This window comes from Orcinus orca, chromosome 11, assembly GCF_937001465.1.
Source record: "Orcinus orca chromosome 11, mOrcOrc1.1, whole genome shotgun sequence".
NCBI classification, from domain to species: Eukaryota; Metazoa; Chordata; class Mammalia; order Artiodactyla; family Delphinidae; genus Orcinus; species Orcinus orca.
In genome coordinates this window covers 100,387,636-100,459,724 of record NC_064569.1, presented here as the reverse complement: position 1 = coordinate 100,459,724, position 72,089 = coordinate 100,387,636, and the positions used below count along the sequence as shown (strand labels likewise).

Here is a 72,089-nt window from a genome sequence, read left to right as displayed (position 1 = left end):
CCAGCTGGACAGACAGATGACTTTCTTCCCCGCCCAGAAGACTCTGCTGACCTCCTGAGCTGGAGAACCACGTCTGCAGGCTGCCTGACAATATGCTGTTGGTGTGATGAGAACAGACAGAACGTTTCAAGACGCCGTCCGCTAGCCCCAGGTACAGCAGAGCCATCCCTCCCGAGAGGGAAGAACAGTGATTTCCATTAAAAACCCAGGCCAGCCCCCTAACTCCTGGCTCCTTACAAGAAAATCTTATTTCTTGCAAAGTACAATTTGTCTGGTCTGTAACAGCATCGCCTGCAAGGGAAGCTCTGTCCCTGGGTGGATTCTCCTCTGCTGGGGAGAAAAGCGTCTGGGGAGAAAAGCGTCTCATCCAGGAGGAATGCACCGGCTGTGTTGTGGCTTAAGTCAGCTGATCCCCCCAAAATATTCTGATTCAATTTTCTCAACTGACAGGAAGCAAGGAGCAGATTCTCTCTGGAGACTCCGGAGGGAACGGTGCCTTTCAACACCTTGATTTTGAACTTTTGGTTTTCCCATGGAGTTTCCTAGCAGCAATGAAAAGAACTGGGGCAACGCGATTCCCTTTCAGATAGTTGGCTGTTTTTGTGTAATTTCTAAACGGGAAGGAATTCTTAAGTCTGCTCGCCTGAACGACAGACATTAATTTCCCATGTTAAGTTTGCAGAGGAAAACCAAAAATGGACTTCTCACCTCTTGTTGGAAGCCAAGGAAGGAAGCACTAGCGAGGTCATTCCTACGAGTCACCCAAGAGCTCTGTGCAGCCCGGCCAGATGTAGTCAAGAGGAAAGTGTACCCAGCTGCACGGGAAGAAAATCAGAGGTCTCTAGAATGTTTCCAGCCATCGGTGGATGCTGGGATCAGCAGCGTGGAGACTGCAGCTGGTCAGAAGCAGCCCCCGACTCCATGAGAGCCCTGTGGGGTGGCCCAAGGAGGTCGCCCCCTCCCTGCCTCCTTCTCAGTTCAGACCTGCCTTCCAAGCTGAGGTTCTCAGGAAAACCTGCCTTGGCCCACACCTCTGGGCCGTCAACTCCAGACGTCATGGCTGCTACTCCCCATACTTCCCACCATCTTTCAAGACAAAGCCTCTACTGAGAGTACAGCGACTGCACTTTCTCGGAAAGCCCTTGTCTTTTAAAATGTTACCCAGGATTTTTGGTAAGCTTCCGACGTAGAGCAACTCCCGGTACTCATGGTTCCCCAGATGACAAATTGCAACCTTGCTGCGGTTTGGGGGTTTGAAGCAAGGGGAAGAAGGGAGTGATAAAAATAAATGTTTCTTTTTTTTTTTAAACTACAGAAGGCTCAAAATACCAACTATGTTGAAGTGTATTTGAATTTCTTCAATAGTACTTAGCACAGAGCTTTGTCCGAGAGTATCTGACCATGAGTAGAGCACTGGTAACATCTCCATCAAAAACAGGGGGACACCCCTCGTGCACAGGTGTCATGGACCAAAGGTTTGCATCCCCCCCAAATTGATATTTTGAAGCCCCAACTCCTGATGTGATGATGTTAGAAGGTGGGGGCCTTTGGGAGGTGATTACGGTTGTATGAGATCATGAGGGCGGGGTGCCCATGACAGGATTAGTGCCCTTACTAGAAAAGGAAGAGATGCCAAAATGCTCCCCCCTTCCCTCTCTCTCTCTCCCACCTCCCTCCATGTGAGGACACAGCGAGAAGACAACCGTCTGCACCCAGGAAGCCAGTTCTCACCAGGAAACAAATCTACCAGCATCTCAATCTTGGACTTCCAGCCTCCTGAACTGTGTGAAACAAATGTCTGTTGCTTAAATCCCCGAGTTTATGGTATTTCCTTACAGCAGCACGAGCTGACAAAGACAACTGGTGAGGTATTTTCGTCCAGCTTGGAATAACAACAAGAACAACAGAAAACAATAACTGAACCAAAGCAGATCTATTTTTCTCACCTAATGAGATGTTCACAGCTGGGTGGTGTCTGGCATTGGTTCAGCATTTCAGGGCTTTCCAGACTTTTCCCTCCAGGCCTCGAGGTGGTGACTTCTGCTCCAGCCATCACAGCTGTACTTCAACAGGAGCAAAAGAGAAAAGTGATGGGGCTACGACGTTTCCTGGAATCCCCCATGACATCTGTTTACCCCTCATTGACCAGATGTACCACAAGATCACCTCTAACTGCAAAGGGAAACAGGAAGTATAGTTATTCTAGCTGACACATTTCTCCCCCAACACCAAAGTTATTTTAGTAAGAAAGAATAGGAAAATGGAAGATAGTTTCTCCCACAACTAGTGGAACATATTCAATTAGAGTCTAAATATAGTTCATTGGTAAAGAGAAAAATATATATATATATATACCTTTTCTCCTTGTGAGGGGTGATTATATAGTCTTAAATATCTGTTTCTAAATCATAAATTCTGTGGCTTTTTAGAACTTTTTAATGAGAGGTTCCTCGAGAAAACTAATTCTGTGTTTCCCTCTTAGGGCTTTGTATTGAATTGCATGATGGAGTGTCTCCGTGCAGGACTTTCTCAATGTATAAATGGTTTATTGACAAAGAGAAACACCCTTGACTTGTCTGGGTTATATAATAACTGCTTTATTCCAGGGTTTCCAAGTTCCAGACACTGAAGTGCAATCACGTTTTTTATAGACAGAAGCACAGTTAAGTGAGAGGGTCCAATGGCGGGGGGGTTGCTAAATGCTATAGCTACAGAACCCCACAAGAACGGGCGGTCCCGGTGATGGTCTAGACCATCGACTCAGAAACCTCTCTGCTGACAAGGGCACATCGTGACTTGTCTCTTTACAGACCAGACTCTGCAGCCACTCAGTGCTCACCTGAATGGAGCCGCTGGATGTGGGCTGTGCTTGAGAAGGACGCCCTCCATTAAAGCAGGAGCGACAGAGAGGCGGGGAGAGCTCACTGAAGTAGAATCCACGGAAACAAAGGCCCTCTGGGTGCTGTTCATGAGTTACTAGAGGGATGGAAGGTGGTTTCCAAAGGCTCCATCCTGGCAGCTTCTTGAACAATAATCCCATTGATTAAAACAGGAACACAATGTTGGGGGAGCAAGGCGTGGAGGGGCACCCAGAGGGCAATTTGCTGTGTGAGTCCACCGAGCAGGAAGCTTGGGAAAAGGATGCGATTTGGGGGTCCTCAGTGAACATGGGGCCGCTGAAGCTGTGGAGAGGGGCAGTCACCAGGGAGAGAGGGCAGAGCAAAGCACTCAGGACGCAGCCAGACCCAGGAATAGAGTCCACGGGGCGTGTGCGGGACACACAGAGGCAGGTGCCTGTGAGGGGGGAGGGGCAGCCATCGGGCCCGGCCAGCGGGGGCCACTGGTGACCCGGAGCCCCGTGCTGTCCTCTCCCTAAATCACCCTGGTCTTCCCTGCGTCGTTTCTGTCGAGCAGAGATTTCCTTGTTGGCACTGTCATTTTCAGAAACAATTTCCAGTTAACACTAAAAACACACAAAAACATGCACTACATCGATTTTCAATTTTTGGAAAAAGGACACTTCAGAATTCAGGCTCTGCTGGAAAAATAAATAATGACTTAGAATTGACAGATATCATTCGAGATGCTAACAGCACGGACTCAGTCAAAGGGAGACAGAAAATCCTGAGTGTCCATCCTCCTGGACGGTGCACGTCCTCACGGCCCAGGAGGAGGAGAGGCCCGCACCCCACCCCCAGCCCCGGTCCCCCAGCTTCCCCCTTACCCTGGTCTCTCCATTCCTGCTGCCTGTCCCCAACCAGCCCTCTCTCTCGAGCTGATGAACGTCAAAAGCAGTGCTCACTAAGCCTCGGGGGCCTAGAGGTTCCTGTCCTCACGCAGTGGCAGATCTGTGAACAGCTGGGTGGGCTCCATGCTGGCCCCTGGGCCCCCTCCCCACGCGCTGCAGCTCAGACCTTAAAAGGAAAATTGATGTTAGCCCAGTGATTAAGGAAAGGAAACACAGGGGCTGTGGAGGTACAGAGCCAGGGGTTCTATCCAGTCCAGGATGCAGGGCGGCCCCTCAGGGGAATTCTGGAGAAGGCTGTCTTGAAAATTGAGCAGGTATTTCCCATCCCCCAAGCTGGTCCTCAGTACTGAAGCCCTGATGGAATTACAGGAGGGGTCCTGGCAAATCAAACAGAAACGGAAGCAGAGGCTGAACACACTCATCCTCCAGGACCCAGCTTGGGCCTCGTGCCTCTGGAAGTTCCCCCTGGGGACCCCAGGCTGGGCTGACCCCACTTCCTTGGGGTGCCCACAACCCCCCCAGAGCCTGGGTAAGCACCCTCTTCCGCCGTGACAAAGCTTAGCAAACCACAGTTCGTTCTGTGTTAGAAATCAGCTAAGTGTTTACAACCCTTTATTGAGGAATGATTGGCATACCAAACAATACACATATTAATTGCACAACCAGTGGGATCTGGAGATAAGTGTGCAAGTGTTCTCTGTGAAAACATCACCACGATCTGTGCTGTAAACAGAGTCATCACCTCCCACATTTCCCTCTGCCCTCACGAGAACACTTACCATAAGATCTGCCTTCTTAGCAAAATTTTAAGTTAACAAAACAGCGTATTAACTACAGGCACCAGGCTCTGTAGTCGATCCCCAATCCCCGGAATTCACTCACCTTGCACAACTGAAACTTCGCTCACTTTTACCAACACCTCCTGATTTCCCCGCCCAGGCCCCCACCGCTCTCTCTGCCTCTATGAGTTTAACCACTTTAGGTTCCACAAGTAAGTGAGATCACGCGGTATTTGTCTTACTTCGCTCGGCATCATGTCCTCCGGGCTCATCCATGTTGTCAAAAATGGCAGGATTTCCTTCTTTTTTATGGCCGAATAACATTCCTTTGCACGTATATATCACATTTTCTCTGCCATTCATCCGACTGCGGGCGCTTAGGTTGCTTCCATGTCTTGGCTGTTGTGAATAACGCTGCCATGGGCATGGGGGTGCAGAGATCTCTTCGAGATCCAGCTTTCAATTATTAATAGCTAATGACCATCTTGTGATTTGAAAGACAAGCAAAGCCTTTGGGAATAAGGCATAAATGCAGGTGATCCCCGCCACCTAGCATGAGAGAGAGCTGGCAAGGACTGGTCCAAGCCTCTGACTTGTGTTTCCCTTCTGGGCCGTGACCTCCAGGAGGCAGGGGGCTGCCTCTGTGTCTCTGAGCCTCCGTGCCCAGTGGGTACCCGGTGCCCTGTAGGAGCTCATCGTGCATCTGGTGGCGGATCCCAGGGACCACTGAGCAGGACGTCGGCTCCTCTGCCTGATGGGAATGACGAGGCTGCCTTTGGGTGCACAGAAGGATGTCCGGGGGTCCCTGCGGCTCTGCCAGCGATGGCCGTGAACAGCCTGCCCCAGAGTGAGCGAGAAGAGGACCAGCGCCTGGGACGGGAAGGCAATCTCGGCCTCGTGGTCAAACATCTCTCTATCAGCCTTAAAGACAAGCCACCCTCCCAGCTTCAGAGGCCGTTTGCAGGAGGTGCGTCAGCAACAGTAAGTTAAAATAGACCTTGCTACAGGGAGGGAGTTTTTGAGGCATTTTATGCCCCGAGGCTACCAGCAGTGTGAGTTAGGGACCTTTAACACTTACGTCAGCCAGTGAATCGTAACATAACCGTGGGAACGAGGTGGGCAGCAAATCCAACAGGACCACTAGAAATTAGCCTCATGGGAGGGAGGGAGAGGAGGGAAGGGGGCCGCCTGCCGTCTTCTATCATGACAACAACTTCACCGCAGGCCCGCTGGCCCGGTAAATTTCCAGCACAGAGGAACTCGGCCTTCAAGGAGCGGAGGAATTATTCATGTGAACCATTTAGGGGTGAAAGCACTTCCCACCTAATATGCTCTTCTCCAGGGGCGCAGAGCACGGTGTCATCCATGGGGGTTATATCCTGAGCGTCCTCCAGGGGTGCCTCGGTGTCCTGGGGGCAGAGTGTCGGCTCCCTGCACCCAGCGGTTGTCCAGCCCACACCGAACTTGGGAATGAGGTCAGGTCCATGGGCTCAGCACCCCCGTGGGCCACTTGTTTCAAAGAACCCCCAGGGCAGCACCTGACAGGGCAGTCTGGGCCCCTCCAGGTCCTCATGCCATGAGCCATCAGGGCTGTGAGAGGTCTTGAGGCCTCCCGTGGACATGACAGAGTGAGACAGCAGCAGGACTGGGACCCCTTATGCCACCTGTCATCTGGGACCTCCTAGCTCGGGGGTCGAGAGAGCTGCTCTGCCCCCCGGGCTCTGCCCTCCCAGGCATGGGCTCCAGCATCGAAATTCAAAGCACCTCGGCCCCAGGATGATAAGCAAATGGTGTCTTCACCTTCCCCTAGTTTTTAAAATAATGTATATTCTTCATTATAAAGGTAATGCATTTTCAGGATGAAAAACAGAAACGCACAAAAATCTAAATAAGAGCTTATATTCCCCAGCAGCAGCCACAGGCCCCGTTAGGGACCAGGGAGCCCTGGGTGAGTCCGCTTGACCCTCTCCACCTCAGTGCTATGGACACAGGGGCCGTCCTGGGCGCTGTGGGGTGCCGACCACGTCCCTGGTCTCTACCCACTAACGCCAGGAGCATCGAGAGCATCAGAATGTCTCCAGACATTGCTGACTGTTCCCGGGGGGGGGGGGCATAGTCACCCCCAGTTGAGAACGACTGACTGGCCTAAGCAGAGGTCAGATTAGGAAACCCGCCAACTCTGAGCATGGGAATCGGGAGGCGTCGCGGGAGTGGAGGCTGGAACAGTCTCAGAGGCTGAGATTAGCCACATTCAGGAATGTCCACCAGGTTTCCAGGACGGAAGTCACATGTCAGCGTGACCAGGGTTCAGAGGCCCCCTGGGGGGAAGGAGCTACCAGTGTGTGGGTACGCCCAACCACCACCCAGATGCCCTGGGATCCAGGTCTCCTTCAGGACCAACGTACAGAAGGGGAAGCCTTCAAGAGAACACGAGATGTGTACCCGTGGCCTGGAGCTGACCTGGCCCCAACCCCCTAGGAGGAGCTGCAGCGAGGCAGCCAGGGGACCAGAGGGGTAGGTGACAGTGGAGGCCCTGGCAGAGCAGGTGCAGCAGTGACCCCAGTGCAGGAGGGCTCCCAGGGCAAGTTCCCACAGCCCGTGCACCTGCTATAGAGGCTGGAGCCCAGGACCCCTACTCACGGTCTCCTGGCCTCCAGCCTCTATGAGGACGTCAGTGTAAGAGCGGGGATGACGGTGACCCACAAAGACAAGCAAGAGGGAGGGGCCCTTGGGGAGAGCTGAGCCCTCAGCCCAGCCACCAGACCCCAGGATCTGCTTCTCGATCTTGGATTTGGATGGGTCCAATCCATCCCCTCCTGTGCTTACAGCTGCTTTCTGTCCCTACAACCAACTAGGCCTGGCCTGAGCCCCTGAAGGGTTCTTTTCAAGGGAAGGGGCTGGCCATCAGGGATGCAGGCCAGGCTCTCCCCACTGCTCCCACCAAAGGAAATGAATGCAGAGGTGAAGGAAAGTGAACAGGACAGATTTCAGGAGCAGATGGCCCGAACCATTTGGGTCCCGCCATTCAGCAGGCTGATGCAACATGAAAACACACCCAGTAGTAGGGCTTAATTAGCAAATTAATAATAAGTCCGCATCTGGTGGCATCGGGAGGAAGGGCAGCACATTGGAGCCTGGCAGAGCTGGCCCTGGTCCTGCACAGTCCTCCGAGCTGTGTGACCTTGGGAGGTCCCCTCGCCTTGACCTTGGGAGTCCTCCTCACCTTGGAGAACAAGTCAGAGGATAACAGCACCTACGATCACTGCAAGAATTACAGGAAAGGATGCAAACCACGTGGGCAAGATGACTGCACGGAGAAAAAATGACAGCTATCAGCATCATCACAGCATCGTTCCTATCAAATTCCAATTATCTAACGAGCCCCAAACAGAGGGCAGTGCAGCGAACCCACGTAGCTTCCCCCATCCCAGCTCAGATGGCGCCCAGGCTGGGTCTGCTGTGCGGGAGGAGGGACATCCTATGTCGACACCTAATTTCTGGAAATTGTTGGGTAGACTTGACGTAAATGAATATTCTAAGGTTTGACAACGTCTGAGAAGAACCAGAGGGCAGAGGTTACCTGGGAAGAAGTTGATGATTTTCCTGCTGAAGAGCCTCCCACTCAACACAGCACCCAGGTGGTCAGCCCGCAGACGGTCTGGAGGTTGATCAGGATTTGGCGGTCACCTGGCTTGGGGTTACTCTGGCGGGGAGAGTTCAGAGCATTGGGCCAGTTGGAGGGAGAGCCTGCAGACAGACACCATCCCCAGGGAGTTGGAGCCTGGGGCAGAGGGAGGAGGTGCTGAGCTCACCATCTCCGCCCCCTCCTCGACCGTATCCACAGTTCACATTTTACCAGGTGGCATCACTGAATCGTCACCACAACCCCGTGAGGTGCTGTGCTGGTGTCCCAGGGCGGCTGCAACAAAGCCACACAGACGGGGCCGCTTAAACAACAGAAATTTATTTTCTCCTAATTCTGGAGGCTAGAGATCAAGGTGTCGGCAGAGTTGGTTCCTTCTGAGGCCTCGCTCTTTGACTTGCAGATGGCCGTCTTCTCCATGTTCTCACTTGATCATTTGACTGTGCCCTGATCTCCTCTTCTTATAAGGACAGCAGTCGTGTTGGATTGGGGACCACCCCAAAGACCTCCTTTTAACATAATCACCTCTTTAAAGACACGTTCTCCAAATATGATGCTGGGGGTTAGGATTCCAGCAGGTGAACTTGAGGGGTTTACTCCGTCACCAGTGGGTCATGATCCCGAATTTACTGGTGAGGAAACAGCACCGTCGAGGTCTGTGGTCCAAGGTCACCTCTCTAGTTAACCTTCCTCTGTCTCATTCTCCTTGGCTGTAAAAACCATTCAGCCAGCGAACGCTTGTGGAACCCCTGTGATAGAGCAGGGGTTGGGCATCCCCTAACCTCCTGGAGCTCATGTTCTCTTGGGTTTTAACACTTCCCTGGGATGAACAACCCAGTTCACCTGCATGAGGTCACTCTATGGACTGTCCCAAGTGCAGGCCACACGAAGTCTGCCTTCACCAGGAAAGGTGGATTCTGGGGCAGAAATGGACCCAACACAGCAACACTGATTTCTCCATCTCTTGAAGTCCATGCAGGTGGGCAGCCTTCACCGTCTTGCAATGATGCCCTCAGAGCCCGAAGCCCAAGGAGGGCCGCCACCTGGACCCCCGGCCATTCTGGGGTCGCCGTCCTATGATGCTGGGGTTGCAGGTGGTGCCCTCCCCCCCAGGCTGCCCTGCCAGCTGCAAACTCGCCCAGGGTATGAACTCTGCAGTCAGGAAGGGGCGAGGGCTGGAATGATGCCTGAGAGTGACCGGGAGGGTGGTTCTAAGCAGACCACCCAGGGATCAGTGGAGGGGAAGGAAGACCTCTGAGTCCGGGCATCCGTGTCCAGAGCTGGGGGACTGTGGAGACTGGGAGGCCGGCAGAGAGGGGCATGGCGTCAGGAGGGCAGCAGGGAGGTTGCAGGAAGCCCTGTCCAGTGAACTCAGATGCTGGCTCCTCCCAATGTCGTTCACATGAGCTCAGCCCTCCACAGCTAGGTGGCGTTGGATTTGTCCCCTTCTGTCTCCATCTTTTAAAAAGGGCATTTAATGCCTTATCAACAGGTCTCTTAACTTCCTTGAGACCAAGGAGATAAAGAGTCCAGAGGTCACAGCTAAAGCCCTGGATCTGCCTGGCGTCTGGGTGACCTTGGCCATGTCACCTCCTCTCCCACCTGAGCTCTTCTGTAGGAGGAGCCCCTAAGCCTGCCTCCCGGGGGTTGTCACAGATTTTGTGACCTTAGCCACAAGGGCGAGGTCACAGCCTCAGCCTGGGAGGCCTCAGCCTTTTGCTGACGGTAAAACCCTTTGCAACTATGAGCTGTAATTGTTATATTTCTTCCCTCAGTGCAGAGAAGAACCTTGTAGGAACTGTATGAGATGCTGAAATAAATTAAGTTTTCATCTGCCCCTCGATACGGGACCAAGTGTAATTGAATTTCCTGACTTTCACTCAACTGTGTTGAGTGAAAGGAATCCTAGGGTCCTCTCAACTCCCTTTCTTATTTTGGAAACATATGAACAATAATTCTTCAAGTTTATAGAGGGATCCTCAGGATAAAGCTTTCCCACAGGCATTATTCTGATTTGTCTTAACCATGAGTCCTGAGAGTCACTCCGAAACAGTCCAGTCACTGGAGCGGGGGGTGGGGGTTTCTAGCAAGTCACCTGGAGGGCAAAATGTGGGGCTGACCTGAGAAACACTAGGTCTGGGGAGACAATACCTCTGGCACCCTTGGGCCTCCCCCTACGATGCCCCATGTCAGGGTCCCAGAGAGCAGTCTGCTCACCTGCTGAGGTCCAATGTGGTGGGGCGACCAGGTTTCCCAGACCCTGGGACATTCCAGATCCTGGTGTGGATGGTCAAGGGTGGGGTGGGTGATGGGCTTCAAGCCAGGAGTGTTCTCTGGAATGCTTGGAGATTCGGGGGCTGCCCACCCCCTCCAACTGCCTCAGGAGTTAAAGTCCTGACATCTCAGAGCTCAGGACACCCAGAGGTCTCCCAGGTCTAACCTGCAACTCACGTGTGTCAGGTGGGGCTTGAATTTCGTCATAGAGGGGAGAAGGGGGATACAGGGCAGCAGCAGGAGGGAGGCAAAGAAACAGGGCGAACCCACGTGTCCCGGCATCGGCCCCTTGCTTGCCTCACGGTGGGAATGGTGATCAGGACCCCGCCTCGGGGACCGCCAAAGCCACATTTACAGTCTGTCCAAGAAAAATGAAATAACAAAGAACGTGAGGCTTGAAGAAGACAGGTTCAGGTTCATTGCCAGCCCCACTGGGGTCTGTGTGCAGACCCCACTTTCCCACCTGCAAAACTAGAAGCAGAAGCCCCGAGGCATGGCTTGTCACACAGTAGGCTCCCTTCTTTCCTTCCCCTGCAGCCTAATTAGAATTTAAGCAGAAGGACCCAGAGAAAACCTCAGGGAGAAAAGCAGGCCAGGAGATCGCCTGCCATGCTGTAATCTAAAGCAATTTTGTAGATTGAGCAAAACAATCAGAGAAGACCAGCGGGGGGCGGGTGGTTGAGAACTTTTTTTTTGAAATCACTTGGGCAAATGGTTTGTGCCCCCTCAATGTATCTGCGGTTCGATATTCCCCAACGGCCATTATTCATTCGTGGAAGGGAGGAGAGCGTTGGCCAGAGCTCAGAGACCTCACCAAGCATTTTCACTATTGATTTTCTGGAACTCATTGACTAATGGGGCCATTTGGCACCAGGATCCTGGGGAATCGAAGGGAATCTCAGGTCTGGTGTTGATTCGGGAGTTGAAATGTGGGGATGGGGGATGGGGAAGATGTGTCCAGATACATCTTCTCTTCTGTACAGATAAACCTCAATCCCAGGAGGGCACCTCATTTTCACAACCAGCACGTAACTCACTGTAACATTTTATAAATGTTTTGCCACGGGGTATTAAAAAATATATTTGGTCTTTGTCCTGGATTCCAGACACAGACCTCCTAAAACCCTTGGAATGTCCTGAGTAATAGGAGCATCTTTTGTTTTTCATAAGAAGCCCGGGATTCCCCAGTGGCACAGTGGTTAGGAATCCGCCTGCCAATGCAGGGGACACAGGTTTGATCCCTGGTCCGGGAAGATCCCACATGCCACAGAGCAACGAAGCCCATGTGCCACAACTACTGAGCCCACATGCCACAACTATTGAAGCCCGCTCACCTAGAGCCTGTGCTCCACAACAAGAGAAGCCACCACAATGAGAAGCCCGTGCACCGCAATGAAAGAGTAGCCCCCACTCGCTGCAGCTAGAGAGAGCCCGCGCGCAGCAACGAAACCCAACACAGCCAAAAATTAATTAATTAATTAATTAATATTTTTTTAAAAAAGAGGCCCCTTTTGATCACCCCTGAGTTTATGCTAATAGAGTGACTCAGGTGGGACCCCTAGGTAGCTTCAGGAAGGGGCTGGTCAACAGGGAGAGCCAGTGATTAAAGGGTTGGCTTGTAGCCCCACCCACCAACTTCCAGGGAGGGGAAGCAGCTGGAGACTGAGCCCTACAGAAACTCTTGGACAATGAGATGTGATGAGCTTCTGGGTCGGTGGACACAGGGAGGTTCTGGGAAGGTGGTGCGCCCGCCCAGAGGGAGGGATGGGCATGGACGCCCCCACCCCACCCCCACACCTGTCCGGGGATCTCTTCCATTCCGCCCCACCCCCACACCTGTCCTGGGATCTCTTCCATTCAGTGCTCTCGAGTTGGAGGCTTTATCATAAACTGGTAAATGTAAGTGAAGTGTTTCACTGAGTTCTGTGAGCCATTCTAGAAAATTATTAAACCTGAGAGAGGGGTCAGGGGAGCCCCCCAGTTTGCAGTTGGCCCAGTAGAAGCGTGGGCAGCCTGGAAACCCCATTTGTGGCTGACATCCGAAGTGGGGGCTGTCTGGTGGGCCTGAACCCTAATCTATGGGGTCTGCACAGTTAGTGTCAGAATTGAACGGAATTGTAGGGCAATGAGCTGGTGTTGGAGCATTGGTTGGTGTCAGAAAATCACACACTGAAAAGTATGCAAATAAAAACAAATGATAATAATCCAAATGATAAACAAAATCCACAATAATATAGCTGAACACACATAATAATGATATCATCCTGGCTACTCCCCCACAAAGGCAGAGCCAGTCTCCCAGAAGGACATGGCATCCCATTTCCTGGGCTGGTCAGAACCCCCCTGGCTCTGTGTCCACGGGGGGTGTCATGAAGGTCAATACTAACACATTAGGAGGCCGAAGGACTTGAGAGCCATGAGCTCTGAAGGGGGAGGAAGGCAGGTGGGTGTGGGATGCCCAGGTGCGGGATGCCCGGGTGCAGGATGCCCAGGTGTGGGATGCCCGGGTGCAGGATGCCCAGGTGCAGGATGCCCAGGTGTGGGATGCCCAGGTGCGGGATGCCCGGGTGCGGGATGCCCAGGTGTGGGATGCCCGGGTGCAGGATGCCCAGGTGCAGGATGCCCGGGTGTGGAATGCCCAGGTGCAGTCCCACAGAGCATTTGCAGAGTCACAGCATTTCAGGGGGACAGACCCCAAGTCAGCCCTGGGGGGCCTGCATCCCCGTTGGAGCTGCACAAAATGACCCTCTCTGTCTGGAGGAGGGGCCAAGCCTTGTTCCTGGAAGTGGTCTATGAAATGCAAGAGAGAACAAAGCAACCACAGTCCTGCATGTCTGTGAAGTATGAGCTTCGACCCGAAGGAAGCTACTCCCTTTTATTCCGTTCTCAACTAACAGGCAGTCTTGGGTATTTACAAGAGCTCTGACTGTAGGCTCAGGAAACAGGTCTTCCAGGGGGGTTGGGGGTTTTGGGCTGTAAAGAATCAGTGATTATTTAACTGCTTCTTTCTTCTCCCACTTCAAGCATCGTCATCACACCAAGCCACCCAGGAAAAACACACACGTGCACGCATGTACACACATGCACACACCACACATGCATGCACATGTGCACACACCATACCGTGCACACCACACATGAACGTGCATACCACATGTGTGCACACACATGCACATGAGTATGCACGTGCACAGAACACATGTGTGTGTCACATACATGCACACACTGCACAATGCATGTACACATGTGCACACACCACACTCACACATGCACCTACATGTGCACACACCACATGCACTCACATTAGAAGCATCTCCCTTCCCAATGACCACCAGTCAAAATTGCCCAATATGTTAAAAGTGCCCAAAATATGGAGAGAAAAAGTGGTATACAGGACACGTTGCTCTTTTTGGATTCAGAACCCAACGACCTAGGGTGTTGACAAACCTCAGACTTAGCTTTTAGTCCAAAGTTTCATTTCCAAACTCGGAACTGGAGAATTGAAAGTGGCCCAAAATGTCTTATCGCCGCAGGAAACAGGCGAAACGATTCCAATGCAAAAACATAAGCTGAGAACACATACACCATAACACATTCTGGGAATTAAATAAAGATAAGTATGAAGAAGAGCCAGGGAATAAAAATATTTCCCACGAGACATCAAAGTAGGTCCTGGCGGCCAGGAGGGGGAGTGGGTGGATGGCCAGCTCGTGATGACAGCTTCCAGGAACGGGGTCAGGACAGGAGGGCTGTTGCAGGGGATGCAGATGGAGAAACTGGGGAAACAGGCTGGTATGATCCACTTAAAGAAACATGGAAACTGTGTGCAGCACCCAGTGAAGAAAGACATTTCAGCTCTTCATGGTGGGGAAAATAGTCCATAATTAATTAAAAGCACTACCTAAAATCTTTGTATTCAGAAAAACTGCTGCTGTGTTTTGGAAAAATAAATTATTATTGACCAGCCACTCTCAAACTTATAAAATGTTAAAACACACACACACACACACACACACACACACACACAACATGTGTAGCTGAAATCCAGTACCACCCCCATATCCCCTATGGGTGGGTGAAGCCGTCCAGCAGCTGGGAGTCACAGCCCTCAGTGAGATGACTGTCCCAACTGTCATTGCCCATCTGGTCACCACCTCTGCTGAGTGACAGCACCTCAAGCACCCGGAACTCCTATCGGAAGAACCACACTTCCCAGACACTAATGAGATAAGCCCCAAAACACAGCCTCCCATCTGGATCAGTCCAGAACGAGAATGCCCATGTGACTCGCCATCCTCTGGGCTGATGGAGGACCAGGGTTGGAGAAAGCATCCCACCTCCCTCCCCTGTGATAGCAAACCCATCATACTTTGTCCTCCGAGATGTCCTTTTGGGATGGGACAACAGTGAAAGGGTTTTGCTGTTGTCCCGAAGCACTTGAGAATGTCAGAGCAGAGCAAGCGAGAGGAATAAATTCTCAGCTCATGAAAGATTTCACCAAATGATATACATGATCAGGGGATCCAAATCTATGGGTGTGTCCATGGCACACTGGCCGCACAGGCTGGTATGAAGATCTGGTGAGCAGGTTGTGTCGGCCACCGCGCAAGAGCAGGGAGAACATACTGCTATCCGTAGAAACAGTTATTTCTCATGAAAATATGAGAGAAACGAACCAGAGTCAGAATAGGGAAACAGACTTCTCATCACATCTGATTCCGTCCTGCTGGTGGCAGCTGGGTAGCCATGGGGAGGCGACCTTACTGAACCGGGGCTGCTGAGATTCTGACAGCTGGCCCCTTTGTCTGGTGGAAGCAGAGATGGAGGGTCTGCAGCAGGGTGCTCCTGCCTCCCCCCACCCGCCGTGTGATGTGTGCTCAGGTCGGGCACGGGTGGGCAGACTGGGGATGGTGGTCCAGGAAGGGGGGACCCACCTGTGTTTCTCCATCTCTCAGCAGGAGTGAGTGGCCGTGGGGCTTTGCTGAGTCTGAGATCTTACCTGGTGGGTTCAGGCCGGCAGGTCTCGCCCGCCTCCTCCTCCAGGAAGGCTTCCTGGTCCTGATGAAGACAGGACCCTGAGCCAGGAGGGCCTGACCTGAACTGCGCTGAACCTTCCTCCCGCCCAGTCTTTCCAGAAACTTCTCACTCTGACCCAGCTTCCCTCCTCGCCTCAGAGCCTGTTTCGCAGGAAGCCGTCTGTCGGACAGCAGTTGTGTGTTCACCAGGAGAGAACGGCCCTTTGTGGTGAGTGAACTGATTTCTCGACATGGCTTCTGCCACATTGTTTATTTTATGATGTGCTTTTGATAGAAGGCATCGGCCCCGTAGATGTTATTGATGGTTCCTGTGAATTTGCATTAAAAATGTCCACGCGCTGGAAAATGTCATCTGTGTTGGCCCGAGCTTGCCGTGTCCCTGCCACAGCCTAATGGCTCGAGGCAGCAGAAAATGAGACTCGGCTCCATCGGATGCCAGAGCGCGTGCGGGCACCCAGGGGTCCCCAGGGAGGAGCGACACACCACCCAAGCTTGAGTCACTCACAGCCCGGGGATGGGGCCTGAGTGTGGGGCCGTGGGCCCGGCCTGGAGCTGCGGAAGCATATAGAATGTATATGTCATTCCTGGGCCCTGGATGGGGGCCCAGAGAGGGGACCTCACGCAGGAACAGTCAAGGGTGTCAGGAGTGGAGATGGAATTCAGTCCTTGTGGGGGTGACTGAGCTTCATCTCTGCCTGGGGCTGGTCGCTGTGACTCGTGAGAAAAGAACAGAACCTAATACACCCGCCGTCTCCAGGGACCAGCCCTACAGGAGCCCGGGAACCTGATCCAGGGCCGTTCAGCTGCAGCTCCTTTTCCAAGCAGGGCTGGACCCTGAGACAGAGGAGAGAGAAGGGGGACCCACAGCTTTCTCCCTCGAAGAGGAGAAGCTGGACCACCACGCCGGGAGGGCAGTCATTTCCAGACAGAATCCCAGGTCCCGGCGCTGAGAGCAGCAGCCTCGCTGCTGCTGGGCCTTTGGTACCCGAAACAGGCTCAGCGGTCAAGAAGTAATGCCCCTGGGTGACCAGGGAGCCTGGCCTTCAACTCGGCTACTGACCAGGCAGCAGAAAGGGGCCACCAAAAGCTTCCCAGAGCCCCCATCACCCCGCTCAACCCACCAATAGGCAACACAGCCTCTGAGGTCAGAGGAAGCCTGGCCCTCCTCCCCCGCAAGGCCCAAGACCCCCATCCTCGCGCTCTCCCTCCTGTCTTCCCTCCTCCCGTTCAGTGACCACCTTCCACCACTGCCCCCTCTCCCTCCTGCATCTTCATCCTCTCCTCTCTAAGGATTCTGCCCCCAAGACCTCGGACAAGCTCCCACCGTGGCTCCCCCTGGGCAGCAGCGCTGCGGTTAGAGGATGAACTTGGGCACCAGACAGCCCCAGGGGTGCTCAGGACTCTGCTGCTGACCATCTGAGTGGCCTGAGCTAAACCCATGAGCCTCTCGGAGCCTCCGTTTTCCTGCCTGGCATAGAGGATGATGGTGCCAATCCTAATCCTTTACAGGGTTGTCGTGAGATTAGTAGAGTTGTGTATGTGAGCGCTCAGAACCGCGTGTGGCCCGTGGGGAGCACGTGTAAGGCCTTGCTTTCAGGGCTGCACTCTTCTTCCCTTTTGGCTACGTTTCCCGTGAGGGTCGTGGGCTCTCTCGGCTGTGCGGCCCCTCCCAACCATCCCTGAGCCCAACACGGCACGGCCTCTGCCCCCACCCCACAGGGGTCCCCCCCGGCCACCTCAGGCCGCTCCCCCGGAGGACGTGTCTTGATCCTTGCCTTCTTGGAGTCACTGTCGACCACTCAGCCTCCTGGGAGTTTCCACCAGCGGACAGCTTGTGCATCATTCTCCTTCTTGGTCACACTGCCCCAATGTCCCTTGGGGGACCCCCCCCTCAGTTCTGAGCTCTTGCAGGTCGTGTGTCTCCCTCGCTGTCCTGTCCCAAGATGGGCACGTGCCAGAGGCATGGCCAACCAGCCGACATCCAGCCCCACATCTGGCGCCTGGATCAACATGGCTACCTCGCCCAGGAGTCGATCCGAATCAACGCTGGCGCCCCGGCTGGGACTGTGGAGAAAGGGGCCCCCTGGGTCCCAAGGTTGACAGAAGGATAACTTGTAGCTTCAGGGGAGGGTGGAGGCACAGAGGCATCCCTTGGGGAAAGCTTGCCCGGAAAAGAGCTGGGATGAGAAGACATAAATTACCAATGGCATTTTTAATACACTTTGTGTTTTGGAACAAATTTAGGTTTATAGCAAAGTTGCACAGATAGTACAGAGTCCTTGTATGCCCCTCCCCCAGTTTTCCCGTTGTTAACATCTTCCGATCCCGTGATGCGGTCCTCACGGCTGACGTCAACACTGGGACATGGCTATGGGGTGTTGCCTGTTTTTCCACTTAAGCCCTCTTTCTGCTCCAGCATCCAGTCCAGGGAGCCACACTTCGTTGAGTCACATCTCTCCGATCCCCTCTGGTCCACACAGCCTCAGTTTTTCCCAGTTTTTCCTGACCTTGACCGTCTTAAGGAGTACTGCCCAGGTATCCAGTAGAATGCATCCCAGGTTGGATGGATTTGTCAGGTGTTTTTCTCATGCTTAGACTGGGGTTATGGGTTTTGGGAAAGACGACCACAGAGGAGAGGTGTCTGTCTCATCACATGGTACCTGGATGCACCTGATGCCCACTTGGCATCATGGGTGATGTACACCTTCCCCACTTGGCTAAAGTGGGGTCTGCCAGGTGTCTCTACTGTAAAGTTATGACTTCTCTTCCACACTCTGTCCTTTGGAAGCAAGTCCCTAAGTCTAGTCACCCTCAAGGGAGGTGGGGAGAAAATTAAGCTTCACTTCTCGAAGGATGGAGTGTCCACATATATATTACTGGGAATTGATGACTTTCATTGAGGACCCAACACAGCCAAGCCAGAAAGAAATTCTACCCATAGACAGTTATATGAGCTAATGTTTCCTTTATATTAAAAACATAATTAGGCAAATTTGAATGGGTTCCTCTCATTTACAGCATTATAAGCACTGGATTTTGTGACATACCTGTCTTTATGTTCTTGTATTTCTTAGGACATAGATAGACTATTACACCTGAAAGACCCACGTATAAATGTCTCATAGTGAGATCAACATTTTGCGTATTTCTCAACTTGCGTCTTCTCACTCAAGATCTAAGAAGGCTGCCGCAACGCTGGCAAAAACACTTGCCTTCCAACCAGCAGAACTGAGAAAACGGGAAATGGAAAGTACTTTTTGAAAGCTAGACATAAAATTTTCCAGTTTTTTCCCATTTTCCAAACTTGACCTTATGGGAGCATCTAGTTGCCAAGGAGTTTGATAAGTGGAGTGTCTATTTGGGAGGCCACGTGCCTAACTAAAAATGTCATTATTAGTAAGAAGAACCTCTTCTCTCCTTTAAGTGTGCGTGTTCCCCATGGCATCACCTGCAGCCCACAGCTTGGTTCACTCAGCGTATCATTCCGGGGAAATCACACCTTGCTCATGGTTTGAGCTATCTCCTCATTGAGGAGGGCACCCGAGTATTTATCTCCATCCTTGGAATCGCTCCTAAGCTCAAGGCTCTCCCAGCCAGTCCCTGGACAGATTTACTGGAATGCCCCACCAACATTTCAAACGCCACATATCCAAAACCGAGTTCATGATCCTCCCACAAACCCTCCCCCCTCCTCCCTCCCTATCTCTGAAAACAACCAGCCCGACTGCGCACCCCTCATCCAGGACAGAAACCTGCGTCCTCTGTGCCACCCCTTCCCCTCTGCAGTACGCAGTCCAGCCTCAAACCCACCTGGCTCAACTCCTCAGCATCTCCTGACTCTTCTCCTTTCGACCCCGAAAATCAGTGCCTTGATTTGGCCCCAACTGAAGGCTTCGGTCATGAGCCCCTCTCATCCCTGCACGCTGAGATCACTGCTCCTTCTACAACGTCTAGTGCAGTGGCTACAGTGGAGCACCAGACCCCCTGGGTTTACCCCTTACAAGCTGTATCACTCAGGCAAGTCTGTAACCTCTTCCAACCTCATCTGTAAAATGGACACAGTAACAGTACCCCTCGCAGAGGCATTCTGAGGATGCAGTTAATTCATGTAAAACTGCTTAGAATGGTAACTGGCCTGGGAAGAAACCAACAAACGTTAGGTTTAATAATAATAACAATCGTTATTGTTACAAAACCCTCAAGTAGCCCCCACCCCGAATCCCACATTCCATCTGATGGTTTTGTCCCCCTGTAAATCTGCAGCCCCATCTCCTGCTGACTTCGAACTTTGTTCTCTACAAATATCTAAGTGTCAGCATGTTCCTGAACATGGCATGCTGTCTGCTGACCCTTAACCTGTGATTTAATAGTCAGGTCACACCTGCTCTATAAGCGATTCTACAGAGAAGCTCACAGAGTGGCACCAATACACACACACACGCACACACACGCGCACACACACGCACAGATGTTCCTATAGCAGCCAAGCCCTTGGAAGTGAGTGAGACGCCCACTGAGAGGGAAACGGCTGAACAAGCACTGCCCTGCAGTGGAGTGAATACCCCGTGGCTGTCCAAGGCAAGCCATCCACCCGGTGATGTGCAGGTGAATGTCTAACACAGGCCTTTCTGAGACGGTGAAGCATGATGTCAGTGTTTGATGACTTCCAGAGTGTAAATACTCCCACCGTGACAGACTTCAAGCGACCAACATGATTTCAAGCAGCTCGCAAAATTCCTGATAATTTAATAACTGGATCTCACCAGCCAGTACGGGCCAGCTCACGGGGGCCGGGCCTAAGGACATGGAGACATCTTGAAGACATTTTGTTAAGTGTGAGAAGCATATTCATTCAATAGGGCCCCATTTGTGTGCAAACAGGTAACATGGGCTTCCACGTAGACGTGCGTGTTTTCCTTTATCACGTGGACACCTAGTACCGAACTAAGACAGCTCAGACCCCAGTGCTCAGGAAGCTTTCTGGGCACAAATGCGGACCTCCATTTTCCCAGAGTTACTTTTATCCTCCTTACCATGGGTCTGAAGGCTTCTTAAGGGCAAGTGTGGGGAGATGACCAGTCTTGTACTTTCTGATTGAGTTCCCGGAGCCTACACGGGGCCTTTAATAAAATGCTAAATGTACTCATCAACCACACACTCACTGCAGATCCCATGACACCACACGTGGAGAACCAACGTCAGCTCGCTCGGCATCAACACAGAATCCTCTGCCAGCCTCCACTCTGCAGGCTTGAGTCATGCCCTGTCTCCCCAGCCTCCCTGCCTCTTATCTCCTGGAGTATGCCCCTCAGGGAAACCACGGACAGTCAGCTCCTTCTACACCAATAGGAAACCTGCCTTGCCTCCCACCCGACCACTGCCCAGCCAATGACAAAGTCCCCACAGCTCACACTGCCCAGAGCCCCACAGAGTCTCCCTGGAGGTGCCCAGTCCAGAGACCTGGTCTCTCTCTCTCTCTCTCTCTCTGCTGGCTGCGTTCTGAGCGGGCACTGGGTGAACAGGGAGAGAGAATGGTCTATCGGGTCCAAGGGGCTCTGCTGACTGAAACATTGCCTTTGCAGCTTATCCATTGGACAATCCTACTTGTCACATCCTTTTTGAACATTAAATCTTCTCCATTTGACAGAAGGCTGCTATCCTTTTCATCTACGACCTTAATCCTCATTGATGTGCGTGCAAATAAATCTGTTTTGCATTATAAAAAAAAGAAAAAAATTAGGTGACATGGTTGAAATAAAGACATCTTTACAAATAGCCAAGAAAAGTATAGGTAACCCCCCTCAGAAAAAGGTCATCAAATAATGTCCATCCATGTTTACTAAATGACTAGCCTCAGTTTTATAAACCAAAAAAATGTCACAGTTTTCAGATCATTATATCAGAAGATATCATAATAAGCTGCTCTGTCTTCTACGAAGAGGATTTAGAATTGGTCCACAAAGCAGAGAGAACTTAGCCCCAGAGCAGAGCACTAATCCTCACGGCCATAAACCAGGGAAGAACCGTGACGGGGACCTCACTTTCCCACTGGGATATGGAGATGGTAATATTTTCCCCATTTCGCAGATTAGGGCACAAAGGTCAGTGACTCTGGGTGAATCAGGATGATACAGAAGGAGATGAAAACAGCTCTCTTGGACTTCAAATCTCAGGCACATTACAAGATTTTCTATTTCTTTCTTACCCCCGGCACCCAGCAGAGGGTTGGGTGGAAAGCCATGGTTTTTAAATGCTGGAAGATTTGAACTTAATTGCTTGGCCCCAGCTTGAGGTCCTACCTCTACAATCAAGCTAATTGACGTGGATACACGTTCTCTGTATCCTGACCCACTCTGACCAAAGCATCCAGGACGCCAGCCTTGGGCAGCCATATCATGAGGTTGGTTGCCATGCTGTCTGCGGCCGGCGGTGTGAACCCGTACATCCCACATCTCCAAGTCGGGGATAAGCTGTGGATGGCAGGTGTACACTCACACCCACGACAGGACCCCTTTCTTCCCTCTCCCAGCCATCCTCTCATCCATCAGCCTCTCCCCAGAGGCCAGTGGCAGCCACCTCTTCAGTGCAAACATCCATCCCTCCTTCTGAGAACTGTGTTATCATTATCCTGTGTCATGATTATTTTGACAGGATAATTTGAAAGATAACTTATTGAATACTTAGTCGTATTTGTCAAATCAACAATTGCAAACAGTCTATTTCCTCTCAGTCACCAAGCACGCCCGCCTGCAGACTTCAGAATTCATGGCAGACAGAAGGGACTCATGGTTTTCTCCCACTGAAAGTAACAATTGTGGGTACAGACAGAAATTGGAGATGGCCTCAGGCACAATTTTGACAGAGCAACGTTCGTCTTCCAAATATGTAGTCCTGCATCCCAGAGCCCCTTTTCCTAGACAGATCCAGCAATTCTGGAAAGTTTTAGCATTCACAACTTCGTTACCCTCGTTGCTCAGTCCAACCGCGGGACAACTCATTTCTCCCACTTGATCAGCGTGTGACTGTCCTTTTTTGTTCCCTGGATGTGCAGATGGACATCCACCCCAGCATGGCCCCACTCACCACCCTCCAAGTCAAGAACCTGGACCAACCCTACGGTCTGCCTCTGGGCATCACTCCTGGCCACATGCCACAGATGTCCGATGGGCATCTCCTTGTCAGTTTCTATTTCCTGCTCCCATTCAGACGCTGGATCGTCCCATGCCTGGCCTGGCCCCTTCCCTGTCCACACGTGCTCCCTCCACTGTCTCACCAGCCACAGCTGGAAGTGCTACCGAGTACAGACAGCATCCAACTGTCCCTCGCCTGAACTTGGGCCTGGAATGTCCAACTCCCTCATTCCCATCAGTGGGGATGTCTGATGGGCATTTACATGCACACACCCAAAACCCGACCCTGTGTCTCTGCCCTGGACCCCTGTCCCCCACGCTCTTCCCTGTGTCAGGAAACGGCAGCCCCATCACTCTTGTTCTTCAGACCAAAGTCCTCCATGTGCAGTCCGCCTGCAACCTCCGGGAGAATCAGAGCCCATGGCAATGCCCCTGGTTTCTGCAAAGCTTCCAGCTGGTCCCTGCACTGCTTCTCAGCTCCTCCCACAGCCCGTTCTCAGCCCTGGAGCCAAAGCTGATCCTCTGAAGCCCAGGTCGGAAGTCAGATGGTGCTCAGAACTCCTCAGCGCCTCCTTCTTGAATAGCGAGAGCCTGGGTCTCACGCTGGCCCGTAGGCCTCCTCATAGACCCCCCCACCCCCCTACCCTGACCTGTTCCCTCCCTTCCTGGTCCCTCATCTGCTCAAACAGGCCGGGCTCTCTCCCAACTCAGCATCTTTGTGGTTGTTCTTCTCTCCTGGAACACCCTTCCCTTGACGTCCCCACGGCTCCCACACCTTAGTCCCTCCTTCAGGCCTGTGCTCCATGGGGGGTTTTCTGGGACCCCCCCCTTCAAAACTGCCACCCTCGTCGCCCCAGAGCTCTCACCGCTATGGGCTTGATTGTTCTCCATAGGAGTCACTGTCCAATAAAACAGCTGATAATTTACTTATCATTCTTGTATATCATCAAGCCCCCCTCGGCCCCGCCAGAACACAAGCTGCATAAAGCAGGTTCTTTTTCTCGTTCACTTCTGTACCTCTAGCCTGAACGGCCGCCTGGCCCCCCCAGAGCACCGTGCACACATCTGTCGAAGGAACTCCAAGTGGGAAGCAAGTGGCACCTCCAGGGAGCCCAAGTAGCAGAGGAGCCTGAAGCCAGGCCGGGAGGGCAGGTGATGGAGACCCAGCGGAGAGCAGGCTGGCAGCGCCTTGCGCCGGGGTGGGTTCCCCCCATCCTTAGCCTCACGGGGAGTCCGCGATGCCTCTATGCAGGGAATGGTATGATCCTACTCGTGCATACGTCCTCTGTGCACAGCACGGAAACTCAATCTAAGGGGAACCAGAGCCAACCCACCAGGCGGCAAATGGGATGACAGGGTGAGGAACAGAGAGATGGGACAGGGGAGGCGCAGCTGGGAGGGGGCAGAGGATGCCTGGCCCCCACCAAGTCATCCATCAAATCCCAGCGGCAGCCCCCACCTGCTCTCCAACCCTGTCCTTTTTCCTTCCTCGACTCCTCTCCACCATCCACGTCCCCTTCCAGCATATTTGACCCTGGGTTACTTCCCCCTTCACGCTGATTCCTCGTCACAGTACCCAGAGCTCTGTTGGGTTGAGTTTTCCTGTCTCTGCTCTCTGTGGAGACTGATGACCCATCTCCCCTCAAAGGAAAGAAAGATGCGATTAAACCAGTTCTTTCAGCGCCTCCTTCACTGGGTTCCCCAAACACTTTGGACCGCCGTCTGCTAGAGCACTTAAGGGGATTGCAATTGATTTGTCTGTCTCCTTCGTGGCCATGAGCTTACCGGGGTGGGGACTGCACCCCATTCATCTCTGTATGCCCAGTGCCTACTGCAGACCCTGACACCCAGTAGGAATGCGGTAAATGTGTATTGAGTAAGCACGGCACGGTGGGGGGCGGGGGGATGGGTAGTTTGGGCTGCACCCTAGTGTGGAGGGGTTTATGTGTCTGGAACTCCTGGACAACTAGTCATACCAAGAGCCGTGGACGGCATTGCCTTCCCTGGCTACATGCAGAAAGCGTCTAAATCTGCAGTGATGTATTTCACAGGAAAGGGGAACATGGATTACCCTGAAATTAATGAAACATATACAAAAAATTAATGGTATGAAAAATGGCTTATGAAAGCAGCAAATAGATTCTATTGACCATATGCTACGCAATTCTCTGTCTCCTAAATCCTAATAAACCATTGTTGAAACATTATGTACCTTGGGTAGGGAGCGGTTTTGTGCTCCTGCCCTCACTCTGCCTTCGAGCTCTTTCCTCACTCGTAGCCGGCGGACGACGGCTGCTCTCCAGGGTCATCCTGAGGATGAGATGAAGCAACACCTTGAATGAGTTAAATGGCTGGAGAGATGTAAATGTCAATCTGGGGACTCTACTAACACAATATTTAAGCTAATTCCATAGGTGGACCAAAAACTCACTGAGCATGTTTTTGACAAAGCTGATCTTAGGGCACATAGTCTAACATGATTGTAGGTTCTCCCTTTAATCCAGGGAGAAAAAACAAAAACTAAATAGATTCAAATCTTTAAAAGCAATCATTTCAATGTAATGGGCTAATTACAGATGATCCGAACCTAGTAAGAGCTCTCCATTACCCTACTTCATCAGAGAACTAACTGTTGGTTCACTGTATGGTATCTGGAAACTTCTTATTTCTAATTTTTTTTTATTTTTGGCTGTGCCTCGAGGTATCCGGGGCCTTAGTTCCCCGACCAGGGATCGAACCCGTGCCCCCTGAAGTGGACGCGTGGAGTCTTAACCACTGGACCACCAGGGAAACCCCCGAAACTTCTTATTTCTAAAAGGGACGATTCAGATTTACCCCGGATCTTTGCTCCCACCCTGTCCCCAACACACACCCACTTCATCCATTCACCTGGATTCTCTGGACGCAGGCAGCCAAGGAAATCCTAGAGACCTTGGGACCTCGAGTCTTGATGGATACACAGCCTCCAGCCCCCACGGGACCCTCAGCTCCAGAGGACAGACCTTTCTCTCCTCTGCTTCCTCACCCACAGCCCTGACATCCCACATCCCACACACTGGGGGGTAAAGTCAGGGGCAGGGCGCTTTGGAGGCACCGGGAGAAAAGGGAGGTTACAACCAGTATCCAGGGCTGTGTGTTTACTGAGCCCCAAGGTGAGGATGCACCCCAGGTGGGCGCATTTCCTTTCTGGGGGGGCAGCACTGACTCTCCAGACTGAACAGGATCTGCCTGCTGGCTCCTCCCAGACAAGGAGGAAGCCACACCCTGGGGGTGGGGGGCGCCCACCCTCGGCCGGCTCACTTCCAGCCTGAGTAGCCCCATCCCCCTACTTGTGCTCACTGCAGCTGGGGGGCCTCAGAGGATCACTAAGGCTGCTCCTGTCCCCACCTGGGGAGGGCCCCACTGATGCTCGTGTACCTGTAGGCATCACCTGGCCTCTTCTGGTACCTGCTGTCACAGCCACCAGGGCCACCATGTCCCAACACAGCCTGGGTCACCACCTCTCTGTCCCTCTCCACCCCTAAGAGGAACCCAAAGACGCTGGCTTCACGGCCCATGCCTGAACCCTGCCGGCTCCCCTGGCCGGGGCAGACCTTACGGGTCCTATCTGTCTTTGTTTTGTTGTGTGACAGAGCATGACCCCTCCAGGTGCGCGCTGTAGGCAGCACCTCTCCAGGCTGCTCCCTGGGGGCTGCGAGCACCCCAGCAGACCCTACACAGGACCCGGCTCCAGTGCAGGACCCCTCGCCCACCTGGACCCCACTCTTTTCCCCCACAGTCAGCTGTGGTCCCGAGCCAGCCTCCTTGGGCTTCTGCAGACTTCCGGAGACCACCGCTCTGTACCCAGCTTCAAACACGAATCCTTTCCCCTCCCCTCCCTCCGCCCCAAATGTGTCCACCTCTGCATCCCAGCAGCTTCCCTCAGCCTCAGGGTAAGAGCCACCCTCCTGCTCGTGAAGCCAAATCCTCTGCTTTGCCCCCAGCCCACCTCCCTTTGCCCCTCTTTCTCAGTCCCTCAAGTCTTCAGCTTCTCTTCTGTTCTAAAGACCACCTTCTTGTGACCCTTCAGCCCCTCAGAGGGCATCTTTTCTATTTGAGGCCATGTTTCTGGGAATAGTTGTCAACGCGTATCGTCTTTCTCTCCAGGACTCAGAAAACGCTCCCACAAAGTCACCAGCGTCCTGATGGAAACCTGACACCAGGGCAGCCGCTGGGCCATCATATAAACACACGTGGATGCCTGGATGGAAGGCAATTGCAGGCATCACGGCTGAGCTGTGTCCCCCCAAACTCACATATTGAAGTCCTCACCCCCAGGACCTCAGAATGTAACTGAACTCAAAGATAAGGTCCTTAAAGAAGTGATTAAGGTATAATGAGGTCACAGGGGTGGACCCTGATTCAACACGGCCGGGGTCCTTATAAGAAGAGAAGATCAGGACCCAGACACACAGGGATGACCACGTGAGGACACAGGGACAGGACAGCCATCTACATGCCAAGGAGGAGCCAGCCCTGCTGGCACCCAGATCCCTGACTTTCAGCCTCCAGAGTAAACCCCTGGAGTTTAAGCCACCTGTTCTGTGGACTTTGTTACGCGGCCCAAGCAGACTAATACTGTGGGCACTATTCTCAACCCTTCAAAACCCACGTTTCGTTTTGGATAACCATTCTTCTCACTACTGCCTTCCAGCTGAGGTCCTGACTCTCGCCCTCCTGCCCTCTGTGGCTGGGGACGCCAACCATGCTGGCATACCCATGCTTCAGGTCCCCCATGGGGGGCTGTACCGGGTGTGTCACTCCGTTGTCCAGATCCCACGCTTTTGATGACCCCTCCACCCCAGCCACGGGGCAACTAGAGAGTGGCTGCTTTGCATAAATGTGCCACAGACTGGTTCAGGAGTGGTCACCTGACCCATGCTGGGCCAATCAGAATGATTGTGGATTTCGGACTCAGGGAGACTGGGTCTCCCAGAGCTCTGCAGGTGATCTTAATTTCTGTCTTGAGGACAAATGTAAAAGCAGTGTGGTGGTCTGCGGTGCAGTAATGGTCAGAGAGGGCAGACCAAGCAAGAGAGCGCTGGGAGTCCTGTATGTGTTGGTTAAAATGACCTCCCTCCCAACAGTTGTCTGTGGTCCTCATCCTTGTAAAGGATCATTACCTGGGCGTGAAGCCTTAATGTGCAGAGCAATCGGCTTATCTCTGTGGCCATGAGTAGACCTGCCTCCTGCACTCTACACCAGGTAAGTGATACCACAGTCGTCCACGCCCTGAGATGGAACCTGGGGGCAGTCCCACCACATCTCCCTGTCTTGACCCCCATGGAACACTTAGCCAGGTCTGAAGACTGGATCTCACTTCAGGTGGACTTTGACCCTGTCTCCCTCCCTTTCTCAGCCACTCCTGGCCCCGTGTAGAACCTCCCGGCCTCTCACTGGGTAATTGCAATGGCATTCTGTGTGGCCACCAGGGTCGGGTCTCTGCAGTCTCTTCATGTCATCACCAGAGTGGTCCTGCTAACAGACGATGACCTCATTTCCTGCCAGAACCCTTCAAACTCCCCCACCACCACCACCACCAAGTGAAAATAGCTCTAGAACCATAGCATGGCATCCTGCCCACCTCACTGGTCACCCTAGCCCCATTTCCCGCTCTCCCAAACCCCTTTAAACAACAGCAAACCCAATCGCTTGGCGCTCCCCATAAGCTCCATCTCGAAACTGCCCCTGATATCTTCCTACTATTCCCTCTCCCCTAAAAAGCTCTTTTCCACTTTATTCTCTAGGCTAATTTCAAACTAATCCTAAAATATTTTATTCAAATGTCACTTCCTTCAGGAAGCCTTTCTTATGTCTTAACAACAATTCTGTTCTGTTAAACACTTACATGCCTAAGTGCCCAGGCATGGTCGTTGCATTATTGCTGATGATAGAAACTAAAACTGGAGACAATAAAAATGCCACCATTTGTGGACGGATTAGGAAAAGCATCGCGATGTAGATAGTGGCACAGCACGCAGCCATTGCAAAGAATGTGGCAGAGTACATTACATGCTTATGAAGCCAATAGAACCAAACTAAAAAGTAATCCCTCCAAGTCAAAAGCAAAATGAAACGAAGAATGGAACTGTGTACTCAGTCACAGAGAGAGAAATTATTTCAATGAATTTAAAGCACGGTTATTATTAGTCTTGATAGATAGATGATACAAAGATACAGATATATATTTAGAAAATCCTCATTTGGTGACCACTATAATAATAATTGATTCAGGCAATGGTCATCAACAGATGGATGATAAAGCTAAAGGGTGAACTTTGAAAAATAACAGGATATTTACATAAATTCAAAGCATCTCTCCATAAGATAATTGTGAATTACAAAGGGGACAATTGTAGCTTTCCCCGGGGAAAAAGCTGACTGACCCCACCTTCACCAGGAAATCGAAGCGCACCTCCCAGGAGACAAGCCCACCCCACATGCCTCCTGAGTCTATGCGCTGAGAGGGACACAACATTGCCTTTGTTTGTTTCTGCCATAACTGCATAAACTGAGTTGGATCTTTAGGAAGTATCAGACAAATACAAAAAGGAGGAGTATGTCACAAAATCATAATCCAAACATACCATGTCATGAAAGACTAAGGTGGACGGAGTCAGGTTTCCAGGTTAGAGGGGCCACAGAGTGCAGCCCAGGGGTGGGGGGTTTGTTTTGCTGTACAGACCTCAGTGGGACATTTGACAAAATCTGAAACACATCAGCAGAAAAGACAGACATCTTTTTCCACTGCTGACATCCTGACTTTTACAACTGTAGGAATGAAAGAAAACGCTGTTGTTTTTAGGAAATACACGCTGAAGTTTTGAAGCTAAAGGAGCATCAATCTATACCTGAACTCTCAAATAGTTCAGAAAAAGCACAATACATCCAGAGAACATGGTAAATACACTACAGGAAAGAATTCAGCAAAATTCAAGATATGTGAAAATTTCTAGGACAAGCAATAGATAAAGTGTAAGGGAAAAAAGAGGGAGAGCAAACATCTAGATTAAAAGAAATAAAGAGGCATCCCGACCAATGCAATGTCTGAGTTTGTCTTGGTCCATAAGTCAAAGAAATAGGAAAATAAAAATAATGATACAAACAGGGAAATTTGAATAATGGTTATCTTATCACCTTAAGGAATCATTGTCAAATGACTCAGATATAATACAGCACTGGATCTTTTCAAGACAGATACTCAACTACTTATTTATTTATTTTTAATTTTATTTATTTATTTATTTTTGCTGTACACGGGCCTCTCACTGCTGTGGCCTCTCCCGTTGCAGAGCACAGGCTCCGGACGTGCAGGCTCAGCGGCCATGGCTCACGGGCCCAGCCGCTCTGTGGCATGTGGGATCTTCCCGGACCGGGGCACGAACCCGCGTGCCCTGCATCGGCAGGCGGACTCTCAACCACTGCACCACCAGGGAAGCCCTCAACTATTTATTAAAGAAAAGAGATGATGTCTGGAATTTGCCTCACAACAATTCTGTCAGGGTGGAAAGTGGGCGAGATGGACGCTGGTAATTATAGAAGCTGGGTGATGGGTACGGGGAGGTTCATTATAACACACTTTTTACTTTTCTATATGCTTGGAAATTTCCATAATACAGAACTTAAAAAATAATGAGGGAGATCTTTATGTGCTGATGTGGAAAAAATGTATAAGGCATATGAAGTGTGAACAAGGTGAATTTTATATGCAAAATGACTCCTTTTCTGTAAAAAGATGGATGGATGAATGGATAGATAGATAGAGAGACAGACTATAGATAATAGGTAGATGATAGGATGGATAGACATACTATAAATCTTCAGCTTCTTGAATTATACAAATTATCTTATATATATATTACTTAATTTATATAAAGTATATATTATTTATATAATGTAATATATACATATATGCTTGCGGGGGCCTGGAAACTTCCCGGAAAGGTACTATTAGCAGTTGTTACTTCTGAAGACCAGAGGTGAGGGGAAAGGAGACTTTTTTTTTGACACGCCCTTCTGCACTATTAGCATATTTTCCATGACAGGTAGTAATTTTACAATTTAAAACCAATTTACTTTTCAAAATAACGACAGTATTTTTAAAAACGGGAAGTTTAAGTATCCTACAATGGGAGACCGATTAAATAAATTAAAATGAAAGAAGACAGGTGAACATTCTGACTCAGTCCTGTAATGAATAATGTGGATATAGTTTAATAGTCACTGAAAGATGTGAAGTGAATAAAAAGACAAGTTGGAAAATGCTGTGTGTGACCAGGTCCCCGTGTCAACACAGGTCCGGGTCTGTGTCCCAAAATGATTGTTTCCAGCTAGGGGTTTAAGAGGAATATCTTTTTCCTTTTTATCTACCTGTAATTTCGAAAGGTTCCTCAACGAATACACACTAATTCTGAAATTGAAAAAGTAAAGTTGAACATGATCTGTTGATGTTACCTTTTCTCCCCGACTCCCTGGTAACAAGAATGGTGCCCAAATCCCCCACCCCTGACACTGTGTCTGGCAGAATCAGGGCTTGGCAAACATCTGCCGATCTGAATTGAACTGGCTTGTCCAAATCAGTGAAGTCTGGACATGTGCATAGTCTGATGGACATACAGAGTGTTCCTAATGAACTAGGCCATCTGCTTCTCCCGAACAAGCCACATGACCCGTCTAAACATCTAGTGATGGGTATCTGCATATGAGAGACGGAGCTGTGTTATGGGATGAAATATTGCATAGATGAGGGCCTCCAGGAGCCCACATAAAGGGGGTGGACACAGCGAAGAAATAAATAACAGCTAGAACAGAGACAAACATATGGGGAAGGAGCCAAGGAAGCCCCCACGTGGGGAGGGGGGGAGCCCTTCCTTGGGGAGGGGAGCTGTTGGCCATCCAAGCACAGCTCCGGGCGGGGAAGCAAGGATGTACCCTGGCAGCTTGTGGAGTCAAGTCAGCAAGTGTGACTCTGTGCAAGCCCCACAAATCACCAGAGACCGAGCAGCTCAAAACAACAGCAACAGATTCTCTCCCTGTCCTGAAGCCCAGGAGCCTGAGGTCAGAGTGCCAGCAGGCCGAGCTCCTTCAGAGGCTCAAAGGGAGGGTCCTTCCTGCCTCTTCCAGCTGCTGGGGGCTGCAGGCGTCCCTTGGGTTGTGGCCACCTCCCTCTAGCCTCCGCTTCCTCCATACAGCCTCTGTCTCCCATAAGGACTTTCTCACTGGATCGAGGACCCACCCTAATCCAGCGCGATTGCATCTCAGTCTTTCACTTAATTACACCTGCAAAGACCCTATTTCCAGATAAGGTCGCTTACCGAGGCTTCACGTAGACGTGAATTTCAGGGGGACTCTATTCAAATGCCTCCTTCAAGCCTCCATGACAAGGATGCATCGCTAAGATGAGCAGCAGGGCGACGCTAAGCGGGCGCGAAGGCAGAAATGGGCTCCAGGAGCGAGGGTCAGAGCAGCGAAGGACTGTGGACACAGAGGCGATACTGCTCTGGGCTCCCTCCAGAGGCGCCGAGGGGAGGAGGGACGGCAGCCCCCCTCAGGACTCCAGAGTGTGCGCTGCGTGTGGTTGCCCATCGACATTGGCTGGAAGGATCTAAGAAGAACTACAGCAGCTGCCCTGAGGACCAACACCAAGGAAGAAGGTCTGCAGGGGAGGCGGAACCCACAGCGGGGAGTCTGTTTAGGAACGAGCCACACCAGCCTCCTCCAGGCCACAGGAGGCCCCCAGAGTCCCCCGTGTGATGGCACAACTCTGAGCAAAGCATCTCATCTCTCTGAGCCTCTGTTTCCTCAAGAGTAAAATAGACAAAACCCGTGCCTTAGAGAGCTCTGGGGAGAATGGAACAATGTGGCTTTGGAAAGCCTGTAAAACACGCATCAACAAGCAGGAGGAAGCTTCATCATAATTATGATCTTTGTTTTGGTCCGTGTCCTGGGTTGACCATTTGTCCATCTTTCTACTCTTTGATGGGCAGGAAACTGATTTAGAATTATAACCAGTTGGTGAGTGTGTAGCGTAACTGGAACCCTCATACACTGCCAGCGCGTATGTCAATTGGTACAACCACTTTGGAAAACCCTTTGGCGGTTCCTCAAAAGAGTGAACATCCAGCAGTTCCACCCTTGGGTATATACTCAAGACAAGTGAAAGCTTACATCTATACAAAATCTTGGACACAGATGTTCATAGCAGCATTATTCATAATAACGAACAAGTGGGAACAACCCAAAGGTTCATCAACTAATGAATGGATAAATAATGTGGTGGATTCATACAAAGGACTAAAAATAAAAAGAATTATAATCAGTTAATGTGGTTTTTGAAAGTCGTTTTACCTCCTTACAACGAGAAGCATAAATCTTTGGGGTTGTGCAGACCACTGGAGCTCAGTATGAATTGTTTCATCCTCGTTGAAGGGGGCAGCAGGGGATCCTCTGGTGGCTGTTCACCTATGTTGTTGCCAGAAGCCCAGCAAATCTCTGTTCTACGCAGCCAAGAAGTGGGGCTGTTCTAAGAAGGCAAAAGCTGATGGAATGGGAGCAGCCAGTAGTTCTAGACGGTGGTCAGAGCTGGCTGCCCTTGAAGGGGACTCTGGGGCATTGGTCATTGTGGCGAGTCCTTCTCTGGATACCCTCTTCCTTGACCGAACTATCTTCTCACCCTGAAGACAGCGAGCCCCTCCCCACTACCCTCTGGGAGATACAGCAGGAACAGGACTTGTGGCCGCCACAGCAAGGAGGACGCATGAAGGTCGGGTGACCCCTTTCCTGGCCTCAGTGAAGACTTCACCGGTGGGTCTTCAAAGTTGTTTTCCTCCAGGCGTTGGACTGGCAGATTAGAGTCAATGTCTATTTGCTGCTGTGGATTTCAGCGATCGCTAGGTGTTACTGATTGGCAAATTCAAATACATATTGTTCTTAATTCGAGGTTAATTGTATATAACATTTCAAAGGAGGTAATCTCATTAATTCTGATTTGCTTCTAACAGTATTAAAGCACGCAGTGGAAGACCGACTCGATTGGAATGGAGCGCACGGGGAGAAACCCGGCTTTCCCAGCAGCATCGTTATGGGCACTTTATCAGCCAGGGCGAGCCAGGAAGGATGCTGGTGGTGGAACTTCTGCAAAGAAGAAGCTCCCCGACGACGGGTGGATCTGCTTGACGGGCGTGTCCCCAGCTCCGTGCCTGGTGGACATCCAATGTTTCATAAACTTCCGTCGGATGAATAAATGAATGAATGGGAGGCCCCAGTGGGACAGTCATGGTAGATGCGGAGGGAGCTATGGTGATCTGCATCCTTCTTTCACGCCTTGATTGAACCAAAAGAAAAGCACAGAGCACCGCCCATGAGCCAGGCGCCCCGGGAGGGAATCAGCAAACGCAAAAGTGAGTGAATAAGCAGGACCTCAGGTGCAGGTGATGCCGTCAAAATGTCAGTAGAATAGGAGACACTTTGGGGCTGGACGGATTGGGACAGGTCAACCACCTAGTGGGTGGAGGCCCTGGAGGAGGGGCTGGCCATGCTGAGGGCTCGCTGGGGGGGCACAGACCCCAGGCTCACCTTCCTCACTTTGAAGTGAGCAAAGTCCTGGGGCGGCACCAGAGTGGGTGGGGCCCAGTGTACCAGCGAGGGCCCCCTGGGAGGCTCAAACAGCTGTGCCAAGATCCAGCCAGCATCCTTACTTTGGTTGTTTGTGGGAAGGGGATTGTGAGTACACAGAAGGGGCCAATGCATGTGTTATGATTTAGTTATTTACTATAAAAAGTATGATATATCTATTTACTATATATATGATCTATGTATTTACTATAAAAAGATGTTAAATGTTTAAAATTGTTAAATAGCTCATAAACATCAAAGAGCAGAGTCAGGTGAGGGTTTTTTTCCAGAAAATTCTAAGCCCACCCTTCTATAAGCAGCCAAACTTGAACCCCCTGTGTGAATAGAGGCTGCCCTGCTCTAATTATAATGCTCTCACGAGCATCCTTTTTTCCCCAGAGGAAAAAAAAACGTTTCCACATTTTAGATTATTTCCTCCGGGTGTGAACGTTTTTACAGCTTTTGTTACTTGCTGCCGAATCATTTTCTGAGCAAATGGCACAATTTATGACTCTACCAGCAACAAATGACTGCCAATTTCACCACACCGTCCTCCACGAGAGACAGTTCTGTTAATTTCGGAGTTACTTTCTGCTTTTAAGCAAAGTTTCAATCAACTTCCTTCTTCCCTCCTTTCCTTCCTCCCCACCTCCCCCCCTTCCATAACCAGTTATCAGGCAAACAAAGGCTGCAAAGGAGAGGCTGAGGCTCAGAGAGCAAAGGGCAAGGTGGGTCCAGAAGCCTTGGGGAGGGGCAGGGCTCTCTCCTCTGAGCCTCCCCTGCCACATCAGGGACTAGAGTTTGTAATTCAAGAGCTACTGATGCATTTGAATTAGGAGGGTGTCTTAGTCCATTCCAGCTGCTAAAACAAAATAGCATAGACTCAGTGGCTTATAAACAACAGCCATTTTTTTCTCATGGTTCTAGAGGCTGGAAGTCCAATATGAAAGTGCCAGCAGATTCCGTGTCTGATGGGAGCCAGCTTCCTGGTTCATAGACGGTCATCTATTCCCTGTGTCCTCACATGACAGAAAGGGTGAGAGAGTTCTCTGGGGCCACTTTTATAAGGGCACTAATCCCATTTAGGAGGGCTCCACCCTCATGACCTCATCACCTACCAAAGGCCCCACTTCCTAATATCACCACCTGGGGGTTAGGTTACAACACATGGATTTGAGAGGGACACATTCAGCCCGTAACAGAGGGTGGTTTGGTTGGATTTCATTTTGAAGGCATTTCTGTGACTTTCAGGCCCAGAGCATATAGAGAGACCCCACGTCAGACCCCGCTCAGTGAGGAGGTGCCTTGGACTGAGCCAGGGATGCTGGAAATAGAAGGGGTGCCTCTGGGAGACAAGGTTGAGCCAGGTGGACAGACACCAGGGGTCAGGAAGTCTCTGGAGACCTGAGGGCCTCTGGGGACAGGTGTGCACAGCTGGAGGACAGGTGAGACACCCCAGAGAGGAGGATGCAGGGAGAAGATGACAAATTCAACATGCCCAGTCACCCTCTCTCCCCGCCTCTGCCCAGCCTGCTTCTTTGCAAAAATGTCTATCCCACACCAGCTCTCCCCGCAACGGACCCAGAAAGGGTGATCAAGCTTGGGGGGAACATTGTGCTCCCCATCTTACCTCTTTGTAGCACTGACTCTGGGCTGCATGTAAACAAAGCGTTTCCGACCATGAGAACTAAGACATCAAGGCTGGGCGCTGAAATTGTTTGGAAAGGAAACTGGACAGACAGGCTCAGTGAGTGGCTGGGGAATTCCACAGGATGGGCAGCCATAATGAGCAGCTTTAAATCTTTATTCTAAAAAGCACACCCAACCACGAACAAATCCCATCTGGTGACAGTGAAGGGAAAACAAATAGGGAGTAGAAAATTAAATACCAATCAAGTTATTTGATTTGGGGTGTATATTTGTGACGAGAGAACTAAATCATATATTGATCTCAAATAAGAGCAAATTCAAGTTGTGTGTGTGTGTGTGTATTTTTTTTTAAGGTACAAAATACTTTGGAGCCTCAACTAGAAGGAAAAGACACAATAGAGGAAGCAGTGATTGTTGACTCTGAATTAGAATGGCCGCCTGGTATTTGAATTGATTGGATAGATTTTGCACTTTATTTTGTTGGAGGGAAGTTCATGTTATGTCTTTGCCAGTGCAACCAGCTCAGACAGATCCAGAGGATTCCTGGGTGGGAAGGAGCTCTTCCTGAGGCTTCCACCTGCGAATCAGGTAGGTCAGATGGAGGCGGAACGTGGGGGATGCCTCAGCTCTGCCTGCAGCTTCTTGGAAGGTTCCACTGAAAAGACTACAGGTGGTCTTCACCTGGAAGGATAAATAAGTGTCCACCAGGAAGAGGACAGTGAAGGGGTCCCAAGCAGAGGGGACAGCCAAAGCAGAAGGATGGCTTGGGAAAGAGATTTGGAGGGAGATGGAGCAAGGAGAACTGATGTAGAAAGTTAAGTTATGGCCAGCCTACGGAGGGCTCTCAGCGTCATTCAGAGGATGTCAGAGTTCACCCATTTATGCCAAATGCTTGCTTTTGTAGACACTGGCTGGACTTCTGTGAATATGGTTTCTGCCTTATGGATTTAAAGTCCAATGAGGGGGAGCATATGTTAAGAATGTATCACCCAGATACATATAAAATGATGAATTGTGTAAGTATATGAAGGAAAAGAGCTGGGTGCTATGCAGAAAAATACAGAAGGGGTGTCTCTTGAGTTGGAGCTCAGGGTTGAAATGAGAACCAGGCATGGGTGAGAGTTCCCAGCAAGGCAGAGGGTGGTGGGTGTCGGGCAGGGGAAGGTCGAGGAACAGAGGGAAAGCGTATGAAATTAGATTAAAAGGTAGATTTTTATTTCCACAAACAACAGCCTTTAGGGAGAAAGGCAGAGCCCAAGTGGGCATGGAATTATGATTTCAGTAGATTTATTAATCACAAAATTACATTCACTCTAGATATTAAAGCCAATTACAAAGCTACAATAATTAAGAGTATGATGTTAGCATCAGGATAGAAAAAAAAAGAAACCACAGGGAACAAAAGAGAGAAAAGGTGAGGGTGGAAATTATGATACAGGTGATGTTTCAAATCCAAGGGGAAAGGGAAGGCTTTTCTTCCAATCAATATAATTAGTATAATTAGTTAGCCATTTGTGAAAATATTGAGATAGATCTCTCTTCAACACTTACACCAAAATAGATCCCAGATGAATTTAAGATCTAAAATATTTTTAAACACTTAATCTGTAAGGCAATATTTACTTTTATAATCTATGAAGCAATTATACTTTATAATCACTGGGTGAGGAAAGCTTTTCTGCTCTTGTCTCTACTGGCAACAGATCAGTAATTTGACTACAGGACAATAAAAACTACATAAGGAAAATAAAGGCCATTAACAACTTTAAAAGCAAATGAACTGGTAGACAAAAAGTTATTTTTCTTAATATTTGAAGGGCTCTTACAAATCAGGCGTAACAAAGACAGCTCCAATAAGAGAAAAATGGACCACAGATTTGAATATAGGAAAATATATTCAGGCCCAGGAGAAGTCACATAATTACACGGTAAAACAAGACACACATGTGAGTTGGATTGGCCGAGGTTTTCGGAATCCTCTCTCCAGTGATGGTGTGGCCATGGGTATGCACATGTGCTCCTGAGCAGAGAGGCTGCTTCCTGGCACAGGATCTCTCGAGAGTCACTTGGCAAAGGTACCAGAATCCCTGAAAACGGGCAACTCCTTTGACTTGCCAGCACCTTCTCTAGAGATTTCATCCAGTAAATAAGTGATTAACGTGCATGTGCAAGAGTGCTTATCAGAGCAACTCTTACGATAATGAGTTAAAAATAATCTAAATACAGGATGTGTTACATTTATCTTGACGAGTCTTTCATACAAGGCAATACTATGCACGTACTAGAAATAATCACGTGAGAGATGTTTATAACATAGAGGGCTTTTCAAACCTGCTTACGAAACAATACAGCGTGCACCATTGTTGTTGAAAAAATTCTCTCTCCCTCTCTCCCTATCTACCTATCATCTATCTATCTCATCTTTTTTTTCTTTTCCTTTGTTTCTCCTCTTTTATGGGGAGGTGTTATTTTATTTTATTTTTAACCCTTCTTTTATTGAAGCATAGTTAATTTATAACATTATGTTAGTTTCAGATGTACAACAAAGTGATTCAGATATATATATAGATATAGATATATATAGATATAGATATATATAGCTTTTCAGATTCTTTTCCATTATAGGTTAGTACAAGATACTGAATATAGTACCCTGTGCTGTACAGTAGGTCCTTGTTGTTTATCTCTTTTATATATAGTAATTTGTATCTGTTAATCCTGAACTCCTAATTTATCCTTTCCCCACCCCATTTCCCCTTTGGTAACCATAAGTTTGTTTTCTATGTCTGTGAGACTGTTCCTTTTTTGTAAATAAGTTCATTTGTATTAATTTTTTTTAGATTCCACATATAAGTGATATCCTATGGCATTTGTCTTTCTCTGTCTGACTTACTCCATCACTTAGTATGACCATCTCTAGGTCCATCCATGGCGATATTTCATTCTTTTTTATGGCTGAGTAATATTCCATTGTATATATGTACCACATCTTCTTTATCCATTCCTCTGTCGATGGACATTTAGGTTGCTTCCATGTTCGGCTGTTGTGACTACTGCAGATATGAACGTTGGGGTCTATCTCATGTTACCTAAATAGTAATAGATACTTCAAAATGTATCTGGTAACACAACAACCAACTCCTGTCCTTAGAGATAATGACGTTGGGGTTGACTTTGCTTTCTTCTTTAAACTTTTCTCTGGTTAACATAAAATACTTTGAGAATTTGGGGAGAGATTAAGCTATTTCTAAAACTGAGGCAAAAAATAAGAGGCCACACAATAGTATATAAAGGCCAATCCGACTGGGAAACTAGCATGATGGAGACAGCCCTGTCTCCTCAGCACAGAGATCTCAGTCTGAGACCATGGGCCCGCCTCCCGCTGTGGGTTCAGGGCAGGCAGGGTCCCCGGGAGGAGAAGGTGGCTGCAGGAACCCTCACATTCACAGTGGAAGGCTGGAGATTGGCTTTCTGGCCCCAGCTGTCCACGTGCCTTGTGTGCCAAGAAGGCCACCTACGGGAAGCTGGAACAGATTTCCCCCAAGAAGGAAAAGCCATGCTAGGTGGCGATCCACTTTCAGACATTTCAAGCCACGTTTGCAGCCCGTGCCTTAAAAGTCTAGCAAGTAGAAGAACTCCAGAAAGAAGAACAGAGCTGGCTGCTTGTTTGAAGGCGTCCTTGTCCTCCTTGGCTTTGCCAACCCACGTTTGGCTCTAGACTGTTCTGTTGGCTTAACTCCTTTCGACTTTCTTGATCACCTGCATCTGACTATACAACCCTAAAGCAGACAGTAGACGGTCCGACTTGAACCTTTGCCCTTCACCTCACACCGTCACCACCACCCCTGCCTGTAATGAAGCAAGACCACCCTGGCTTGCCTGGGACCAAGGTGTCTGAGGAACTCATTAGAGTGAGCAGCTTTTAGGGACGATGAAAGGGCAGTTTAGAAAGTTCCAACCCTCCCAGGAATTCACCAGACGCTTGTGGAAAGGTGAGTGACCGTCTCTCCTCCCCTTACCAACTCGCAGGGTTGATTTCAAATGCAGCCCAGTCAATAGAATTGTCAGCTTCTACCAAGAGCCCCGTTATAAATGCCAGTTGCCTGGGACCCTGAGGGGATGTGCCTTCCATGGGGTCCTTGTCAACTCCGGCAGAGCTGATGGAAGGCCCTTGAATTTGCTCAGGGAAGAGCAAATCAGTTAGGTGAAATCAGAATTCACCGGACACTGGGGAGGGTGGCTCACAGCACGTGGCTTACAAAACAAAAGGCCTCCTGTCTGCATGTGGCTTTAAGGCTCCCAGAGTTGTGTCCAAACCTTCATTCTATTTGGTCCCCACCGTAAGTGCTGGAGTGACTGCTTGTCACAAAGAAGGACCAAGGAAATGCCACTTTTTGTAAGGAAAATGAAAATCCAGTGGCTCCAAGGTTGACACTGAACAGAGTGTCCAGGTAGAGACAGTGGAGAGACCTGTGGCCCAGATGCGTCTCCAAGATCCTCCCCTTCTGGGCCCTCCGACTGGGTCCAATAAAGCCGATATGATGGCCTGGAGATGCTGACCCCTCCAGCCCTGTGCAGCCCAGGATCCATCCTGCAGCCCAGCCCAGATGCATATGGAGCAGTCCTCTCTCCAGGGTCAGGAGTAACAACAGGCAAACACCACCTGCACCACCTAATCAGGTTTCTGCCCAGGGCCTCCCCAAGTTTACCTTGAATCTCAGTCTTCTGAGACAGGTGTCTTCTCAATGCACCATAACAAGACATCAGGGTTGCTGGTACCCGGGTGTAACTCCAACCCTGCGTTCACCTTTATATCCTCTGACCCTCATCTCCACTTGGTGACATGGGTGGGTTATGACCACTTTCTAGTTGAGGGAAGGTCACTTTATAGGTTATGAAACTTGCCCAAACTCAAAATTCTAGCAAAAGGTAGAGCAATGTTTGAGAGTTCCAGTTCTTCCAAATCCTTGCCAATACTTAATATTTTTCATCTTTTAAAAATTTAACCATTGTAGTGAATCTGGGGTGTTAGCATTGTAGTTTTAAGTGTATTTCCCTGATAACTGACATTGAATCGTTTTTTTTTTCTTTAATACAAAGGGTTTTCTCAAGGCTTTTGCCCATTTTCCCATTGATTTATATTTTCTAATTTATCTGAAGTAGTTCTTCGTGTATATAATATGAATACGAGCACTTTGTTGAATGTATTTATTGCAAATATTCTCCTACTGTGTGACTTGTCTTTTCACTCTCTTAAGGATATCGTTTGATGACCAGAACTTCCTAATTTCAATGTAATACAATTTATCAGTGTTTTCTTTTAAAGTTAGTACTTTCTGGATCTGGTTAAATTAAACTTTATCAATCCAAGGTTGTGATGATATTCTTCTATGTTTTCCTTACAAACTTTATTGTTTTATTATTCAAATTTAGATTTACACTAGGTCTGTACGGTATAGGACAGGATACGATTAATTTTTCCGTGTGGCTATTTAATGTTCTTTCCCCCACTGACCTACAGTGTCACAAATCAAGTGTCAACATATGTGTGGACCTGTTTCTGGACTCTGTTCTATTCTATTCCATTGATCTCTTTGTCTATCCTTAACTAATACCCTCTTGTCTTAATTACCATTGCTTTATAATAAATGTTGATAATCAGGCATTTAAGTCCTCCACCACTGTTCTTCTTCTTTAATATTTTCTTGGTCATTCTTGGTACATTGGATTTCCATATAATTTTTTAAACACTTTATAAATGTCCTCAGAAAATTTACTGAAACATGTTAAGGGATTGCATTAGCTCTACAGACAAAAGTACATAAAGTGGATGTCTTTACTATATTTAGTTTTTCAATCCATGAACATGGTATAGCCATTGGTGTACTGGTGAATGGCGAACAACAGTTTCTTCAAGAGAAAATATGTGTCTTGCATTGTTTGCCAATTTCTGTGGTGTAAATACTATCACCTTAGCTAATTTCAAGGCATAAAATTGGCTCTTAAGAGAAGTTATGAACAAACCAGTGGATATAGCCCTCTATTTATTTAGGTCTTCTTTAATCTCTCTCCATAATGTTTTGTCCTTTTCTATATGGGGAACAGCATGTTTATCCCTAGGCTTTGGATGCTCTTGTAAATGTTATTTTAAATGACATTTTAAAATTTGATTTTCTAATATACATCAGATCACCAAGTATGCAAAGATAGGCAAATACATAATAAGTGATTTATTGATGCTACATCACAATAAGGGAGAAAATAATATTATCTATATTTTCAGAATTTGGGGCCATCTTAAGGAAATACAATAGATTTTTGTGTATTGAACTATTCTAAAAAACGTCAAATTCACGCATTAATTCTAATGGCTTATTTGTATTCTCTTTTTTCTTTATGTATATAATCATTTTGTATTCAAATAATGATAATTTTATTGCTTACTTCCCAATTATTCTACATGCAGTTTCTCTTTCTCGCCTTTTTTTTTTTTTTTTTTAATAATAATAGACATTCTTTTCTCCCTTTGTGTGTTACTACAGCTTTAAGTCTGATGTTTTGGTAGGTTATTTCAGAGTTTTGTTTGTTTGTTTGTTTGTTTGTAAATATATTTTTACATATTAAGGAACTGGCAAATCTCTATGTCTAATGTTCTAAAATTTTTGTATTACTTTTGTATTGAATTTTATCAAATACCTTTGTTTTATCTACTGAATGATGTAATTTTATCTTTTATTCTGTTTTTACTGTATATTATGTGGAATGATTTTCAAATGTTAAATCAACCTACAATGCTTGGATGACAACCAACATGACTGCAATATATTATCTCTCTATATTGCTCAATTCATCATGCTGATACTTTGTTTAGTATGATTGTATTTATGTTCATGAAAAAGGTTGTCCTGAAATTCTCTTTTCTTTTAAAGTACTTGTCAGGTTTTGCTATCAAGACTATGCTGGCCTCACAAAATGAATTGGGAAGTATCCCTCTCATTCAGTTTTCAACAGTTTTATCATCATGGGCCTTGATGTGGTTTTCCTTTTATTGACTCCACTAAGGGTTTATAGCACTTCTTGAATCTGTGGCTTAAAGATTTTGTCACTTCTGAAAATTTTTCAGCTGCATTGTTGCCTTCAAAAATTGTGATTTCCCCATTCTCTTTTATTTCTGCTAATGGGACTACCATCACATGTGGGGCAGATCTTTCCACTGGGACCCATATGTGTCTTATAGTCTATTTAATATCTTTCATACTTTTCTCAATGTGTTGAATATTTTATTCTAATCTATCTTCTAGTTTATTAATTTTCTTTTAAGCGATGTCTAAACTGCAAGTAAAATGTTTTTTGAATTCTTTATTTCAGTTATTTTTGCAGTTCTGGAATTTTCATTTTAGCTTCTTAAATATTTTTATGTTTCCTGCTGGCATTCTCTTTGTATTTTAATTTATTGAATACATTAATTATCATTATTTTAATATTTGATCTGACAGATCCAATAACTGGATTTCCTGTGAGTCTGTTTCCATTGTTTATCTTTTTCTTAATATCCAATCAACGTCTGATTATCTTTTTTGAATGCTGAACACTGTAGGTGGAATAGTGTAAATAAAGGTCATTTGAGCCTCTGGATGATATCGTTCTATGGAGGCATTACTTTTTCTTTTGGCATTTGGGTAGGAACAGATCTCTTTAATCCAGTTAGAGAGCAAGATGATTGAAACTTGGCCTTGAGTCTCTGTGAGGGCTGTTTTTTTCCAGTTCACCCTTATTCCAGAGCATAGAATATTTAGGTTCTCCACACTGAAAAACTACCATGTGTATGAGGGCCCCTTATTTATGTGAAGCCATGAACTCCAACTTTTGTCCCCAAAGCTCCATGGGTCTATAAAAACTGGTCAGCTCCTCAGCCTTTCAGCCACAGCTAGAAAATCAGCAACTACCCGGAAGGGAAAAGCCATTCCAGATGTTAAGCTCTGCTCTCTCTGTTTCCCTCCAGAAATTCTCTCTAGAGTTGTAGGCACCCAAGTCCTGTCAGCTCTTTACTCTTATCCGTCAACCTAGAGGTCTTACCTTTGATCAACACCATTCTGTCATATTGTCGTGATGTTGTAGCTTTATAGTAAGTCTTGAAATCAGGTAGTAAGAGTCTTCCCACTTTGTTCTTCCTTTTCAAAATTATGTTGGATATTCTACTTTCCTTGATTTTCCATATAAACTTTAGAATCAGCTTGATTTTATATACATATATGTATATATTGTGTATTTTATACATTTTTATTGCTGTTCAATGAAGGTGCTGAGGCAATTCAGTGGAGAATGATAAGCATTTCAAAAAGTGGTATTAGAATAATTAGACTCCATCTGCAGGAAAATTAACCTCTAGCCAATACCTTGTACCATATAGAAAAATTATCTGGGAATTAATCATAGATCAAAAACCCTAAAGCTATAAAATATCTAGCAAAAAATAGAAGAAAATCTTTGTGGCATTGGCTTAGGCAAGTAGTTCAATAAGGCACGGAAAACATAAATCATGAAAGGAAAAATTGTTACATTGGACTTCATCAAAACTGAAAAATTCTTATTGAAAAGACACTCCTAAGAACACAAAAAAAAAACAAGCCAGAGACTGAAAGAAAAGATTTGTATATTTAGTGAAACACTGGTTTTAAAAAATATATTAAAAAATTCACAAAAGTCAATAATAAGAAACGAAACAACCCAATTTAAAAAATGAAATGGGGCTTCCCTGGTGGCGCAGTGGTTGAGAGTCCGCCTGCCGATGCAGGGGACGGGGGTTCGTGCCCCGGTCCGGGAAGATCCCACATGCCGTGGAACGGCTGCACCCATGGGCCATGGCTACTGGGCCTGAGCGTCCGGAGCCTGTGCTCCACAGCAGGAGAGGCCACAGCAGTGAGAGGCCCACGTACCGCAAAAAAAAAAAAAAAAAAAATGAAATGGACAAAAGATTTGAACAAACCCTTCACCAAAGAAGATATGCCAAATAAGCGTGAAGCATGGGAAAAGATACTTGGCATCACTGGTCATTATGGAAATGTAAGTAAATTTAAATCAAAATGAAATACCATTACCCAACCAGAAGAATAGTTCAGTGAAACTAAATTTGTAAAAATATTGATAAGGTCAACTGCTGGCAAGGACGTGGAGCACCTAGAACTCTTGTCCATTGCTGGTAGGAATGCAAACTGGTGCAGCCCCTTTGGAAACCAGCTTGACAAGTTCTTTTGAAGCCACGTATACAATTACCCAGCATTCCCACCTCTGGGTATTTGTCTGAGAGAAATAGAACCATATGGTCACACAAACACCTGTATGTGAATTTTCACAGAAGCTTTGTTCATGGCTGGAAAAAAAAAATCCTGTAAACGAATGTCCATCACCTGGTGAATGGATGAACAAGTCATGATACATCCCTACAGAGGGAATACGATTCAGCAATAAAAGCCAACAGTACATGCTACCAATTCCAATAGCATAGGTGGATCTCAAACACGTTATACTAAGTTGAAAGAAGCCAAAGGCTGCATAATGCATGACTCTGTTTATATAACAAATTGCAAAAGGAAAACTATAGAGGCAGCAAACAGGTCAGTGGATGTCAAAGAATAGGGGTAGGGAGGGGGATTTGACTATTAAGGGGAATGGGAGACCTTTTGGAGGGTAATGGAAACATTCTTTATCTTGATTAAGGAAGAAGCTACATGACCCTATGTTCTTGTCACAATTTGTAGAACAGTACATTTTTAAAAGGGGAGTTTTGCTTTTATAAAAATGATTACTCAAGAAACCTAACTTTCAAAAGACAGTTAATCCTTTCTCTTTAATATATATCTATTCTTTATTTATTTCCTCTGGTCATTGCTTCTTGTGTTTCATAATCCTAGTTGGATAATTTATCTTGTGTGGGCGCTTTTGCCTGGACAAACTAGGGCTTACACAATAGTTCTGTTTTCTTGCTCCAAATGGAGAATGCAATTTCCAATGAGCATTTCTGCTGTCACAACTCTGGCTTGGAGTGCAATCTCTGGCCCCGACTTCTCTGAGGGACCAATTATAAATTATGACTGGTCTTAGAGTTGTGCCCAGCTTCTACTGCTGTATTACCAACTACACAATTGTCATGGCCCTCACCTGCCTTCCCTTGCTGTCAGGCCTATCATTTCTGTCTGTATTAGCCTCTCTTGGTTCCTACCTTGGTTATTGGTCTAATCAGGTTTTATACATTTCCTTGAGTTCCTTTTGGTAAAGTGCACGTCTTCAGAATATCATTCATTCAATTTATCATTTAATAAATTTAAAATGTATGCAATTTTTAAAATACATTCATACATCATGGTCAATAGAATTCCCATATAACTTCAAGTTTTCCCATATTTGTTCTCATTTGTTTTTGGCTCTAGTGATATTTGTCTGTGTCCTGGGGCTCGCCCACCTTGCTGCACTTGGGCGGCTGAGCCCATCATATGAAAGAGCCCAGGCTTCCGTGCTGGGGAAGGGCCATATGTAGAGCCCGTGTGCTCCAGCCGGCAGCCTGCCAACCACCAGATGAGTGACCAGGGCAACGCTGGATCAGCTAGCCTACCCACCAGTGGACAAGCCCAGCTGAAACCAGCCACACCGACACAGGTCAGAGGAATGACCCAGCCAACCCACAGAGCCAAACACAACAGTTGTCTCAAGGCACTAAGTCTGGGGTGGTTTCTTACTCACCCAAAGCTAACAAATATAATTGTTATGTTCGTAATGTTGTTTCCTGATAAGGTGACTTCCAGTTATGAATTTTCCTTTGAGGATTATCCAGCTGAATGTGTTAAATTTGGGTGTGTATTGTTCATCATAGTCTGTAATTGAAGTCTCCCTTCCTTCCTTCTTCCTTCCTTCCTTCCTGCCTTCCTTCCTTCCTTCCTTTCTTTCTTCCTTTCTTTCTTCCTTCCTTCCTTTCTCCCCCTCTTTCTCTCACTCCTTCCTTCCTTCCTTCTGCTAATAATGACTTAAGAGAACATTTACATTCCATCTTTCCTTAGATTTTAAACTAAGGAAAATCTTTTTATTATTTTCTAGTTTTATGACAATGTGGTTTGCAAAAGGAGCCTGAACAATTTCTGCTTTTGTAATAGACTGCTGATTTCTTTACGGCTTAAGAGTTCATCTGTTTTTATAAATGTCCCAAGAGTTTTGGAGAAGAATAGATATTCCCTACAGGAGTCATATTTCAATGATTGATGTCTCTTCAGTTCACCTTTCCCAGACTGTGTGCTTCACAGGGACATTATGGCCGTCCTCTCACAGCTGCGCCCGGCATGGGAATGCTACCTGGCACGTAGGTGGGTGCTCTATCCATATGTATTTGCTGAGTGATAAACAAATGGACTTAATTAACAATACTAATCAGATCCTGTATTGCCTTACTATGACTCATTATTTATGATTTGTTATGATGACTTATCTTACTAATATGATGAAAAAGGAAATACATGTATTAATTATTTTGCTACCATCCTGCTATTGCCAGCGTCTCCATGGGTATATAACACTCTTTCTTGTGCCTCTTTCTATATTATCTGCTGGGCATAAGTTTTCCTATATCTTTGAGGTTAGCTTTTATCTTTATAAAGTTGTAACTTTGTCTTTGGATGCATCTTGCCATGAATTCATCTTTGATATTAATATTGGAACTCCTGTAAACCTGTTGCCTGATCTATTTTTGCCCCTCCATGGCAGAGATGGCTAGGTGACCATCCAATACCGAGTATTCGTTTTATCCTTGGTTTAAAAAAAGAAAGAAAAGAAAAGAAAAAAAAAGCCCCTTTTATTTAAGACATCAATGTGCACATCTAAAAAGTCACATTTTCCCTGAAGTCGGGATGGTGTTTTGACTAAGTTCCGGCCAATGAGATGTAAGGGGGAGTTGCTTAGTGGGACTTAAGGAAGATTCCTTAAGAGATGGCCAGGGAGCGCCATCGTGTCCCTTGCCTGTGCCCTGCTGCCTGGAAGACAGATGTGGTCAGTGCCCTTTCCGCCCTCTCAGACACTGAGGCCCTCTGAGGGCAAAGGCCACGCGCTAAGCGACAGTGCAGCGAAAAGACAGAGCAGATCTAGTCTCCGTGGCACCATGGATCGGCCGCACAGCCCCAGGGTTCTGACACCTGGACTTATATCACATGACAAAGTAAACTCTCACAGCCATATTGTGCAGAGCCCAGACTAAACTCCGGATCAACTCACTCCAGTCTGTGGTCAAGACAGAACTGAGCGGCCTGAGCCTCCGACCAAGAATCGGGGCTACTCCCTTCCTCGTCCTCTGTGGGTCCCACATCACCCCACACCATCCCCATTCGCTTCATATCAACTCCTATTCATATATTAGTTACGAGATTTTTTTAATTTCCTTCAGAATTTTAAAAATTGTTCTACATTTAAATAATTCCAACACTCAAAAAATCCTGTTATGTCATAACTTGATCATCATTGAGCTCCTAATTGGTTTTTATCTATTGATGGGCACAGATCTGCAAATTACATCTAAAAAAGGCTACACCGAGTGTGTGTGTGTGTGTGTGTGTGTGAGAGAGAGAGAGAGAACGAGAGAGAGAGAGAGAGAGATTCTTTTCGTATAGACTTCACACCTTAAAAATCTATCAACCCAATTCAATCAACCTTCACTGGAAACCAAGTTATTGGATTATAAAGGTTTTCTCTTAAAATCTTGGCAGAAACAGCAGACACTTTTTTCTTTCCTTCTTTCTCTGTAAGCATGGCTGAGTGAGCATATTACACAATGTAGACTCCCAGGGAAAATGGTTGGGACTCGAGCCTAAGCAGAGCTCTCTGGCCTCAGTCCCTCAGGAAGCCTGGGTGGAAGATGAGGACGCAGGCAAGTCCCTAACCTAATAAGTTAATCAGACCATCCTCACTCAACCTCAGACTCACACCCAGACCAGCATCTCCATACCAGTGGGGTCCATGGGGGCCACAGCAGCGAGGGATTGTCACTTTCCCTGGTAAACATCGTGGCTTCCTCTTCCAGCTCTCAGCACGGCAGGTGAAAGGCTGGTCCTGGGGTCATCATGTGTGTCCTGCTGACCCTTTGGAACATGAGGAAGCGTGGACCCACAGGAACTTGGGGTCTGCATCCTCCCGCACGTGGAAGTGCTGATGCAGTCCAGCCCCTCCAGAGACTGCTCTGCAGACTGGATACACCACCAACACCCTGAAGGAGGCCCTTAGGCAGAAATTTCACTTGGGGACTGGAGTGGGTTAGATAGAGGCCCCCAACAGATATGTCCATGTCCTAACCCCAGGACCCTGTGAATGTGACCCTTATTTGGAAAGGGGATCTTTGCAGATGTAACAAACTTAAGGATCTCCAGACAAGATCATCCTGTGTTTAGGGTGGACCCCAAAACTTTATGGAAGAAAGGCAGAGGGATATTTGAGACACACACAGGAGAAGAGGACACGTGAAGATGGACGTAGAGACCGAGGGATGCTGCCACAAACCAAAGACCATCTAAAGCCTCCAGAGGGACCATGGCCTTGCTGACACCTTGAGTTCTGAATTCTGGGCTCCAGATGGTGAGAGAATAAACTTCTGTTGCTTTCGGCTACCATGTTTGTGGTTAATTGTTACAGCAGCCCCAGGACACTGATACAAGGACTCAATTCATTAGTGACAATTTATTTAAAAAAATGAGTTCAAAGTTGGGGTATTTTGTGCTGCCATCTGGTAATGTTTGTGGAACCACCTCTGTCAATCTGAAATAGGATACAGAGTAGAGGGTGCACTTGTGGCCGGGGGTGGGGGGCAGAGGCAGCAGCCCCTCTGAGGATTTGGGCATTAAATGTGGCAGGGGAGAAAGCTGAGGCCAAAAGGACCTCATTCATGTTGGTGTAACTTCTCTCTTCTACTTGGATATTTACACAACGGTTTTCTTTATCTTTGCCATTTAAAAGTTTCCCTGGATGGGTCTCATTTTGAGCTTAATGCAGTCAGCTCCTTCTAACTGATGTTCAAGAGAAAAAACTCATCTTCCACATCTCCCAGTTTTGCTCAATTCTGTGTCTTCAGGTCTCTTCCCAGACATATCAACTGCCCGCTTGCCGGCTCTCTGAACTCTGTCTGCCACACTAAACGTTGCTCTCATTCCTTCTACCTCTCTGGCCTTTCCCTCTCCAACCAGGAACAATAATGAACAGCTTCCCAGGGGCCGGCTTGTCAGGCTCCGGGTTTTATACCAGGGTGGTAATTATTGTCACTATCTGTAGATGAAGCAACCTGGGAACAGAGAGGTTAGGTAAACTGCCCCAGGTCAATCAGCTTGTCAAGGGACGGAGTCAAGATCCTCAAAGGAAACCTTCTTATTCTCTCGGGACGAACAGAACTGGCCCTGCCCCCAATCCCTACAGATGTCCCATCCACTCCTAAAGCATCATCTCTCAGTCCAGCAGGAACTCTGCCCCCAGACATCCAGTGCAAATGCCCTGACCCCCTCTGAGAAACCTCCACAGGGCAGCAGTGTCTGTGTTAGGACAAGCAGGGCCCCCCAGAGGGACATGAGATCACTCTGTCTGTCGGAAGCATGTCCGAGCCCATCTGGGGTGATTAACGGGACCCTCCAGCTCCTACGGGCTGCACCTATTCTAAAATGTTCTTCCGAACCCTAAACACATCAGATGGTGGCAAAAACAAAAACACCGCCCAAGCAATCGCTTAGAAACCCAAGCTGTTTTTTTCTTTCCCAAGCAGAAGCCTGTCCACACACTTCAGTACTTTTACAGCCTTTATTAAGAGCAGCGAGAACTCAGTCTATTTGATTTATAATTGAAAATCATAAACTATAGCATTCACCTGCTGTTCCCAGGCAATGGTGAAATGATACAAGGCTATTGCATCACTCAGCCTGGTAACTGGCGTGAGCCGGCATCAGTATGCACCGCGGTGTTCCCAGAGGCCCACTAACAAGTTGATACAACTGCACACGCTGGAGAGCAGAGATTTAGTAAAAACATTATTTCGTGCCGATTTGTTCTCTAACCCGGGACACACAAGGGCGCTTCATTAGTAGGGGCTGGAGGAGGAGCAGGCCTGGGTCCAGCGTGGACTCGTGGCCCCCAAAATCCTTGGCCGCACGCGGACCCCTCAACACCAGCCCAGAGCACATCCGGGCGACGCCTCGGGCATCACCGTCACCAAGCCTGGAGTGGAACCCACGTGGGTTCACACAGCCAGAGAAGACAGTCTCCCCACTCAAGGACCCTCCTTTGGGGTCTGAAGGCACCCCCTGCTCCAGGAGGGCTGGTCTTCTGTTGAGCATGGTTCTGCCTCATCTGGCCGGCCCTAGAGACATAGAGGCAACCCAGACGCAGACCCACCCGCCCCTCCCTCCCCTCGGAGCTTCTGGGTTGGAGCAGGGGCTGTTGGGGGGATACATCACAGCAGAGAAAATGAAAAGAACAGTCTAGACGAAGAGCTGGGGGTGGGGTCGAATCACTTTTGACTTGTCACCTCAGGATCTCCATGAGTGAGTCATGACCATTACCAGCTGGGCTTCGCAGGACCCCTCGGAGCTGGGATGCAGGAGGGTAAGTGTGAACCAGCCATGGGGACACCTTCAGGTGTTGTGGAGGTGACAGCAGGGGATGGGGCACTGTGCGTTGCCAGCCAAAAATCTTCATTGGTCCTGTAACATCCCAGTAGAATCTTTTGTACAATTTTTTAATTAATAAAAAGAAGAATGACACCAACATGTATGATGTACACCTATGAATGAGGCATTTTTGTTTCATTATATCATTTTTTATTTGATTTTTTGAAAGTTAACATGAAATAAAATTGACTTTTTTTGCTTGGCAGTTGTATGAGATTTAATACTCGTGTAGATTCCTGTAACCTCCACTATAATCAGAGTAAAGCTTCATCACCCCCAAGATGCCCACTGGAGCCATCTCTTTGTAGTTAAATGCCCCCCACCCCAAACCCTGGCATCTACTGATCTGTTCTTGGTCATTCTAGGTCAGCTTTCCAAGAAGATGATATAGATGCATCCCACAGTGAGAGCGGCTTCTTTCCAACAGTGTAACGCTCTGGAGATGCATCCATGTTGTGTGTGGGTCAATATTCCCTCATTTTTTATTGCCAAATCGTATTTCATTGTATGGATGTATCACAGTTTGTTTATCCAGTCACCAGCTGAAGGACTCTTGGGCTGTTTCCACTTTTTGACGATTATGAATAAAGCCCATATAAACTTTGTGACCACCTAGAGGGGTGGGATAGGGAGGGTGGGAGGGAGACGCAAGAGGGAGGAGATATGGGGATATATGTATATGTATAGCTGATTCACTTTGTTATAAAGCAGAAACTAACACACCATTGTAAAGCAATTATACTCCAATAAAGATGTTAAAAAAAAAGCACGCATATAAACATTCATGCTGTGTGGAGCTTTCGTTTCTCTACAATAATTATCTAGAATGGGATTGCTGGGTCATAGATGAATGTACATTTAACTTTACAAGAAACAGCCAAGCTTTTTCCAGAGGAGCTGTGTGTACACTTTTGCATTCCTGCCAGCAGAGTATGTGTGAGTTCCAGTTGCTCCACATCCTCACCAGCACTTGGTATTATCAGATTTTTTATTTTAGCCTTTGTGGCAGGTGTGTAATGGCATCTCATTGTGGTTTTGATTTGCATTTCCCTGATGCTGAACCAGGTTGAGTATCTCTTAATGGGCTCATTTACCAGCAGTGTGTCCTCTTTGGTGAAGTGTCTGTTCAAATCTTATACTCATTTCTCTTCCCCATTGGGTTTGTTTCTAACTGTTGAGTTTTGCAAGCTCTTTACATGTTCCAGATACAAGTCTTTTATCTGATATGTGATTTGCAAAGACCTTCTCCCAGTCTGCAGCTTAGTTTTTCATCCTCTGAACAGGGTCTTCTGCAAAGCAAAAGCGTTTTCGTTTTTATGAAATCTTATGTAATTTTCTTTTTAGATTGTGCTTTTGGAATTCCTTATGTGACAGGTTGCAAATATTTACTCCAATTTTTACTGTCTAAAAATTTTATACATTTACTTTTATATTTAGATCTATGACCCTTTTGGAGTTTTTATCCGAGGTGTAAAGTTTAATTCCAGATTCTTTTTTTGTATATGAATGTCCGATTTTTCCAACACCATTTGTTGAAAAGCTCATCCTTTCCCTGTTGCACCCTGGAAATCTTCACTGAGACATATTTCTGTGGGTCTGTTTCTCTGTTTTCTATTCTGTCCTCTTGGTCTTTATGTCCATCCCTTTGTTACAACATGGTCTTGTATACTGTAGCTTTATGGTAAGTCTTAAAATCAGGTAATGCGCTTCATCTAAATTGATGCTTCTCTTTAAAGTTGTTTTGGTTATTCTAATTCCTTTGGTTTTCCATATACATTTTTTTTTTGACCACGCAGCTTATGGGATCTTAATTCCCCCACCAGGTATTGATTGAACCTGGGCCCTCGGCAGTGAGAACGTGGAGTCCTAACCACTGGACCACCAGGGAATTCCCTTCCATATACTTTTTTTTTTTTTTTTGCGGTACACAGGCCTCTCACTGTTGTGGCCTCTCCCATTGCAGAGCACAGGCTCCAGATGAGCAGGCTCAGCAGCCGTGGCTCACGGGCCCAGCCGCTCCGTGGCATGTGGGATCTTCCCGGACTGGGGCATGAACCCACGTCCCCTGCATTGGCAGGCAGACTCTCAACCACTGTGCCACCAGGGAAGCCCTCCATATACATTTTTTAATGTTCGTTTATGCCTACAAAAGAGAATCCTGCTGGGATTTTTGTTGAAATTGCATTAAATCTATAGTTCTATTTGGAAAGAATTTAAATCTTAGCTACTTTGGGTATTCCCATCCACAAATATAGTTTCTCTCTCCATTTACTTAGGTCTTCTTTGATTTCTTATATCCATGTTTTGTGGTTTTCAGTATATTGATCCTGTATATGTTTTGTTACGTTTAAAGCATAATATTTCATATTGTATGGAAATGTTTTAAATTGTATTATTTCTATTAATTTTTGTTTCAAAGTATCCATTGCAAGTATATAAAAATATAATTTAATTTTTATATGTTGACCTTGTATTTCTACATTCTTACAAAACTCACTTATTCAAGTAACTTTTTTGTTGATTCCTTGGGATTTTCTATGTACACAATTAAATCATATGCAAACAGCTACAAGTTTATTTCTTTCTTTCCAGTATTCACGCCTTTCATTTCTTTTTCTTGCTTTCATGCACTGCCTAGGACTTTCAGTACAGTGTTGACTAGGAGTAGCGAACATGTGCATTATTGTCTTGGTGCTGATCTTAGGAGGAAAGCATTAAGTCTTTCACCATTAAGTATGATGTTAGCAGTAGGTTTTGGAGGATGCCCTTTAACAGGTCAAGGAAGTGTTCTACTTTTCCTTGTTTGCTAACAGCTTTTGTCATGAATGGAGTTGAATTTTGTCAAATGTTTTTCTGTGAAATTTTATTTGATCATAAGGTTTTTCTTTGCAGTCTTTAGTATGCCGGATTATAGTGACTGGTTTTTGAATATTGAACACATCTTTTTATATTCTTGGACTCAATTTGCTAATATTTTGTTGACATTTTTGCATCTCTGCTCATGAAAGGTATTGATCTTTTTTATACTCTCCTTTTTTATCAGGGTAGATCTGCCTTCATAAAATGAATTAGGAAGTGGTTCTCCCTCTTTAACTGTCTGGGGAAAAAGAAAAAGCTGTATAGATATGGTATTACTTTGTCTTTAAATATTTGACAGAATTCACCAGTGAAATCATCTGGAGCTGGGCATTTGTTTTTCCTTTGGAAGATTTTAAGCAATAAATTCAATTTCTTTGATGGATATGGGACTCTTCAGGTTATCTATTTCTTCTTGAGTGAATTATGGTAGTTTGTGGTTTGGAGGAATTGATCCATTTCATCAAAGTTGTCAAAGTTATGTGTGTAGAGCTGTTTGTAGTGGTTTTTTATTAACATTTAAATGTCTGTGGAAAGTGTAGTGATAGCCCCTCTTTGTTCAAATTGATCATGTCTTCTCTCTTTTCTTCCTTTCTCCCTCCCTCCCTCCCTCCTTTTTTTTCTCTCTCTTTCTTTCTTTCTTTCTTTCTCTCTTTCTTTCTTCCTTTCTCTCTCTCTCTCTCTCTCTCTCTCTCTCTCTCTCTCTCTCTTTCTTTCTTTCTTTCTTTCCCAGTCTGGCTAGAAGTTATCCATTTATTGATTAAAAAAACAACAAAACAAATTTTGGTTTCATTCTTTTTTGTTTTTAATGTTATTGTTTTCTGCTTCAGCCATTATTATTCCCTTTCTTCTCTTCATTTTGGGCTTGTTTTGTTTTTCTTTTCTGTAGTCTTAAGGTAGAAACTTATACTTTTTATTCTCAGCATTTCTTCTTTTCTCCTATAAACAATTTAATGCCATACATTTCCCTCTCAATGTGTTATTAGCTGCAGCCCACAGATTTTATATGTGGTTTATATGTCACATTTTCATTTTTGTTCAGTTCAAAATATTTTTTAATTTCCCATAAAACTTCTTCTTTGACCCATGTATTAGTTAGGAGTATGCTGCTCCAATGTCAAATGTTTGAAGATTTACCAGCTCTTTCTCTTGTCAATTTCTAGTTTCATTTCATTTTGTTCAGAGAACATACTTGCAAGATTTCAAGTCTTTTAAATGTATTGAGATTTGTTTTGTGATTAGAATAAAGCCTACTTGGTGAAATATTCCATGTGCACTTGGAAAGAATATATATTCTTCTGACACTGGTTAAAGTATTATTTAAATATCGTTTAGATCCATTTGGTTGATGATGCTCTCAGTCTTCTGGGTCTTTGCTTGTTTTCTGTTTGTTCCATTGATTACTGACAAGGGAGTAAAATAGACAAATTGCCAATTTGTCCAGTTTCTCTTTCAGTTCTATCAGTTTTTGCTTCATTTACTTTGAAGCTCTACTTTTTAAGACTGGTATATCTTCTTGGTAGATTGAGCCTTTTATTATTATGTAATGTTCCTCTTTATCCCTGATAATTGCCTAGAGAAACCCTGTGTGCAGCAACGAAGACCCAATGCAGCCAGAAACAAAGAAAGAAAGAAAGAAAAGAAAAAAGAAAGAAAGAAAGAAAGAAAGAAAATATTTATTAAAAATAAATAAATAAAATAAAATAACTTTACAAAAAACTGGGTTTTATGACTGATCTCCATCTCTTTCTTTTAATTGGTATGTTTAGACTATTAATGTTCTGTTTTTCCTATTTCTCATTTTCTTATTTAATTCTTTTAATATTTAATATTTTTAGTATTCCATTTTATTTTATCTACTGGGTGTTTGACTATATCTTTTGTGTGAGTTTATTTTAGTGATCGCTATAGGAATTATAAACACAATGAACTTTCATATAGAATTTCACACAGCCCATATAGAATTGATATTTTGCCCTTTCAGGTGGACTGTATAAACTTGAGCATCACATATGTTCCTTTATATCCTCTCTACATTGTATTATTCAGCGGAATTACATCCACAATCATTGAAAATCCTATCAGACAATGTTATAATTTTTGCTTTCTGTGGTCTTATTTTAAAGCATTTCAGAGAATAGTCTATATACCCAGAAAGTCATCATTTCCTTTGTTGTTCCTTTATTCCCCATGTTCCAAATTTCCCTCTGGTATAATTTCCTCTATTTCTGAAAAAATTCCTCCAGCATTTCTTTTAGAGCAGATTTGTTGGCAACATATTCTCTTAGGATTCCTTTATCTGTCTTTTCTCACTTTTACTCTTAAAAGATACATTTTGCTGAACACAGAATTCTGGGCCAACAGTTCTTTTCTTTCATTTAAAATTTTTTTTAAATGTTATGTCAGTTCCTCCTGGCCTTCCTGTTTTCTGAGGAGAAATCTTTAATCATGGTTTCCTTACATTCTATTTAGGGTCTTTCTCTGGCTACCTTCATTCTTTTGTTTGTTTGGTTTGGGGTTTTAGTTTGGGGAAGGGGTTGTCTTTAATTTTCAGCTGTTCAATTTTTGTGTGTCTGGTCAAGGATTTCTTTGAGTTTATCTTCTTGGAGATTCTAGAACCTGTAAGTTTATATCGTCTCCAAATTTGGGAACTTTTCAGCCAATATTTTTTCAAATATTTTTTCTGCACCATGTTCTTTTTTCCCTCTTTCTGGGACTCTGATGACATGAATGTTGGAGCTTTTTTGTTGTCCCACTGACCTCTGAGGTTCTGCTCACTTTCTCTCCATGTCTGGTGTTCAGAATGGATCATTCCTATTGATTTGTCTTCCAGTTCACTCACTGTTTCTTCTGTCATCTTCAACCCACTAGTGACTCCATCTGTGACATTTTTATTTCAGTGATTATATTCTTCAGTTCTAAAACTTCCATTTGGTCCTTCTTTATACCTTCTATTTCTTCACTGAGACTTTCTAATCTTTCCATTTGTTTCCAGAGTGTTTGCCCTTACTCCTTAAAACCATGTTTTTTTTAAGTATTTTTCTAATAATGCCAACATCTGTGTCATCTCGACATTGGTGTCTGTTGATTGACTTTTAACTTATAAGTTTGCTTTTCCTTGTTTTTTTGGGGGGGGACACCAATTAATTTTGGAGTGTCTCTTGAACATTTTGATTATTATGTTATAAGACTCTAGGTCCTGTTTAAATCCTGTATAAAATGATGATGTTTTGTTTAGCTGATAATCCACCTGATTATGTTCAGAACAAAGTTCTGAGACTCTTTCTGTGGATTGTGGTTTCAATGTCAGTTCAGTTTTCAAAGCCTTTGTGGTGCTATGCAGACCTGACTAGTGTGTGTGCCACCAGGTGGCCAGTCTGGGACTTGGGCAACAGTGTATCCTGTAGTTTAGGTCTCAAAGTCCATGATGTTCTCTTTGAAGTTAGATCCAGGTATACACAGCTTGGAGGGAAGCTGGAGCTCATGCACCACTGTACAGGATAGCTGTCTTGACTTCCTTTCTCTTCATGGCTGCCCCACAGTTTCTAGTTCTCTGGGGCCCCCTTTTGCAGTCCTCAAGCCAGAAACCTGGGGCTGCCATTTTTCTGCCCTGCCATTTACTTTCCACAACTGCATTTGTGTCTGAACCAAACACTAGAAGGATAGAGAGGACAAAGCAGTAGGAACTCACCTATTGCTCTTAGGATCCCCTCTAGTAGAGGGAAAACTCACCCACCCTATGCCTTTAAGGTGCCTGCCCAGCCCACCCACTTCTGCTGTATTCTCTTGGGATTGTGGCAAGAAGAAAGGATAAAAGCAAAAAACAAAATGACTGATTCCTTCACTGTCTCTAAGCCTCCGGAGGCTCCTTTTCCATTTTTCAGGCCAAAAAGCAAAGGCTTTTCTTGAGGCTCTTTCTGTCCATACCTGGTATATACGTCCACGTTTCATGCTGCCTTTAACACCAGACAGGGAAGTACCAGGGGAGAATAAAATAGGAAACTCACCATCTGTTTGGTGCTGGTCTACTTCTATCCACCTCCTGCCCTGTCCCTCTCTGAGCCTCACATAAGCTCTGCCCAGGTTTCACATTTGCATTCAGTAGGATGACAAGATGGGATGTGATGAATACTTCTTGCTCAAAATTATATCTTTAACCTTCTTAGCAATCTTGCAGGGAAGTCATCGTTATCTCCCTGCTGTCAATAAGGAATCTAAGGCTCAGAGAGGTTACATAATTGACCCAGGATCACACAGCCAGTGAGTGGGATTCAGAGCCAGGTCTGTGTGACTTCAAATCCTGTGCTCTGTCTCCACAGCCCCTTTCGGGAAGCTGTGTAGGGGAGGGCAATGATGCCTGGTCTGGAGAAGGGAGCCCAGATCCTGCACCCAACTCTCTATCCGTGGGACTTTCCCTGAGTCAACACCTGTGTCTGTACTCACATTTACCATCTGTAAAATGAAGGAGGTTCTCAGGTACTTTGCAGGTCAGACATCGTATGGTTTTCTCTTTGGACAGGTTATACCCAAGAAGGCAGTTTGTGAAAGCTTCCAGTTGCTAAGGGTAACCTGGGCATCTAGGATGAATCACCAAAGTTACTTTTCCCCTAATAGCACCACCCACCCCCAGGCTATCTTGGGGCTTCGCTGCTGGAAAGGGGTTAATAGTGGATTGCTTTCCTTTTAATGTTAACAGAAAATCAATTACACCTATCCCATGATCTCGCATCCCTACTCACTCACTCACAGGCCTTGCCCCTGTGGCCATGCAGAGGGTGAGATGCATCCTTGGCTCTCAGGGTGGAGGCTGGGGCCACAGAAGCTGTCGAGCAAGGGTTCCAAGGCTCCTGAGAATACGTGGCTGGTGTCTGAGGGGTTAAGAGCATAGACTCGGTTTTCACAAGACTCTACAGGTCCTCAGCGCCTGCGGGGCGCCCACTCCCAGGCATGAGGTTGGTACCTATTTTCCAGATGGAGCCCCAGCCAGCCTCTGCTGATCCCCTAGTGTTTCTCATCCCTGCCCTTCCCCTGGAGCTCTCTGCCCCCAGCATCAAGCTGGACAGGCAGGTCCCTGCCCAGTCACCAGGCTGTCCCCTGAAGGCTCAGCTCCAAAGCGTCCTCCTGCAGGGCCAGCTCCTCTGCCCACACTGTCCTCCTTCTAAGGACTGTCTTTTATTTATTTAGAGCAAGAAAATAAGCCCTGCCTCTTGCAGGGGTTCCGAGCACCTCAGAGCCCAGGCTGTTGAGGGCCTCGTGCCGTGAGCTCCTGTACCTCCAGCCAAGTTGGGCCTCCCCTTCTCTACCTAAAGCTCAGGGGAATCCGAAGGGAGTGATTATGGGCTCGCGAATTCCAAGCAGGCAGGAAGCTTTGTGCTCCACAAATGGGGTTTTTCTGGGTCACAACTCAGAAGGAATAAAGGATTCTGATGAAGTGACAGAGAGAAGTGGCTGGATTCCAAGGTCAGCCGCCAGCCTGATGCGATAGCGGAGATGGGGCCTTGGTCCGCATCTGCCTGGCAGCCAATAAGGAAGCCAGCTGGGGGGATGGAGGGCACTGCAGGCTGGCCCGTCCCCACTAGGTGACTGTGTGACCTTGAGCTGGCCCTCTGCTGCTCTGGGTCCCCCTCCCACCTGTAAACGATGACGGCCCCCAGCCGCACCGTTCACTGCATCAGGGGAGGTCACGCCAAGGGGACACCCAGTTCGGCATCTATTTTACTATCACTCCAGGGCTCAGCAGCTGGTTATAGCTTCAGGGCACATGAGTGCGGAGGGACCTCAGCCAGCAACTCAGTAAATGCCAGCAGCTTCCATCCTTGGGCCGTTTCACGCCAGGTGGAGCTGAGGACCGGGTGGGGCACAGCCAGAGGCAGCTTGCAGAGAGGCCTGGAGCTCCCGCCAGGGCTTTCCCCCGGCAAGGCAGGTGGTTCTTCAAGTCCTCAGAGGAAGCCACCTAGGCTTTGCTCCTTCCCGACACTTCCGAACATTTAACTCAGGGCTGGGCCCACTGTGGTCTTTAAAGTACCAACAGTTCTGCCCTAAAAGACTTCCTCTGGCCCCTTCCCCACTCCCCTCCCTTGTCCCCCTCCCCCCTTTACATTATAATAGAAAAATTATTTCACCAGACACTTGTTAAACTAGCAAGACACACTTTATTCGAGACTACTGCCATAGGGCCAAGAGATGGAACTCAATTCTAGTTACAGCAAGGACAGCCGGGGATCTAAAGCCAAAGAGCAGAGTGAGAGGGTCAGTGGGTGGAAAATTACCAAGAGAGACTTGCTGAGACATCAAGGGTAGGAGGATTCTTGCTAAAGTCCCCACAAGACTCTTGCTAAAGGCAGGCCAAGGTGATCAGCTATGAAGGCTGGGGTCTCCCCAGTGAACTGACTTAGCAGGACTCTGGCCCTGTTGGCTCTGGTAGCCCAGCCTTCTGGGGACCCAGGCTTGGGGACCCCACTAGGGGGCCAAGCTGTGGCCATTCTGAGGAAGGGTCCTTAAGCCAAGATAAGGTACAAACCACTTAAATAACCCAAGGACAGGGGCCGGGAAAGGGAGCAGTGCAGACCAGCTTCCCCAGCAAGAGAAGGGCCAGGATTCCCCCAGTGACTATGTCAGCAGAGGGGCCTCCCAGGGAGTGGGTCACCCCAGAGCTGACTCTGCCCTCCCCACATCAGGCCCTGCATGCCTCTTCTGGTCCGCAGCCCCCTCCCCCTTTCCTCACCAGAGACCAGGACTGGACCGAGAGCCTCTGGCCACACGCCCAGCCCCAGTCCTGTCCCAAGTGGGCCCTGAGGGAAGCCTGTGGAATGAAACAGCCAGACGCAACTGCGAAAATAGTTACCCTTTGGGGAGTGATAAGGGAATGCAATCAATCAATCAGCGAGAAAGAGATACTCGTGCAGATTAATTAAAAAGCATCTTCAGAGTGTAATTGCTAAACACTATTTTGTCATCACCTGCTTTTTCAGAATGGGCTTATCTACATGTATTTGTGCTGTTTCTACTCTAACCACCCCTTTGATTGATCCACCCATTCACGTATTCATCCCATAAACAGCTACCTCCCTAAGAGCCTGCTTCAGTGGAGACACAGAGGCTCAGAGCAGCTGAGGCTGGTGGGGAGAATGGAAACCGAGCAGGTCCTCCTGGATTCGGACACCCCTACCTAGCCGCATCCAGACTCCCTCTCGTCCACTCCTTCCTGGGGACTGGCCCCTGAGGGTAGGCCGGCTGGAGGACCAGGGCCTCGGTGTGTCCCCCAGCTCTACTCCATCCCTGGGACCATCGGCCCCGAGGCATGAACCGAAGGAGCATCATTCGTTCTCCCCTCCCCCATCCATCCCCGTGTGTGCCTGTATCTCTACATACAGCAGAGGCACACCTACACTCACACTGGTGGCTCCCTTCCAACAGCATGGGTGGGAAGGTGAGTAAGGATGGAAGGGGTGAGGGAGGACGCCTGGCCTCATTCATTCATTCAACACACGTTGCCTGTGCCCCTACTGGGTGCGGGTCCCTGAGACAGGCACTGAGGACACACTGTGAGCACAGCAGTCAAGTCCCTGCGTTCACAGAGCTGACACTCGGGGGAGGAGACAAGATACAGGTAGGGGTGTCATCTGTGCACCTACCTGTGATGAAGGAAGTAAAACAAGGGAATTAAAACACACAACTGATAGGAATAAAGCCAAAAGGTCGTGGCAAGCAAGTCCTCGGGATGTGCTCAGCTTCACATACTTAATGCTGGGCAGGGGGAAAACTGAGGCAAGGGAGGTGAAGAAGCTGCCGGACCTCACGGCCAAGTGAGGCTGCAGACCCAGCCGTGGACCCTGGAACAGCGCTGCCCAGTGCCGGCATAAGAAGCCCCAGAGCGAGCCATGTGTGCAATTTTGCATTTCGTAAAATCTTAAAAAGTCAAAAGAAACAGGTGAGATTAATTTCAATAACATAGTTCATTAAACCCAATTGATCCAAAGCGACATCATTTCAGTAAGGAAGCCGTATGAAAAAATGATTGAGCCATTTAGTTTACGTTCTCTTTTTTCAGAATAAGTGTTTGAACTCCAGAGTGCTTACACTCACAGCACATATCAACGCAGACCCGTCACACTCCATGTGCGCAACAGACACATGTGGTTCGTGACCGCCATGTTGGACCGTGAAGACACAGACCCTGGGGAGGCCAGGGTGGGGATCCTGAGGCCGGCACGGAAGGGCAGACAGACGCCTTCTGCAGGCAACCTTAGCTTGGACCCTGGGAACCCCGGAGAGGACTCGTGAGGCTCAGTCGTCTTCACTGCAGCACTCTGTGTGGGCTCTGTAGCCAGGGCACCCCTGCAACAAAGCCGCACAGGGTGAGGATGGTTCGGTAGAAAGTTCTGGAGCAAGGATGTGTGTGGCGGGGGGACTCGTGGGTCAGTCACTCAGTCTGTCCACCAATCTTTGTGGAGCATGGTGGACTGTTTTAGAACCAGGGACACCAGGATGAAGAAGCCAGACCAAGTCCCTGAGCAGACTGAGCAAACATCCTGGTGGGGGTCCAGCTGTACTCATTGCCACGCTCCCTCCGTTCACTTTTAACCCCTGGGAATCTAGCTCCTCAGCTGTGAGACAGGCAAGGATAACTCAGACGGCCTTTCCTGAAACCCAGGATGTGCTGTCGCAGTAAGGTACTGTGCAAGGTACCCACGATTGCCAAGAGGAGAAAGCAACCCAAGTGTCCATGGATGGAGGAATGGACGCACAAAATGTGACACATCCACACAACAGAATCTTATTTGACCATAAAAAGAATGAAATTCTGACAATGGACGAATCTTAATAACACATCTGCTTTACATTAAGTGATAGAAGTCAGTCACAGAAGGGCAAATACTGCACAATTCCACTGACTCGAGGTCCCTAGAGGAGTCACATTCATAGGGACAGAAAGTAGATGGTGGGGCCAGGGGCTGGGGGACGGGGATGGGGACCTCTGGTTTAGTGGAAACAGAGCTTCCATTTGGGAAGATAAGAAAGCTCTGGAACTAGATAGTGATGAAGGTTGCACAACTATGTGAATGTAGTTAATGCCGCTGAACTCTACACTTAAAAACGATTAAAATGGTAAATTTTATGTTATGTAGGTTTTACCACAATAAAAAGAAAATGTAAACCTTTTTTAAGTGAGGAATTATTATTATCATCATCTGCAAGACAGTGGTCTAGCATATGGATGCAAGGTCCCTGCCCTGCCATTCAATCACTGCCCAACATTTTCAAGGGTCCACAGAGAATCAAAAAGTGCTCCAAGGGCCAGCGACACAGACATGAGCCACACAGCCAGGGTCTGTGCCCTCGGACCTTCACCCAGTAGGAGGATCACATTGCAAGTAAACAAACATGTAATTACAATAACTACAGACTTTACGAAGGATTGAGAAGGAAATGTGGAACAGTGGTGAAAGAATCCCTAGACAGTTGGGGTGTCTGGATTTGGAGAGTCAGAAAGGGTTGGGGGAGAGGGGAGGCTGGAAACAGGAGACCTGCTGGCAGTGGAGGCGAGTATGAGGCCCTGAATGGTGATCACAAAAAATACGCATTGCCTCAAATGCTGTAGCAAAGAAGAAAGGTGAGAAATACATCAATAAGTGTTCCACCGCAGGGGTTGAAAAAGAATGGGGCGAGCTCCAGTTTAGAAAGAAGGAAGGAAATAATAAAGACAGTAAAAGCTCAAATGGATAAATGGAAAACAAAGTGAACAAATGAGCTGGGCATTATCCCAGTGTTACAAGAAAAACAAGGCACAGAAGGATGATTAGAGGAAAATGCTTCAAATGCTGGAGAGGTAAGAATTATTGAAAAGAAGTAAGTATTCTACTTTAGAATTTGAAAAACATAGAGTGAACTCAGGAAGGTAGAAGAAAGGAAATAAAGAAGATACTGAACTCAGATTTATAAACAGGAAGCAAGGTTAAAATAGAAATAATCCACAGAACTAAAAGCTGGTTCTTTGGAAAGCCTGATAATATAGACAAATCTCCTACAAATTGGCTGGTGGGGGGGTGGAGAATACTGACAAATACGTGCATTTCACAGACCATCAATTGGAATAATCACTTTGCAGACCGAGTCACCAATAGCAAAGGTGAGGGTATCTGTATCTTATGAAATAGAAATTGCTCCCCTAGATAAGTATACAAAAGAAGCTCCACATACTGCTCCCAAGGAGGCATGTGTAAGAATGATGGTTGATTATGTAGAAAAGAGTGGACCAAAATTAAAAGTTTACCAAAAAGAGGAGGCATGGCAAAGATGGCAGAGTAGGAAGACCCTGAGCTCACCTCCTGCCACAGGTGCATCGAAATTACAACTAGAGCAACTATCTATGAGAATGACCTGAAGACTAGCAGAAAAGATTTTTCCATGACTAAAGATATGAAGAAGGAACCACAATGAGATGGTTAGGAGGAGTGGAGACTTAGTATAGACAAGACCTACAACCTCAGGTAGATAAGTCAGAAACAGGAGGATCATTATAACTGCAGAGTGTTTCCCCAAGGAGTAAGAGATCTGAGCCTCACCTCAGTGGTCCTGCACAGAGAAGATGAGCCCCTAGAACATCCGACTTTGAAGGCCAGTACGTCTTGCATTTGGAAGAGCCATAGGGCTGTAGGAAACATAGACTATGATCACAAAGGGTTCTAACAAAATCTCATAGCCTCTGAGTCCCAGTGCAGAGGGAGTAATTTGAAAGGAGTCTGGGTCAGCCCAGTTACCGATCTTGGAGAACCTCCTGGAGAGTCAGGAGAAAACTGGGACTTTCCCTGGGGACATAGATGCTGACAATAGCCGTTTATGGAGCTCACTCTACTGTGATGACACTGGTGCTGACAAGTGCTGCTTTAGAATTCTCCCTCTAACCTATTAGCACCAGGGGCTTACTCACCTACCAGCCAGCTGGAAACATCCCAGGACCCCCCAGGCCAAGCAGCCAGCCCCGCAGTAGATATCATCCTCGTAGACTGGAATAATTAATATTATTAAAATGACCAAACTACCCAAGGCAATCTACAGAATCAATGCAATTCCTATCAAAATACCAATGGCTTTATTCTCAGAATTAAAACAAATAATTCTAAAATTTATGTGGAATCACAAAGACCCCGGGTAGCCAAAAAGATATTGGGAAAGATGAACAAAGCTGGAGATATGAACTCCCAGATTTCAAACTGTACTACAAAGTTACAGTAATCAAAACAGTATGGTACTGACACAAAAACAGACACATAGCTCAATGAAACAGAATAAAGAGCCCAGAAATTAACTCACACTTATATGGTCAACTAATCTATGGCAAAGAAAGCAAGAATATACAATGGAGAAAAGACAGCCTCTTCAATAAATGGTATTGGGAAAGCTGGACAGCTACAGGTGGAAGAATCAAACTGGATTACTTTCTCACACCATATACAAAAATAAGCTCAAAATGGATTAAAGACTTAAATGTAAGACCTGAAACCATAAAACTCCTAGAAGTAAATATAAACAGTATGCTCTTTGATATGAGCCTCAGAAATACTTTTTGGATACGTCTCCTCAGGCAAGGGAAACAAAGCAAAAATAAACAAATGAAACCTAATCAAACTAAAAAGCTTTTGCACAGTGAAGGAAACTATCAACAAAATTAAAAGGCAGGCCTATTGAGTGGGAGAAAAAAATATATCTGACAAAGGGTTAATATCCAAAATATACAAAAAACTCACAAACTCAACATCAAAAGAACAAACAACCCAATTAAAACATGGGCAGAGGACATGAATGGACATTTTTCCAAAGAAGACATGTATATGGCCAATAGAAACATGAAAAGATGTTCAACGCCACTAATCTTCAGGGAAATGTAAATCAAAACCACAATGAGATATAATCTCACACCTATCAGAATGGCTGACAACAAATAAAAACTGTTGACGAGGGTGTGGAGAAAAGGGAACCCCCGTGCACTGTTGGTGGGAATGTAAATTGGTGCAGCCACTAATGAAAACAGTATGGAGTCTCCTCAAAAAATTAAAAATAGGACTACAGTACAATCCAGAAATCCCACTTCTGGGTATTTTTCTGAAGAAAACAAAAACACGGATACAAAAAGATATATGCACCCCTGTGTTCATAGCAGCACTATTTACCACAGCCAAGGGGACTTCCCTGGTGGTCCAGTGCTTAAGAATCCTCCTTCCAGTGCAGGGGACGCAGGTTCGATCCCTGGTTGGGGAACTAGGATCCCACACGCCGCGGGGCAACTAAGCCTGCGCACTGCAACTAGAAAGCCCGTGTGCTGCAACTACAGAGCCCACACACCTGGAGCCCACGCACCATAGCCAAGATATGGAAGTACCCCAAATGCTCATTCATAGATGAATAGATAAGTTGTGACATATATATATATATATATAGAGAGAGAGAGAGAGAGGGGTGGGGGGGGGAGAGAGAGAGAGAGAGAGAGAGAGAGAGAGAGAGAGTACTCAGCCATAAAAAAGAATGAAATCTTGCCATTTGGGGCAACACAGATGGACCTAGAAGGAATTATGCTAAGTGAAATAGGTCAGAGAAATACAAATGCTATATGATTTCACTTACATGTGGAATCTGAAAAATAAAACAAATGAACAAACATAAGAAAGTAAGAACAAACTCACAATACAGAGAACATACTAGTGGTTGCTAGGAGGGAGGGGAGTAGGGTGTGAGTGAAATTGGTGAGAAAGGTTAAGAGGTTCAGACTTCCAATTATAAGATAAATAAGTCACAGGGATGTAATGTGCAGCATGAATATAGTCAATAATATTGTAATAAGTTCATACGGTGACAGCCGATAACCAGACTTATCATGGTGATCATTTTGTGATGTATAAAAACATTAAATCATTTTTTGTGACCTAAAACTAATATAGTATTGCAAGTTAATTATACTTCAGTAAAAAATTAAATTTAATACCCTCAAATTGCACGGTAATCAATATCTATAGAGAAACAGATGGTTGATCACAAGAAAAGAAACACTGGAGACCTCAGTTTTATCCGGAATGGTCCCTCTGGTTTATAAAAGAGTGATATCTGAAGGACACTTATAGAATGTTAATATTTGTTCATTTTAGCTTATAGGATGCTGGTCATAGGGCTTATTCTCTGTTCCTTCTGTGTTTTTAAAAGAAAAAAGAAATATTCTATAAAGCAATACTACTTAAAAGAGTTGGATACAAGGGCAAGAACATAGGAATAAGAAGAAAGGCCAGAAGCAGAAGCTTCTTCCCAGAAGGACTGGGGCCTTGGGATGAGGGGCGTTTCAAATCAGATGGGACTGTATGGGGCTGCAGGGTTGTCCAACTCCAGGCTGGGCTCTGCCCTCAGCTCATTTGCCAATTAAATATTCAAGTGGTATGTGGGGTAGGGGGCGGAAACCATTCAAGACCTGGAAGGAAATGGTGATAAATGCTTTTCTGACTCAGGACAGGAGCCCCTTCCATGCACAACATCAAAGGAAAACACCATAAAGGGGAAGATTCATAGAATTTACTGTTTGACTCCATAAAAATAAAAAGAAATTTATTTTTTGCAAGAACACTCTAAGCAACATTTAAAAGCAAATGACATATTTTACATGGTGGAGACAGAGCCGAGCGGAGCACAGGCAGAGGGCAGAGTGGCCTCCAGAGGTAAGGGCAGGGCCTCTGGGGGTTGAGGAGGGGAGATCCCTGGGGGACCAGGACCAGGGCAGCCCCCTTCTCCTCCCCCTCGCCCCCCAGTGCCCTTCTGCGGGCTGACAGCCTCCCTTCCTCAGGATGTTGTCTGATAGCCAGCACCCATGGCACTAACGAAGTGACTGAGGAAAGCTGAAAGCCCAGAGCAAGTTCCTGGGGCTCACAGCACAGCAGTGTTCCTTTTTTAAATGCCCTTCCTCCTGTGCTGTGGCCTCTAAGCTCAGAAATAAGTCTGAATTCCCAAGATGTGTTTGTGGAACTCTTCCCTCAAAAATCGTAAACTCCCCTCCCTGGAGCATGTGGGTGTTGATTAGAACCTCGACCGACCATCCATCCATCCTGTAGATGGTGAGAAGCAGACCTCAGAGGCATCCCACCCAAGGAGATGGGGGCACTGGGCACGCGTCCTCCAAACCCCCAGCAGCCCGCCCTGCCCTGGGCCTCAGCCAGCCAGCATCCCCAGCCTGCCCCGTGGGCAGGGAGGACGGTCCACACAGGCAGCCCTCCCTGTGCCGAGGAGCACAGGCAAGGCAGCAACAGCGCCTTCTACAGGCGTACAGACGCATAGGCAGGATAAGGAAACAGCACAGTCGCCGCCAGGGCCGTGGCCTTGACGGGGACCCAGGGAGCAACTTAGGTCAGCAGGGGCCTCGCTGCCCGCGGGGCGGGGAGAGAGGGGGGTCGGTGGTGTCTGAGAGGAGCCTTGAAGCAGAGGAGAGGGGAACGGCTTTGAGGCAGTGACCGAGAGCTGAGTGATACCTGATAAGATATTCACGCCCGGGAAGGGGAGTGGAGAGCGGTTCTCAGGGAGCAGGTGGCCGGGTTGGATGCATGACACATCTCACCTCTCCCCCTGTCCTGGAGGCTGCTGGCTGTCACGGCGCCTGCCCTGCAGAGGGCGGACAGCTCCCCACTGGGGAGGGGCTGTGTCTCCTTCTTTGCCCTCTCGCTTAAGGCATGGTGCCTCCTTCCTCAACAGCTAGCTGGCCCCCCAGACTCGGTGATGGAGTCACGTTACCTTGGGGGTGAGCAGGCCAGGTGGCCGGCCCTGCACCAGGCAGTGACTCACAGAGGGGCCAAGGGGAAGCCCCCTCCCCCCAGCCCTTGCTTAGCATCCTCCAGCCGGGCTCCTGGCGCCCCATGAATGTAAATTCACTGCCTTTCTTAATAACTGGAAGTAAAAGTTCGTGTAAACTCAATTGTCGGAGCACTAATAATCCAATTTGTCTCAGCAGGGTCAGTCCTCTGGGCTCCATCTCTACAACAAATGCTTGTCATCCTCCAGGAAGTACTTCTTAGGGATAAATGATCAAGGAGCGAGTCGAGCGTACACCTGCCCACACGTTCATGTATTCTTTTCTCTGCACATCGATAACCCCATTGGAGTTGGATTTATAAATTCAAATTATCTTCGCTTACCTTTGTTTCCAATGGCAAAGCCGGCACAAGAGGTGATGGGAGCAGCACGCTCTGAGGATCGCTGGCCCGATGCTCGGGACCCCGCGTCTCCTCGCCCGGAGCTCGGCTGCCCCCCCGAGTCTTATCACCCAGCTGGCAGGGATGCATGTCTGCAGGACACCTACTCTCGGGGTTGCATCTTCTTCCAGGACTAAAAGGGACCCAGGGTCAAAGAGCGAGAGAAAGGGCAGTCAGGCCACATGAGGTGGAGGTCCTGAGCGCCAGGTGGGCACTGACCCCCACCTGCCCCCAGGAGCATAGGGGCAGGTGTAAGAAGAAGAGGTGAGGGTCTCTGGCCAGGTGCTCAGGGAAGGCTCCAGGGGTGGGATTTGAGCTGCCTTTGGGACCAATGAAGTCTCTCTCTTCCTCTCCCTCCCTCCCCCACCCTCGCCCTCTTCCTTCCCCTCCCCTCCCTTCCTCTCTGTCTGTCTCTCCCTCTGTCTCTGTGTCTCTCTAGGACCCTCAGGTGCCCTGGGGAGAGGCCCACGCAGCAGCCAGTGCCAGCAGCAGGAGAGGGCCCTCTGGGAAGCAGGATCTCCAGCCCCAGACATGGTGCCCGGTGATGCGGCCCTGGCCGACAGCCTGACCTCAAGCTGACGGGAAAGCCCCAGCCAGAACCCCTGGGCTGCACTCTCCCAGCTCCTGACTTCAGACACCGCGAGAGGTTTCTGTAGTGTTAAGCAGCAGCTGTGCGGTCGTCTGTAGCGCAGCAGCAGGGACCTAACGCAAAGCTCCTGAACAGCTCGTGGCTGAGCCACTGCGGAGGGGCAACTGGGGGATGGAGGGGGTCTGTCCTGGAGAAAAGAGACCCAAAGAGGAGCAGGCCTGGGGGAAGAAAAGCCCAGAATCCTGTATTGGCCGCACGGAGGTTGAGAAGCCCCCGAGCTGGGCCGGAGGACACGTGGGTTGACAGAGAAGGCTGGCTTGGGGGTCTTTGGCTGGTCAAAACCAGACAGAGGTGGTGTCGCTTGGCACTCTCCGTGGTGAGCTCATCCAGGGCCATAGCAGTCCTGTGAGCTAAGACTATTATCACCCTGCTAACAGAGGTGCACTTGGGGCACAGAGAAGTCAAGCCACCTGCCTGAGGTCACAGAGCTGGGATCTTAACCCAAGCATTCTGGCTCCAGGGCCGAAGCCACGGCCAGGGGAGATCATCTGAAAAGAGCATTGCAAAAGCACCTGTCTTCAGAGCCTTCAAGGGGCAGAGGATGGGGCCTCAATGCTGGGGTGCCCTTCAGTTCTGGAAGACACACCCAGGACCCAAGAACGGCAAGCAGCCTCATGACCCAATGGTGCCCTGAGGCAGGGCCTGTGGGAAGGGGGTGGGAGGGGACCCCATGCTGGGTGGGGACGGGAGGGCTTGGTGAAACAGCTCTGCACCTCTGCAGGCAGGTACCTGGGATGCTCTGAGCCTCCCTCCCCTTATTCTGATACAGAAAGTTCTCCCAGAGGGACCCACGAACATTTGTTAAAAAGTCACCAAATATTTAATTTTAATGAGGGGCTGCTGGGGCATTCATTCCAGGGAAAGATGGGGGTCACTGCTTGGAAGGCCAGTAGATAAGGGCTGCAGGAGAGGTGCAAAGAATTCTGGGAGCACAGAGCACGATGGGCTAATTCTGACTAGAGTGTGAAGGTGTAAGGAGAGGTGGCCGGGGAAAGTTCCACCAAGGAAGAGGCAAATAGCCAGACACTGAAGGAAGAAGAGTACGCACTGGGGAGCCTGAGAAGCAAGAACAGACAGGGATGGAGGTGGGGACATGTGCTGGGAGACGGGAGAGCAGGTCCTACAAAGGTGGGTCCCAGGCAGGGGCCAGGGAGTGCAGGCACAGTGCAGCCTCGTCTGGCAGCTGAGATGTCCTTGCACAGGAGAGCCGTGGGTCGGTCAGCCCTGGTTAAGCCCTTGAGCCCCCAGCCAGAGGGCACACACTCTGACCAGGCAGGACTGTATCTTTTCTGCACCCCGGTCCCCTTTCTTTTGGGGCAGGTGCTGTCACACACACCCCTGCCCCCAGCAGCCTTTAGCAACTGCGGGGAGCCTGGCTGGGGTGTGGTTTGGTTGGCATTTAAGTGCTTTTCACAGCCCATCTCCCGATGCCACGCCAGGAGGGTGCAGCAAGAGTCCTCACTCCCAGAGGAAGGCAGAAGAGGGCGGCTCAGAAAAGACGGCCACGCACCCAAAGACCCCAGCTCACCTGCTGCGGAGCCAGGACCCAGGAGCAGGACTCAGCCCCTGGTACTCCGTCTTTGCGGCCACTTGGGGCTGCCAGGGTCTGGGGGCCCTGGGGACCTCAGGACACCCTGCCAGGGCCTGGGCCCTCCAGAGATCAGAACCCACAAATTCCTGCCCCCTCCAAGCACCCCAGTGCTGTGAACTCGGCCAGGCTGCCCACACCCTGCAGAGCCTGCTGCCTCGTCCCCCTGCCCGGGCTCCACTGGAAAAGAAC

At 47.7% G+C, this 72,089-nt stretch overlaps 1 long non-coding RNA gene across 1 annotated transcript; it reads right to left on the bottom strand.

Annotated features, from left to right (window-relative positions):
- Positions 1-32,974: 32,974 nt before the first annotated feature.
- LOC125960499 (uncharacterized) lies at positions 32,975-35,969 on the bottom strand. The gene is made up of 2 exons (XR_007470221.1): positions 35,893-35,969; positions 32,975-33,971 (listed from the first exon to the last, which is right to left on the bottom strand). It is a non-coding gene; the product is annotated as an uncharacterized LOC125960499 (long non-coding RNA).
- Between the last annotated feature and the right edge of the window lie 36,120 nt (positions 35,970-72,089).